At 37.4% G+C, this 72,089-nt stretch overlaps 1 protein-coding gene across 2 annotated transcripts; it reads right to left on the bottom strand.

The window, feature by feature from the left end:
• Nucleotides 1-42,024: 42,024 nt before the first annotated feature.
• Nucleotides 42,025-49,571, bottom strand: nr2f2 (nuclear receptor subfamily 2, group F, member 2). 2 transcript variants are annotated; one of them, XM_055028304.1, is made up of 3 exons: nucleotides 48,036-49,571; nucleotides 46,627-47,172; nucleotides 42,025-44,821 (listed from the first exon to the last, which is right to left on the bottom strand). In XM_055028304.1, the coding sequence occupies exons 1-3, from the start codon at nucleotides 48,484-48,486 to the stop codon at nucleotides 44,547-44,549; spliced, it is 1,272 nt and encodes a 423-aa protein (XP_054884279.1). In that variant the 5' UTR covers nucleotides 48,487-49,571; the 3' UTR covers nucleotides 42,025-44,546. The 2 variants fall into 2 exon arrangements, with proteins under 2 accessions (XP_054884279.1, XP_054884289.1); XM_055028314.1 differs by having other exon boundaries at nucleotides 46,627-47,154; nucleotides 48,036-49,567.
• Nucleotides 49,572-72,089: the final 22,518 nt, after the last annotated feature.

Genomic DNA, 72,089 nt, shown 5'->3' with positions numbered 1-72,089 from the left:
AATCTATGAAGTAGTCTCTCCTGAGTCTTAAGTAAAATGCATTAAAGATGAATACCTCTACTTTTCTCAAAATACTTTTATTGTAAGGTTCTTCACTTATATAAAATTTGATGTTAATTCATTATGAAAGTGAAAGGCTTTCCTCGTGCAACCTATAACACCTGAAAGGCAACCCTGTTGCTCACCAAAGGAGGAGTATTTGACAGCTAGAAGTAAATATCCCTTCACCAACCAACCACTGCTCGCTCTGTGCGACTTCAGAATACAAGAAAATCCAGCCCTTCTTTAAGGAAGGGCTGAGCCTGCTGAGCTTAAAGGCTCATTAGAATCAAAATTACTACCTCTTGTAAAGAACCTGCCATAAATTTTGTTGAAGAATTGGCAGGTCGGAAAAGAACACAAATTGGTGACAACCAGAAAAGCCTGATAGGTATATATGATCGCCAAATAAATGTATTAAACATAACGCTTTTCTTCAGTGTGATCTGTCTGTGCCTTTAATCCTCAAAGTAGTCTGCCAGCTGTTGGCATACTTGTTAGCATCTGGATACCATTGAAATCACATTAATTTTTAATGAACATTTTGGAGAACCTCAACAGACCACAGTGTGGCTTAAAAATATACACCAATTCCTTACAATAAACTAGTCTAACTCTGTAGACTGAAATAATTTGACATTGACACATTTTTCTACAGGGCATCCGAAAAAGATTTAGCTTTTTTAAAGAGGTTTTGGTGCTTAGATGACTTATTGACTTTGGAATGAAGTTCTTTGACAAATTTACACTGTCTGCCACAGTCTGTTTTCTCAGTATTAGCTCAAGAAGCTCTCAGTAACTGCAGTTTCTACACTAGACTGTGAATCATGTGACCTGAGTTTAAGACTAGTCAACCCACTTATTTGCTTTCAAATTTTGTTCTAGTCTGAGGTTCCTCACTTTGTGAGTTTTAAGCACTGCATTATTTTAGCATAGTTTATGTACTGTAGCTTATAGGCAAAGGTGTGGAAAATAGAGATTTTTTTGTCCTATTAAGTCATTATAAAACTAGGGCATAAAATCTGATGCTAATGGATATCTTCAGAGTTGATGTATAGCAAGAAATGTTCCTTGCACACCTCCATCTATTTGCTATACCATCTTAATACTTAGAGTTTTGGGGGAACTGGTGCCATCTCCAATGGTCATTGAGCATGAGGGGAGGTACACTCTGCCTACAGGTTAGCAGGTTATCACAGAGCTATAACCTGCTAACGACAAACTATTTTACCCATTGAAACTGTAGGTTACTCTATAAAGCCATTTTCTCAAGTGGGACAGCACTTCCTCTCCTCCTTCCCTACTTCCTTTTCAAACATTGCATCATTCAAATAGGAGGATCATTAACCATCAACCTCCTCATTGTCTTTATAGACTAGTTCTTAATCCAGATCAATAAGCAAGTCAAACCAGATATTGTTTGAATCTTACCTGGTGAAAACCTTGTACTAGACTTAGCTTCAGTTGATCTGGCTCTCAGCTGTTCAGAAACAATTTCTTCCTGGAGGTGTGAACTGTGTTGAGGTTTCAGATTTTATCTAATTGCTAATGTTTGCCCGTGATGTATGTAATGCACCAATTTGACGCTGAAAAAGCTCACTGCTTTTGTCTGCGCTGTAAACAACCACCTTTCACCCTTTGGTACCGGGACTCCAGAACATATCCGTATTTCCATGATGACAGCGAGAACACATGTAAGAATAATGAAAATATCAAGATAATCTAAACTATGTCCTCTGAAGCTGTCAGTGACTGCAGCCACAGGAGGCTGTGACATTACTTGATTGAGAAAAAATATCATAGACAAGCTAGTGATTTTGTCAGTCTAAATTGTAGTTATTTTCTTACACCTTTCCATGCATTTATGTGCGTAAATAACAGCAATGTAAGTAAATCAGTGCCTCTCCAAATCTCCATGTGGGGTTCGTGATTAAACTCAACATCACAGTCTTTGCAAAGTTAAACAACTACACATTTCTCCTCCATTTTCACAATGCATTTTAAATACTGTTAGCAAACAGCTACCGTTCCATGTTTCAAACAGACATTTTTCTCGCATTTTATTTTATTTGTAATTGAAATTAAAAATATCTACAGGGCACGCTTAAAGGACTATAATAAAGAAAAAAAAAACATCTTGCCAACTTTAATAAAATGTTGTAACAGTACTTTTGCATTTTTAAAGTAATTTAAGAAGCTATTTTTCTCCATGAGTACTTACCTTCACTATACAGGTTTAGATATTCACTTAGAAAGGTGAAAAGATATTCTTCAGCAACAACCATTGTATTTTTAAAGTTATACCATCACATTAAAGTCCAGCTAAGGATAGTAAAATGCTTCCAGGAGATATTTTAGCCTTGCAGAGTTTAAGTGGGGGTCACAGTCATTTAAAGCAGATTTACAGCAGTATCCCATGAAGTATTTTGTGTGTTACAGCAGTATTTCTGGGTACCTGGTTTGACATACCTGCACATTATGTCTTGTTTATGGTTTTCATGGACAGGATTGCTAGATGTAGATGTAGAGAGGTGGGTTCTGGTTTTAGAACCTCTGCGACTTATCTATACTTTTACAGACGATGTAGTTCTGTCAGTGTCTTCAGGAGAGAAGCTGTAGTGTGTGCTGGACCAGTTTATGCCTGAGTGTTAAACAATCAGAGTCGGATTCTCGAAGGTTAGGTCTGTGGTTTTCTATGGAGAAAAGATGGATTGCTGCATTCGGGTTGGGGCTCAGTTTAAGCACAAGTGATAGTGATAGTGCTCACAAGTAATAGTGAATAAAAGTCACAAGTGAAGAGGTGGATAGACCGAAGTTGATAATTATTGTTTTCTTGTGTTTTACACATTTCAGAACCTTTTGAAACAGGACTGAAAACATATATCCATCATCTCTGTTAAAATAATTTGTCATTTTTCACTTAATCTTAATTGTTGCCTTTCCTATTACATTATAAACTAGAACTAGAACACCTACAATAGATGTGAAAGTTGGAAAGTAATGAAAACTACCATAGCTGCACTTATATAATCAAAAGTACGAGAAGAACGTTTGTTTTTTGTTTTTTTTTTTTGTTTTTTTTAAATGTTGTTGCCTTCCAACTACGTTAGATGAGATCTTTGCCTGAAGCCTAAACACCCCACACCCACATCCCAGAAAGACCCTCAAGTGGCATCCTGTGCCGATAAGAGTTGGTTAGGTTTGATACATGACTCCATGTCTGCAGGTGTATGAATTCAATAATACTTTAACTCAGGGTTTTCTCTCTGTCAACTCGAGAAAGGGAAATATCATTAGGCCAAGTTTTCCATGGATAAACGTTTCTATCAGGGGATGTTATAAACCGTTCACATCATCAGAGAAGTATCACTTTGCAGAGCTGAGTATTGCATGTGAAAGGCTACACTCACCTTAGTGGATCCCAGTGGATATTAACCTAACTGCTGAGGACTCCAGTGGGCACCTCAGCAGGCAGATATCCTTTATTATGCTGCAAGTCAGTGGGCACAAATATGATCCGGTTTATGTGAAGCTTTCAATGGAGCTTTGTAGAAAAGGGATGCAGCTTGTCTACACCGCATGTAATTTGAAGATTCTTTACACTGTATTGTGTATGCTGACAGGTTTGTGATTTGTTTGCACTTCATGGGCGTCTAATTGATTAAGATTAAAGGAGGGGATGGTTTGTGGGGCTGTCGAAAGAAACTCCTGCCACTTTTGTGTTTTTATGTGCCCCTCCTTTTTTTAAAGTGGGACTACACACCTAACATGAGCCAACACTGGCCACATGCTGGCCTGCATGCTGGTTCACATGCACTGCATGACACAGCAGCTGAATAAAGCCATCACTTGCTCACTAAATAACCAGCTCAGTGGCTGTGCTGTCTGTTCCAAGGGAGCTCTGCCAAGCCTCCTATCCACTCAGAAACTCCTACTGCACATTTTGCGGGCCTATTGTTATTAAAAAATAGATTAAGTGGAGTTTTCAAAGACTTTTTTATGCATTTAAAAGTAAAAATCAGCATTAATCAGACATGAAATGTTGTTTGATGTAACGCTGAATGACAGGATTATATACAAGTCTAAAGAAGTTTACATTTGCAGTGAGAACTTATAATTAAATGAATTGAAGCCCCAAAACCATCACTTCTTTTAATTAAAGCATTAATGTGAAAGCTAGTGCCGAAGTGGGTTTTATGACAAAGAGAAAATATTATGTCAAAGTCAAAGAAGTGGTTTTATTTTCCACTGCAAGCTAAAGCATAATACTACAAAGAAGTAGAACTGAATCCTGTCCTACTCCACTCGCTTTGATAGTGGACCACCATGTTATAAATAATGTAAAAGGATTTGCAAAGCAGAGAAAGAGAGCTGCTTTCAGAGGAGTGAACGTTCTTTTACTAGTATGGGACAAAAAAAGGAGAAAAAAAATGTGTTAAGTCTTTGCAGCCCAGACTTGAGATATAAAAGAGTTCATATATTTTCTTTTGTATTGTTCAGGTTAAGAGAGTGTTTGATTTCCTTTTTTTTTTTTTTTTACAGTTTTTGGTAGCTTATTTTTCTGCCAAAAAGGTGTCTGTGGCCTACTGGGACCACTTAAAAGTTTATGCAGAGTACCGGCCAAGTTGGACAAAAAAGGAGCCTTGAAGTATACACACACTGGCCCCTTTCTCAGAACCTCTCAGCTCTGGCTTAGGGGGAGTGTTGTTGGTTTATGAGAGGGGAAAATAGCCTCAGCCTCCCACAAAAGTGAAATGGGATTAAGGCCTTTGTTCAGTCCACAATGGTAAGGGGAATTAGCAATAGTTGTAGGCACTTAGAAGAGCTCTCACACTGAAGCTTATCCCAGATTTTGCACAATAATCATTTGAATATCAACAGTGTTTTGCAACTACAGCGTTAATGTATAAACCTCTCTCTTTAGGATATCAAAATCCCCGAAAGAAGTTTTTAGTTCATGGCTACATCACAAATATGGATGCCCTTATTTAGAAAATTTTATTTTTGAGCATTATTATTGTAGAAATGTTTTTAAAATAATATGCCAAAGTTTTCATGCATTTATCATTTTTTTAGATATTATTTGTGTACTTGGGGTGCTAAAATATAATTAAATCTCTAAAAAGCATTTAATGCTGTCATTTTAATTATCTTTCAATGCCAAATAAACTTTTCAAAATAGTTCTAACAGTGCCAGAACAAGGACTTATGAGGCCCAAAAGCCACCACTGTGCCACTGTCTGTTATATTGTCCATGCTAGATAATTTTTCCATTCTGCATTTATTAATTTCCTTTAGGATTAATAAAGAATTTTCAAACTGAATTGAAATTAATTGAATTACTTGTTTTGCAGTTGACCAGTGAGCCAACAATACACTACACTGAATGTTTTAAACAATCTGTCATTTTATTTTCAAATATGCAGCACATTAGATGGATGTGCTGTATTACGTCGATGTGCTTACATTAAACCACTGTTGTTTCAACATTAATTTTTGTAAGAATTGTCTATTTCCTCTGTATGTAGACTGAAATTAAGCAATTTTAGGGCTTGATAAGATTTGTTTTTCTCAGCAGTTGACAGTTTTACAAAGTTTTTCTCAACTTCTATGATCTAGTCAGAGAAAGGGGCAGACAGGCAAAATTTGAAAACATTTACTTTGATTATTTTCAGAGTCTGAAGATATCAAGGGGTTGTCTTAGCTATTTACATCTGTAGTGTGCGCAGACACAACTAGCAGAGAAAATATAAAATTAGCTACTTTTTTTTTTACTTAAACTATGAAAGTTAATTTGGTTCAGATATCTAACTCAAAAAGTACAGGTGTCTATAGTACAGATTATTTTCTTGCAGAGTGATGTTTTAAGTGAGTGTTTCTGGTAATGTTGATGAGTATGGCTTGCTGCTTATGAAGTTCCAAATTCACCACAAGAATACATAAAATCTTTTTTTTAATACTATCTTCCTAATAATGTCTTACTATTGAAAAACATGTCCATGTGCTGTAGAGAATATGCACTCAGCTCCTGTTTGTGGCTCTTCGTGCATAAATTGCTGCCCTTCTACTGTAGTTTAAGTTATTAATAACTTAATTCCCATTTCCTCCTTCCACTCAACTTTGCATTATTATGATTGGATACAGCACTCTGTGGTGAGCTGGCATCTTTAGCAATAAACTTTAATGGCTTGCCTTTCTTGTGGACAACTGCCAGCTTTCCAAGGCTGTGTCAGCCACAGCACATAATTTCTGCAACAACAACAAAAAAACTCTAATTTTCCTTGAAACTGAAACATGGATTTTAATTAGCTGTAGATCATAAACATAACAATTAACATAAATAAGATGTGTGTATTGAATCATTACAGTCTGGATTTTGAATCTTAATTATTAAGATATTAGAATTTTTCAAAATGCACCTGCATGTGCATAATTGTATCAGTCAACTTTAACTGAGTAAATTAAACTCTTGTTGGACCCCCAGGCCAATCTGGGTCCCCAACGGTTGCTTAGCCCAGTAATTCATTGGGCTGCCCCTGTATAAGAAATATACTTTAGAAGCATCAAGTAAATATTTTATTTTTAAACTTTCCAAAAATATTGTGGCAAAAAGTGTCATGTGACTTCAAAAGAAACGGCTTCAAAGTGATGTAGCATAAATGTTTGGTGTGCAGATTCCTCTTTTAGAATTAAATCATTTGATATATTTTAAAAACTTTGGTAGTCTTTTGCATTTTTTTTTTTTTTTGTCAAGCCTTATTTAAAGAATCAAACTCTCGTTTGACTCGTCGGTGATGAGCCAGATTCACTGACAGGCTGAACTCTCACAGAGGAGGGAAGGTTTGAGAGCTTCTGCCTTAGTTGTGTCTCACAAGACCAGCCCGTAGAAGGGAGATGGCCTCAGCATCTTTTTGCCCACACACTGAAAACGTATTGTCCAAATCACAAAACATTGAGTGAGATCAGCAGACTTGTCAAGAGGCCCTGGCTTGAATATGAATGATGAGAGAAGAGCAGGGTGGTCCTCGTGCTGTTTTGGTGTTAGGCAGGTGAACATAAGCTTAACTGTCTCTGGCAGCTGTCCATTGCCGAATCAGCAGAGGTTACCGCTGTAGAAAAGAGAGCGAGAGGGAGAGAAAAACACAGCTATTTAACACATTTATGTAAATTAGCTCCAGAACCTGAGAAAGCATCTGCAGGCCCTCGTGTAATTCTCAAAATATTTGTTTTTCAGTGATTGCAAATTTTAAGTGCTAATATGAAATCATGACTCTGTCTTCCTCAAATTTGATCAACTCCATCTCTCCTGGTGAAATGAAAAATGCTGAAAGCAGGTTTTTCGAAGTTCTTGCATGCATATATAAATATTTCTGTCAATCTGCTGAAATTGAGACATAACACCTCCCCTTCTTTCCTGTCCTTAATACATGCACGCACGCTAGCTCAATTCACTCAAGTGTCTGCATAGTTCTTCGCATTCAACTGGATACAATGATGCACAAGATGAATAAAGTTATCTCTGCAGCTGAAAGGGATGTTGCCGGTGGGAGGGAACGGGGAGGTTCCCCCTGTGCTCCCGAGCCTGAAAAGAGCCAGGCTTTGAGGGCCGCTGCTGTAGAGGTCAGGGACCCAGCTGCTTTTAGGGGTGAAAGGGACACTGGCGGGCTGGACCGGCCGCGAACAAAAAAAAGAAAAAAAAACACACACAATCAAGTCAAATAAAGACATCTCAGATTGGATGCTGACAGATCCCTTCCCAAAGTCGCTGAACTCACTCAGCTCAAACTTTGCTCGGGTTTGTATCATGTTGCACAGTCTGAGTCCCACCTCACTTGAGCCTGACATATAAATCTTACAGGGGTTTTTTTTTGTTTTAATTTTGGAGTCTGAAAACAACATTTCTACCCAGGTAGGATTTTTAAAAGTTATTTCCTGATGGCCAAAGTTGATGGCAATCAACTATTGAGATATTGAATTTTCTGGTTTTCTCCATGTCGTCTCCATATGGTGTTTTCCTGTGTTGGACTCAGGAAGTGCTTTGTTGATCTGAGTTTTTTTGTTTGTTTGTTTTCAAACTTCAATGTAGATGGAGCTTCATGTTTTTTTCTAAAAACAGACATTAATACCCCTCCTTGCTTCCAAGTTTACAGATTTTACAGGGTGCAGAAATTTGCTCTGAGTTTAAATTTGTGGGGGGTAAGTAGGATAATAATCAGACCACATTATGAGGAACCGATTGTTCATTTTCTCCGTCAGCAGCAGCGGAGTTTTGCCCAGAGATGTGCCGACCTGTGCAGATGGGGTTCAAAGCCAATTTCCATGTTAAAAACTCTGCACGCTTCAAAAATCCTTCCTGACTGACTCTTGTTGATCAGAGTGTGCGACAAGGCTGTCTTTTTAAAGCTAGCAGAGACATATGTAAGCGAACAAATGGACAACAAACAGTCTAGTTCTGACTGTAGTAATGGTGTTGTTTTCATGCATGCCCTGAGGCATTGACATGAAGACAAAAGATTGCTCTGAAGCGTGCCGTCAAAATGCAAAAAATGGGCCATTACATGTGTCATACAGTAATTACACAAGCTGTAAAAAAATTTAAAAAAATATGCCCTTATTCTATTTTTTCTCATTTTTCCTTCATCCAATATGTGTCAAGTGTCACTACAAAGCTTTAATTCTTTTCAGAAATTCAGTTCAGCCATTCATCATCAGATCACATACTTTTGTTTTCCTTCATATACTCTACAAGGAAAAGAAAGAGAACACTGGAGTGAGGGAAATTTGTTTGATGAGTTATGAGATGATTTTTTTTTCAGTATCACTTCTACTATTATGTTGTTCTTTTTATTGCTGGCATTTGCAGCCTTATTTGTTTTTTATTATGTTTCATTTTGTTTGCACTAACACAAATAATTTGCAGAAAAATATAAGTTAGAAGCTGAAAAATCTTAATTGCATTCCCACTTTCTTTTAGAGGAAAAGAAAACCAGAGAACAGACCCATTTTTTTTTCTTTCAGTTCTTTGTTCACTGCTATCATAAGACTCTAATGGTGTGTCTGCTATAAGCTTCCAGCCCCCTTCGACGCCATGCTGGTTATAATATAGCCATTGAAACGCTTGCTTGCTGCAGAGTATTAAGCAATGGCGGAAACACAATCTTTGGTGGGCTCCTAACAATAGATAGGAGGCATGATGACTTATTAAACACAGCCAACCTTGCAGCATAGCTTTTCTCATTATCTTTTCAATTCCCAGCCTCTAAAGCCTACGGGTCTGGCGACAAAACTCTCCGTCGTGTAATTCTCTTGCAGGCTCCTTTCATCAGCCGATTTCGCAGAGAAATATGAAGCTGATTTTATCGCACTCTATAAATTCACAAAAGGCCCCCTCGAGTTGCCCCCATGGAAGGCATACCTCATCTCAGTGATGTGCCACCACTATTGCTGATCCTAGGCATTTGATAAGAGTCTCTCCTTTTTTTAAATGATTTGACAGACATCAGACATGAGCCCTACAGACACAGCATTTTTAATACACTTTTCTTTGCTTGTTTACACCAGGCTGCTCAGATGAAAAGAACATATCTACCAAATCTTTCTCACAGTAGGTGATATATATATATATATATATATATATATATATATATATATATATATATATATATATATATATATATATATATTAAAAGGTACTGCAGCTTTAAGATAATAATCAGTCATGTGACTTTGTCATAAATAGATTTTGCTTTATTTTTGTAAGTAAAAAATAAAATTAGCTCTGCAAAACTAAAAATATCTTGTTTGAAACAAATATTCCTGAGACCTGCTGTCTTTAATAACACCGGTACGAAAATATTTAAACTCATATGTTTTCATACTTTGTACATGTTAAAAGATTTTCATTCAAGCACAAACTTTGTTATGAAATGGAAATGATAAACATATTTAAAAAATAAATAAAACAATGTAAAATGACTTTTTTTTTGTTTTAAATCTATATTTTAAAAAATGTCTAAATTTTATTAACAGTACTACTTAGCGTGTCAAAAATCAATGCAATAATCTGAATTTGGATTTAAAACATCCAACTCCTATTGTAATTGCTGATTAACTTTTTCTGTGTATTCACTGATAATATTTTACTTTTTTTTTGTTCTTTTTGTTTTTGTGATTAACTCCATATCTTGATCTTTGTCTCCTACCACAGACTTTTTTTATTTCAATTTCTGGGCTCTACTCAGGCCACTCCAAAAAAAAAAAATTATTTCCGTTCGCAAGAATCAGGAGTATAAATCAATATATTTTTCAAACATCCTCAATAAAAATACTATGTTTTTAAAATATATTATCACAAACGCCTACGTTTTAGTTACAAAACCTTGAAAACAGTCCATTTTGTTAAAAGCACCTGATAAATAGTTTGTTAGGGTTTATATATATATATATATATATATATATATATATATATATATATATATATATATATATCTTTTTAAATAATTTACTGTTTGGAATTGAAAGTGTTAACATTTTTTTTTAAATGCTAGAAAAGTCTTCCTGCAATGCACAAATTGAGTAAATAATAATAGATTACTGCTATCAAATAATTTAGATGACTAAAATGACATCTTACACAGATGACAAATTAGTTGCAAGGGAATCAGAAGGACAGCTGCTGTCACATAATTTTAAATGCAATGCTTTTAAATGTTTTATCTGTTTTTCTCACGTGGGTTCTGGCATGTTTTTTTGCATCCTGGCATGCAGCGGGAATTGTTGTCTTAGAAATGTTTTGACTGTGGTGTCACGTTTTGAAAAACTTTCATCACGCTCAAATACCTAATCAATTGAAATGGATCTGCCTTAGCCTGGAGACCAGGTGTAACTTTGACCAGCTTTCATCAGCTCAGCCCTCTTCTCTCTCTCTTTTTCATGAAAAAAAAAAAAAACAGAAATCCATGCTTTCATGAGAATTTTAGTTTGAAATGGATACTCAGCTTCCCCACTGGGCTGGAGCTGAATTTAAAGTGACAGCATTTAATGTGAAAGCAGTTCAGCTGCATGATTATAAACAAAGCTGCATGCATGTACGTCTCAAAATGTTTATAATGTTGCTGATAATTATCTCTTCTAACACGTCTGTCATTCAGCACCTCAGTATTAATTAGATTTCCTACATTATAACGTTTGATAATGGTACCGTCCAACAAAACATTTGTGTGAGCCTTCTGTTAACTCTTTGTGAACCTATTTTATATTTGCTATTTCACCTCCACAGGGGAGAAAATATTATCTGCAATAATCACTGTCATCAATGTGATCCCCTCCGTGGTCTATTGGCTCCAAATAAGTAATTTAGTTGTAAAGCAGCTTCATTTATTTTGCCTATTCATTTCTTCTTCCTATCATATATCTAAATACAAATCTTCATTTTATAACTGACAGCTTATTACCTCTGAGCACATGCTGATAAATTTAATTCCAATGAGTTAGCCTCCATTTTGCCATCCCATTATCCATTAATGTGGCAGCAGGCTGGCAGAGAGAAAACTTGCAGGAGAAGAACTCAGAAATTATCTTCATTATTATTATTATTACATAATTATTGTATTATTATTTTGAATATTTAGTTTATTCTTTATTCTATATTTATTTTAATACACAATAAATGTAGAATATGTAAAGATAAAAGTGCACAAATAAGACACAAATTTTGACATTAATACACTTTGTAAAACAATTACTAACTCACTTCCGTCCTTCCTTAATTGGTTAATTAAAATTCAGACACATCTGAACTAAAAACAGCATTTTTAATGATCCATTTTTCTTCCTTTCAGTTAATTTTGGAGTGGACATCCCAGTCTGAACGCACACTTTCTAACCAAGCAACCTTCCACCTCAGTTGGGTCTATTTTGGTGAAGCAACTAAAGTAAGTAAACAATTATTATTAGCTTTGATGTTGGCCTGAATGGCACTCAATTAACAATGTGGCTAATGAGCCCATTAAGGATGAAAGTGTTCTCAACAGGTATGAGAGGATACTGCTGTTTTTGGAGGCTCAGTTCTCAGCACTGAATGCAGCATAAATGACGGAGCTCTTTCTCAATCGCTTCAAAGGCCAAAGCTCCACTGCCCAGAGAGCAGAGTTGAATAAAGGTTTTCTTGCAACATAATAAAAAAGGAAGAAGAAAAAAAACTGCTAAGTATTTTCTATTGGTTCAGATTGACAATGTACAAAAACAACCAGCTAACAAAGTTTGGTTTGTATAAAAATTCTCCTCGCGTCCCATTGAAAGCCTAATATTTTTCTTCCTCTCTTACAGCTCAAGGAGGAAATCCAGTTGTGTATTTTTTTTTTTATTTTGTGCAAAATTTGTTTGTAGTTTTGTTGAGCAAATGTTGAGTTTCCCCCTCTGTCTAAGAGTGATTACGTCGCAGTGCAAATAAGGCTTGTCTGTTGTAATGAAACCAAAGTGAAAGAAAGGGGCTGGGAGCCCTTTTTTTCTGCAGCAGCAGTGTTTCCTCTAAAGGATTTCCCACTAAAACACACTGAAAGCCTCATGTGTGGATTATTTCCACATAATTTGCTGCTGGAATCCAGAAAGTACCCATCAGCTTGCAACAGCAGATTTTTTTTCTTCTCAACTGTTTTTAATACAAACTGTTTTTCACTCCATCAAACACGCTCAGAAATGTTTTAATTTTCTATTCTCTTCTGTACTAAGAGTGCAACGTCACACGTTGTATAAATATTGTTATTTTACGTTTTAAATGTTTACTGAAGGAAAAGCTGTTAGTATGTCTTGATTCCTGTTGTTGAGTGGCAACAGCGTTTATGTGCATTTAGGCAGAAAACTGAATGATTTCTTTTTTTAAAAAAAAGGCTAATTTAATTCAAAAACATTCACTTTGCACCAAAAAGTAACAAATAAATGTGTCTTTTTGTAAAAACTGCGTGTCTGCAGAAGTTTCCAAATGTTATCAGTAGTTTCAGCTCAAGAATACCTTGAGGTGTTTTTTTCCCCTTCCTTTTCTGTGTAAATCCGTCTAAAGCTGCTAGCGCTGACATACACAGCATATGCTAAATACAGATAAGAGCATTTTTTTTAATAGATTGGCGAAAAGTCTCCCCCACATAGCTCAATGGATGTGCTTTGAATGCAGTAGATAAGTTGGCTTAAGCTGAATGCTGTATCCCAGTGCAACATTGTGCAACTGGGTGAGCTCATCACAAAACTAGCCTTCCAGTAAAGACCACTTCCAGGGGAGGGATTATAGAAAAGCCTTCGAGATCAGCTTCATGTCTTGCTGGAGTTTATGATTATTAATAGTGCTGTATGACAGGGGAAGAAAATAGGCGTTGGCAGGGATCATGTGGCAAAAAATCTTTAAGCCATTTATTTACCTACAATGTCAAATGAAATAGAGTGGAAGGAGTTTGTTTGGATATCTTGCTGCTTTGTTTAGTCAACTTTTCAAGTGTTTTTTTTTTTTTTTTTTGGGTGTGCAAATATTGATTTCTTTATGAATTGTGTTTAGACTATTAAACTTTATTATAAAAAGTTCACATTTTCACAAATAAGTTATTGCAAATGAGGTTTTCTTGAGAGAGTTTTATGGGTGAGCTGAGGTCCTAAAGTTTGACTTTTGCTTTGTTACATTACCTCTAGTTTGATTTATTTACAAAATGTGAGTAAAATATAAGGAGTAGATAGATAGACAGACAGACAGACAGACAGACAGAGAGAGAGAGAGAGAGAGAGAGAGAGAGAGAGAGAGAGAGAGAGAGACAGACAGACAGACAGACAGACAGACAGACAGATAGACAGATAGATAGATAGATAGATAGATAGATAGATAGATAGATAGATAGATAGATAGATAGATAGATAGATAGATAGATAGATAGATAGATAGATAGATAGATAGATAGATAGATAGATAGATAGATAGATAGATAGATAGATAGATAGATAGATAGATAGATAGATAGATAGATAGATAGATAGAGATAGATAGATAGATAGATAGATAGATAGATAGATAGATAGATATAGATAGATAGATAGATAGATAGATAGATAGATAGATAGATAGATAGATAGATAGATAGATAGATAGATAGATAGAGTAGGGACTGTTGGACTGGCTTTGTTTCTTTTAAGCTCTCCTCAGGTCATCTGATTATGTGGCCGAAGAAATGAGAGGGGCCAGATAAGCCTCTTTTATTCCTCCAAGCCACTCAAGAGCTGAAGCACCAGCTTCTGTCGCCGTGATGTGACAAGGGAAGAAAACAAGTCATTTGTGTACAACAAAATTGCTTCTCTCTAAAATGTGCTTGTAAAGTCCCAAACACATGGCTGAACCACTTTGATAGTTTGTCTGTTTAACTTTATATCCTGCTTAAAATGAAATTAACTTTCCATACAGTTTCACAAGCTCAACGTGTTTAGAGACACTGAGGGGTTTTAGACTGCTATTTTATGTTTTGAACCGCAGGATTAAGCTTTAAAGATTTCAACTCCCTTGATTATGGTGCTTTGCAAAAAAAAAAAAAAATCTAAAATTGCATCTCATTCAGTAATATGGAAATGTCCCCAGTTCCTACTACGTGTCACGGGGGCATCTCTTCTCTGCCTCCTTAATAAGGCTGTTCTGCAGGCCTCTACTGTAATATATTTCCCCAATAAAGCAATTCCAAAGCCAGTCTGGCCTTTTGACCAGCGCTGAGAATGTGGAAAGCAGCAGGCTGCCTTTGCTAACTAGGCTTTACTCTCTAATATTAGATACCTGTCCCTTGGCTTTTTCAGAAGGTTGGTGGTGGTGGGGGTGAGCTTAGCAGTTGATATTTTCATTTGGTCCTGCCAAGATGCGACACCCTGCTTTAATCTTGTGTTTGACGCTAAGCGCTCTGTTCATGGAGAGTCTCGCCGAACTTCAACCTCCGGGTGCTGCTGTCTTATAAAAAAATGATGCGAGAGGAGGCGGGGTGAGTGGAGCTGCTCTGTGTATCCTTGACCTCTCCCGTTGGCCCGCCAAAGTCTTTCCCCTGCCCTTTTTAATCAGGTGGGACCTTCCCTTTTAGAGAAGAAGATTGTAAATTCTCTGCATCTTTTGTTCTAAGTGGCACACATACCAATAGACAAAGAGGGCTTTTAATCTAAACAAACACAGATAAAAAAAATTCTCTTTAATTTCAACCTTGATGAGATGCTTGAATCATGTAATATCCAAGATGAAATATTCAGTATTTTGATTATGTTTTTAAGACCAGAGCTGCAGGAATATCAAACAAACCCATAGAAATGAGACCAGGGAGTGGACTGTAGAATTTCCCATTATAAGCAACTACCTCTTCAGTCGGCCACGCTGGCATTGTGCACCACTTCCGTGTTAGCATTTATCGTGATGTTGAGGACAAACAAGCCACTTCTCTGCAATCATTAAAGGTGTGCTTCCCCTACTGATTGATGTGCTGGAATCAATTGCTCCCCATAGCATCCATGTCAGTCTATTACACCACAGCCGGGTAATGACAGGCTGTTCTCCGCAAGATTATAGAGCATTGTCACAAAGCAACAAAGACTTGCTTCCCTTTTGTCTGACCTGGTCTGTGATAATTGGAAAAAGCTTCATTTTTACACCAAAGGAGAGAAAAAATGCATTGATGGAGGGTGTTTTTATTACAAATACTGACAATGTAGTAAATTGTTTGTACGATTTATCCATCTGAATAAAAGTCCAGAAAGTAGTATTTTTTAATTTATTTTATATTGCAAAAAGAAGTAAAACTGAAAGGTATGATGCGTAATCACATCCCCTGTACTCTGATCCCCCAAAATTAAACCAAGTACAAATACCTGCCCTTCAATTCAAAGCTTGGATTCTACTTTATAACCTGATTCTGCTCTAAACTTCCCCACAACTTTGTCCCTGACCTGTCTGGTGTAGTTCTTTGGTCTTCATCATGCTGTTTGTACTCTAATAATCTATTACAAGCCATTGAAACCTTCACAGCACAACTGAGTTTTATCACACAAAACCGGGCTTTGTTTCGGAGTTAGGTAGATGAGGTGTAAGACTAAAAAGGCATGAATATAAATACACCCCCAAAATCTACAGCTTTTTTTATTTCAGAGTTAGATGCTCTTTTGTATTGCTGTGTAGCAATACAAAATACATAATACATAAAATACATAAAAATCAATTCGTCCATTACCTAAATCTGCTCATTCTTGCAGGTTCACTGAGATGCTGATGAGCCGTTGGGCATGAGGCAGGCTACATCCTGGACAGATCACCAGTTCATTGCAGGGAAACATTTATCCTTTAAAAATTAGTTTATTAACTGTCAATACTTCTGCAAGCCATTGTGGGTGATTTCAGAAGGCTGCAGTGGGTTTTATTTAGGTGCATCAGGGTAAAATGGGCTAAACACTTTTTAAGGCTCTTCATCTGATGAAACCTTGTACCATTTGCCTTCCATTTGTCAATTTTACACAACTTGTGTTTATCTGTCACATGAAAACAGGATAAAGCGTATTGACGATAGTGGTCGTAATGCTATAGAAGGGTATTCAAATAAAAAAAGTATTTTCCGTCCTTATTAAATTAAATACATTGAAATTAGCACAATAAAATATGAGGAAGTTCAAGTTTTGTTTGTAGTTTCACAAGGCACTGCTTTTCTTTAAATTTCAGCAAATGCTTTCCAATCCAAACATATTTGAAATCTCCAAAACAACAGGTGTTTTCTCCCTTTGAGTAACTGTCCTTTTTATTGTCCCGTGAATACCCTTCAGCTCGGTCACTGCCAAGCTGACTTCCATCCAAAACCCCAAGTGCCAACAAGCAACCCTGCAACTCAGTGATGCAGCAAGCAGCCCTGAACCTGATTACACATGATCAAAGACAAATTCTTCAACAATTTGATTATGTTTTTAAGCTTGAATAAGATCAACATGCCCGCAGCTGCAGCGTTCCTCTGAAATACCTAATTGAAAATACTTTTTTTTTTTTTTTTTACGTTTGCTTGGTGTATTACAGCAATTGCCGTTTTCCTCAGGTTGACCTCAATCACTGTAGCAGGACTACAGTGTGTGCTGCATTTAATTACCTCCAGTGAATTTGATTATCAGGAAATATGGTGCATATCAAGTGAATCCCTGCCCTCGAGAAATATCTTTTCTGTATAGTTAAAGTTGGAAAAGGATGACATGGAAACTTCAGTCAAGACAAAAGGCGGCAGCTAATGAGACTGGTTAGTGATTCAAATTTATGGAAATTTTATTAATTACAGAAACCTATCTTTCATCCGTACCATTTGGTACGTGAAGTAATTAAAGCCAACAATGGCTGTCGCCGCAGTCGAGGAACCAAACAAGATCAAAGAAGACGAAGGACTGAGGAGAAAGTCCTGTGTATCCTGATCCGGGCCTGGCCGTGGGCATCGTGGCCTCATTAAAACCCAATCGTGCTGATCATCAATTAACCTGCTTTGTTTTTGCTTCTGATTTGTAACTTGCACAACAACCATTCCCCAGTGTTAAAAGTTTGTGCCAGAGGGGAATGAGACTTATCATAAGTGCTGGCTTTGTGGCAGAGAGGGACAACTTTTGATTGGTGGACTGGAAAGAAAAGCTTGACTGATACGTCTCTTTAGTCCAGGGAAATTCTAAATTCTCAGAAGAATCTTGTATCATAATAACTGATATCTGAAGTTATTTAATTAAATTTTTTATTATTATTATTATTATTATTATTATTATTATTATTATTATTATTATCATTTTGATTTTGACATAGCATGCGAAAATAGGAACAGAAAAAGAAAAATCATAATTTTTGGATTTTTTTTTGAGCAAGCAATTTTATTTGTTATATATATATATATATATATATATATATATATATATATATATATATATATATATATATATATATATATATATATATATATATATATATATATATATATATATATATATACTCAAGATGGAGCTATGAGTTGTTTCTTGATATGTTGAACTGAACTGCTGCAATTCATGATACAGATGGCATTAATTCAATTCATGATACAGATGGCATTAATTCCTTTAATCAGCAGTCTCTAAAAATTTTGGACAGCTTCTAAAAGAGTTATGTGTACCATTTTCATAGAAAAATATAAGTCCACGTTCTTACTCATAAGTAATACGTTGTCAAACAGGTCAGTTAGTTCAGACATAAAAAAGAGAATTGTTAATTTTAGGTTATTTAAATCCCTTATGATTTAGGAATGACTATTTGTCAGAATCTGCTGTCTTCTATCACTTCATGATGTAATTTGAACTATGTCTTTAGATTTAAAGAAGATATAAACCAAAGTTGATCAGTCTTCATGTCAAAGTGTCTGAAATCATGATCATGCTGTGAGTGATTTGTAAGACAACAGTAGATTGCTTTTCAATAAAAGCTGGAGCAGAAGTTTGTCAGAGAACTATATTAGGTTCACTGTTCTTTCAGATGTGCATCCTGGTACTAACTAACATGCAGGTATACTGATGATAAAGTTGTCAATCTGCAAGGGAATTGCAAAAACAAGAATCTCAAGGTTTTGTTAAAAATCTGTGTAACCTAAACTTAATTCAGGTGAGGATTAATTTTCATAATAAGAGGATAAATACATGGGCATGAAATTTGGAACAAATTTGAATGACTTGGTTAAAAGGATTGTTTGAATATCAAAAATTAATCTTAAACATTTACATGATAATAAACTGTCTCTGCGACAGACTGGCGACCTGTTCAGGGTGTTCCCCGCCTCTCGTCCGGAACGTTACCTGGAGATAGGCACCAACACCTCCCAACCCCACTAGGGACAAGGCTGTTAAAAAATGGATGGATGGATGGATGGATGGATAAACTGTTTGAGATTTAAATGGCATTATGATGTTTAAACATTTTGAGGTAATTTCACATTTCTCTTATTGGTTTTCAGTCTGGTCTCAAACAAACTGATAAATGAGCAGAAATATGTAGTATGTTTCTAATCAAGGATTAAACGTTGTTTCTACAGAAGCAAAAGTTAAGAACAGGTCTGCTAAGACCGGATTGGTTTGGAAACCAATGTTGACTCATGTCTAATTCTGTGTACTTTTCTGTCTTCTTCTGCCTGTCTTTTTTAATAATGCCCTCAATCCAGCTGCAGCACTTTTTGCAAGGATTGTTTTCTGTATTTGGTCTTTTTTTGTTGCAAAATATAGAAAGTCAATTTTTAACAAAAAAATGTGTTTAATGTGTTGCACAATAAGAACCTTATTGTTCTTTTCAACAGAAAAGCTCCGCCTAGAATTGCATCTACAAATTGGTCGGCGCCTGTTTCCTTTTTAACAGTTAATGTTTGTTGTCCCTCATCAAGTAATAAAAAATGAACAAATCATGTTTTTTTCTTCAACTGAACAGTAATATCTAAAGTTCTCCACCTAGCTACTATGAACATAATTTTTTCATGACTGAAAAGTTGTAAAGACGAACTTAAAGGAGTGTTCATCCAAACACAACTCATGACCCTATGTTCTGTTTAGATAACAAATGACTGGCCAGTCTTTACTTTTATCATTTGCAGTGGAAGTCATATTTAAAATAAGAGATTAGCTCCTCATCACAATATTGGTGGATTATCAACAACCTGCAATGAAAGCAGCCCTGGCTGCGGGTCGATAAGAGTTTGACTGCATTTCGAATTAATTTTCTTGAGCTTAGAGAGCCGGCCTCCTATCTTGTTATTGATCAAAGCCTTAATCCATAAGCAAGCTCATCCTCTCCTCGTGGAATGAGCTGTAAAATATATAAAACCATCACTATGAGGATGTGGGGGGAACTCTTGACTGTTTTAAAAGCTGGAAGTGATTTTGACTTTATTATTTAAGAATTTATTCCCAGAGCATTGTTTCACTCCTTTGTTCAGCTTGTATTGATTGTATTTTTGTTTGATATCCTTTTAACTTTTTTTTTTTTTTTTCATTATTATTTTGCATGGCGGGAGGTAATATTCATTCAGCTCCGTCCTCCTTTTGGGCTGGGCTTGTGTTTGCATGATGACAGATTGATTTCTAGGGAAAACAGGATGGGCCCCTAACACATCTCAGCTGCTTTCTGTTTGTCTTTTCCAACAGAGGGACCTCCACTGTGGATGAAATTTAGCCACAATCCCTTTGACCTTTTGGGTTCAACGTTTGTCTCCAGTCCAGTGACCACAAACAACTCCTGGATTGCTGTAAATGTCAGTGCAGCAGTGTTCCCGCCCTATCCCCTGTGAACCACAGAGCTGCACTCAACCTGCACTAACAGGACAATTTCATGAAGGCTCCATTATCAGTTAGACCAGGTTTGATAACTCAGGTTTCCTTCTAATGATGTCTCTATAACCTGAAGAACTATCATCAGTCAGGCAGTAAAGAGTCTCTTCTACTTTTTCTTTTTTGTTTTACTTTTATCCAGCCAAAAATATCAGATGAGTCTAAGGTAGAAATTATTAAAAAATAATTTTTACCTATTTTATGTACCACCCAGTGTTCACCATCTATCATAATCGTCAGATGTAATAGATTGTAATTTATATCCTGAAGACACTGATTGTAATGCATTCCATTTTGAAGCACTTTGGCTCGCACTTCCCCCCACCCATAAACAGACACGCTCCCTTTTCTCTGCTCCCCGGGCCTCCTGAGGTTGGTGTCTCTGCTTTAGAACTCCATTGTTGCCTGCTGCTGGATAATGCCCTTATTAATTGTACCTCTTTGTAAGGTGTCAGCTGTAGCCTCAGATTGAGATGGATGGATCTCTGGAGTCTGCTTCCCTGGCCCTCCACAGACTCTCTATCTCTGCACGGCACACAGATACAACAGCGAGCGCTGCCACATATGACTAAAAGCCTTGATAAAACAGGCGTTTTATTTGTTGCACCAGAAAGGAAATGGTCTCCAACTAAAACCTAATAAAGATAATTTTACCTATTTTGAAGGTGAGTCGGCAGAGGATTCATAACAAAGCTGAAATATATCTAGATTTTTTTCTGCATTGATTATTTCAGTTTATTGCAGATATGCTGCTTAATTAAGCACATTGAACCCTTTGTGAATTCAGCTGCATTGACATCAAATCCTCCAGCTCTCATTAAAGGAAACAGAGTCAGTTTAATTAATGCATATTAAGCTCCACTGATACTGTTTTTTTAGCTTTGAGTAAAGTGTGGCAGCGCGTCCGTCCAGTCCTAAAAAGAAAGGTTTGATTGCTTCCTTAAGAATAAGACCTTAATTTGTTTATTATTATTATTATTATTTGTAGTGTTCTTTAATCATTTGCAGATGTATTAATTAAATTGCAATATATTGAACTGGGTGTAATAATAAATAAGGATTACCATCGGTTTCTCTCACATTAGTTTGTTTCGATTTAAGACAACAACCTCCAGAATAATAATAATAGATCTGTCTCTTCATGTTTTAATGCTGTTATGGTGTAAAATGCGATTGCTATATATATATTTTTTTTCAATTAAAAAAAGTGTACTGTGTATGCTGTACTTTTGGCCTTTTTTACACAAGGCTCCATATAGTTCACTTCTTTAATATGGCTTTACAATTGCCAGATTTTGCAAATCAACTCTTTTTCTGATGGAACATGTTGATCTTCAGACTCTTGTGACATGCACTTTCATGATTTTCCTAAACTGTTTTAACATTTTGCAGAATTAATCTCATGTGAGATTTATTTGAGAGGGAAGCAGGTTACCCGACACACTTTCAGTAATCCTCTCTTATGTCCATGAATTGTTGTCCACTTTGTTGCATAAGTAAAGCTTGAATACAGATTCCCATTTCACCATAAAGTGTTGTCAGATTGTTTCTATTGCATCAAGATATTTGAGTTAAAAGAAAATAAGTTGCAAAAGCAGAATGCTCAAACCTCAGTTTCCTAATTAAAACATCACTTGAGAAATTGTTACTCTTTAAAATCTCCACAGATTGTCTGAGCATCAGCTCAGAGAGGAAGAAAGAAGCGGTAGGGGATAAAAAAAAAAAGAAAAGAGAAAGCACACAGAAGAAAATAGAGATCCATTCCCTTCAGATCCCATTTAGAAAGGGCCCTGCACATTTTTAAAGTGTCAATTGTTTTTGGCTCTTGAAGTGTAGATGGAATGTTTGAATTCCAGTATTAACTGTAGTGCCTGCTGAGTTAAATTATGGTCCCTGGGCAGTGGGGTGGGAATAATCAATAAGAATACACGAGGCAGTGTGTAATGTGTCTGCTCCTAGCAGCAGGGACACCGTCCCCCTTAGCCTGTCCCCCAGCAGGTTAGATAAATATGATACTGAAACAGGGCACACTGGATTATATGATATCAATGTAGAATCAGGGAAGTGCTATTACACTCCCCTAGCCCACTGTGAGTACTATTGACAAGGTTGGCTTTGAACACTGTAGTGTATTGCTCACTCTTGCCGCTCTCCGTTTCCTCACATTTTTTTTTTCCTTTTCCTCCCTGCATAATGTGAAGAACCCCGAGAGGAGAGGGATCTATATTTCACTTAGCTTTGATTAAAATGTCTGTTTTATGTCTCTGCCTCGAAGTTGTGTTTGCTGGTTCCACGAGTTAATCTGTCCTTGGCTTGCTCTGATCATAACTTACACATTTTCATGTGTTTTTCAGATAAATAGCGGAAAAAAAAAAAAAAAAAAAAAACTAATGTTCAATCAATTCAGCACAATTGATTTGGTTTTTCACCATGTGATCCTATTGATATGTAGCTCTTTCCTTCTTCCTCATGCTGACCCTGTCAAATGTCCAGCCAATTAACTGTTGTGCAGATGCTTTTTTTTTTTTCTGCCTACTTACCAGTTGCTCATACAGTAACCTCATATTACTGCTCTGCTCAGACTATTGATTAACTATTGCTCCTTAGTGGTGAAGGATCAAACCTGGCATGACGAAAAAGGCCATTATCAGTGTCCACTTCAGATAACCTGTTACAGGTCACAACCCCATCTGCCCTCTCCAGCCATTTAAGCCACCCCTCCCCTTCAGAGAGACATCATTATCATTCTTGTCTTAAATGACAAACAGGTCAGTAAAGATGAGCGTGTCACATGTGAATACAATATGCTTCTGTGAGACACCACCTGAGGCTTTTCTTAAAAAATGCATGAGCTCTAATGTGATGAAGGCGCTCCAGGCGAATGCAGCGTGCGCAGGATAATTTGGGAAAATAATATCTCAGATTGCTAAATGAAAAAGCAAACCTTGAAGATGTTTTTAAAAAGTCTTAAGTTTCCCCTTGTGTTACATCTGATCAGTATTTGGAATTGAAGTCAACAATGCAAAATTGATTTTGCATGAATGGCACCCAACGCAAGCCCCTCTTTCAGCACCTTCATTTTATGGCAACATCATGATGGTTGAAAAAGTGAAGATTTTTTTTATTGTTTTTTTGTCTTGTCTGAATGCATTAAGAAGATGCTTATTATTTCAGGTTTGCCCAGTGTCTTGCTTATTTATTTTTGCTTTGTTTTTGTCTCAGTCTGGGTTTATTGTAATACCAAAAGGCATTTAAAATGCTACTTTAAATAAAGGTTTTATCAACATTTCTACTTTGAAGAGTCTCTGTTTCCCTAAATACCTCATTCCATGCTTCCCCACAGCAGCATCTCATTCAATTAATAGACACCTGTTCATTATTCATTATTCATTATTCAACTTTTGTTTTCTCCTTGCCATTTTTTTTTTCTGATGGCCTTTCACCCTCATGGTTTGGATTTATTTATTTGTTCCTTTGTTGAGTACGTTTTTAAATCTTTAATTTGTGAATTGTTTAATGTCCTCACATTTCTGCCCAACACCTTTCTGCATTGCTTTATGCAATCTCTTACACTCGCTACTTATACAACTTGTTAAGTGCCCAGGTGCCCTTAAGCAGAATGCCCTCCTAAGCAGTCTGTGTATCAGAAATCAATCGATTAACTAAATTGATTAAATTTGAATATTGCTGTAACAAGGCCACATTTAGGAGGCCTTTATTTTGCTTTGAACTTTTTCAAGGTCATCCGTAGGGCACAATGTTCGGAGTGGATGAAGTCTCACTTTCCTGAAGATCTGAACATCCACAACACTGACACTCAAGATTAAAACATAAGTGTGGGTTAGTTACAATCAATATTGTCACCACAATACTCAGGAATGGTTTAATAAGTTTTTCATTCCTCGTCCAACCCTACTTTGAATGCTTCATTCAGAAGCCAACGAGTATGCCCCGCTCGTCACACTCTCACTTCCCAAGGCACAGATGAGTCTTGATATTAAAGCCTTTCATGGCAGGTATTAGCTGTGCTGTGGTTTCGTTCACACAAAAGATTTGGCACGAGCTAATTTGCATGTGAGGTCGAAGTCAAGCTCCTGATGCAAGTTGTGCAGCATCCCTGTCTCTTAGCAACACTCTTTCCTGACTGCTGCTTGGCACTCATCTTTCACCAGCAAAGAATCATAATATAATGCCATGCAACAACTTATGACAAATACTGACACCTCTCACTCCCCTCTTGGGTTTCTTTTTTATTTGGGCCCTTAAATTCCTAAAGCCGTCAATCAGAAGGGATCTCATCGCTTTGTGTTTGCACTGAGTCTCAGAAAACTTCAGTGTTGGGAGGCAGCATCAACATGTTTCTGAAGAACAGAGCTAAGATTAAAGGCAAATGAGCAGGTAATTGGAGACACCTGCAAAACAAAAGGGAGGATGGAGAGGTGGTAAGGGTGGAGAGCGATAAAGCGAGGCCTCCACCCATTTATTGGTGAGGATGGCATTTAAAAAGAGGGGATTTTGTGCGCTGAGAAAATGACTTTTGTCCTCTTCCATGGTGACGGGATCTCGATGCTGCCAGGAGATGTTAATAGAGGGTCACATTTGAGACAAAAGTATCCATCATTACTTTCACTCCCCTCCATCCTTTAAGCTGAACGCTTTTCCCCTGGTTAAAATAAGAGATGTGCTCCAAATTACAGTTTTTGCCAAAGGCAGCCAGCCATAAACTATACTGTAATTACTCCTCTGATGATGATTTCTATCGTCCCGGCCACCTTGGTCACATGCGCTCTTTGCCCAGCCCCATTTAAACTTTCCACGACAGGTCAAATTCATACTTATCTATGATCCATTCCTTCTTTTTTTTTTTTTTAATCTTTTTGTTGTTGTTTTTCTGCAAAGCGTAGTATCTCTTTTTTTTTTTCTTTTCGTCTCTTGCTCGTCAACAACATCCAAATCGTGGCAGGTGCTGGAAGGACATTAAACCTGCTGTTCTCTGCTTCCAAGCGGGCGGTGCTTCACGACTCATTTCCAGGCGGATTCTGGCGCATCGAGGATGGATGTTCGCCTAAGGAAGCGTCTCTGCGCTGGGAACAATTTCGGCTCCCACCGCTATCGAACCCGCACGCATCTTGAGTTTACAAAATGCTGCCACAGTCAAATTTAACAACAAAAAAATATCTTCATACAGCAAAGCATTATTTTTATTAATTATTTATTATTATTATTAGTATTATTATTATTATCATCATCATCATCATCATCATCATCATCATTATTATTATTATTATTATTATTATTATTATTATTAATTTAAGAAAAAAAAATATTTTTTGCGATGTTTTTGGTTAAAGGTTGGAATATTTTTAAGATTATGCTTCTGCTTGAAAAATTTATTTATGTGTGAAAGAATGTAATATATGTATGCATATATTTTAATATAAACAATTAAATTTAGTTATTTAAATAATTTATTATTAATAGTATCATTAACAATAATAATTAAAAATGTCATGTTTTTTTTTTTTTTCTGATTGTTTTTGCTTGAAACTGTGACACCAGATTGTCAAGAACCGACACAAGTTTCTGCGCATTTAATGCATCCCTAAAACTCTTTAATTTCCATGGTCCTAAAATAAATGAGGGTATTTCAACACTGCGTGGCGCATTTTGTTCCTCACTTTTAATAACTTCGGAACTTTCTGAAGCATTGTTCTCTCTCCGTCACAGCAGGCAGCCGAAGGCCGACCTCCTGCACTCGCTTGGCCGCTCGGCTTCCCGACATGAGCCGCCCTGCCGTAGTAAAGGAGGTGGGCTCCCGCTCCTCTTCTTGTCCCACTTTGCTGCTCTCTGCTGACAGAGGTCGTGCAGCTGTGTCGAACGGCTCGAGTGTAATCCACACAGCAGCGAGCGATTTACTGCCGCCCTTCAATCCTATGTCACTATGTCACTTCTGGGTTACGCGGTGCTTTATGTAAAATGCTGCATGCATGGACCGTCTATTTGCTGCAGCATATATCCGCTGCCAGACGCGTGCGCGCACGTGTCTCGTGCGTGTGAGATAGAAGGATAACACCTGCTCTATCTGCCCATCTCAAGATCATGAGCACACCAAGTAGGTCTAATTTCTGGGACATTCAGCTGGGATGTGTCTCAATTGGGAGCGAGATCAGAGGCTGTGATTGTCTATTGGTTCAGATTGAGTCCCTCACAGCAATTCTGGGAACTTTTATTGCAATCTGAAGATTGCAATGATGGAGAGCCCTCGACGTGGCAGCGCTGATTACATCAGCCCAGTCTCTGTGTCTACCTTTCATATCAGGTATTTATTCGTTCTGGGCGAGCCTTAAATAGCTGCGGCCTCTCTGCGTATTTGTCACTGTCCTTTTAGGAGCAGGCTCTCCATTACTGGCGCTGAGATTAGTAATCTGACAGTTTCATTTCAACTAGTTATTCATTCATTCAGTCTCTGATCTCAGGCGGGTTTGGCGTTGAAACGCACCACATTTTATCACACATTTGCTTTTGTTCCCTAATTCAGGAGTGTTTGGTCCGGAACAATGACATGTGGAGTGTGTTTAAGTAAAAGCAGTGTTATTCCTCTCCACCAAAAACAATTGTACAGAACATTTTGAATACTAAGAAAAATAGACTTAACAAAATGTAAGCATATTTCATAATATAAATATTTTGTTGAGAAATTAATACTCAACAAAATATGATCCATTTTACATGGAATCAACCAATTACTTAAAACACACTGTTCTGGAAACAGAAATACAAAGACAAAGACTGTAGATCAAAACCGAAACGTCACTAAATATGTCATTAAATAATTACTTCAATGCAATAATTCACACTTTACACACACACATAAATATCTATATTTGTGTACATATATAAGTACTCATATATTGCATTACCATGCAATGTATAACATGAATGCTGCATAATTTATGCAACACACACACATACTCTATATATTATATATATATATATATATATATATATATATATATATATATATATATATATATATATATATATATATTATATATATATATATATATGAATATATATATATATATATATATATATATATATATATATATATATATATATATATATATATATATATATTATATATATATATATATATATATATATTTATATATATATGAATATATATATATAAATATATATATATATATATATATATATATATATATATATAATATATATATATATATATATATATATATATATATATATATATATATATATGAATATATATATATATATATATATATATATATGAATATAAAGTTCACTGAGTTAGTTTCCATCTGATAAGAAATCTCACTGATCTTTGTGCAGGTTGGACTCACTATCAGCATGTGATTTCCAGCCTGTTCCTGTGAGAAGCAACTCTTTGACATATGGAGATGCTTCCTCCCACAGCCACACCTGACTGACTCCTCTGTCTGCACAGATGATATCACACAGCTAACTGCCGCAGGACTCCCAAAAGGCCCTCCCTTTGCAGTGCAAAAAAACATGTCATCTGACCATGTCATCCGGCTAAACCCAAATATTGTGCATTGTTGGTAAAAGAGAGGTCAGCCGACTTGCAAGGCAGGTATTTCAGGCTGTGTTCTCTAATTAAGTATTCATGAAACAGCAGTGGGTGGAAAGTGTAGGTTTACATGACAGTGGTGGATGCTGACTGCACTACTCCCCCACCCCTCTTGCGGGCAGACAGGCCATCATTCCTAGTGTACTTCCAGCAATGATATCAAAAAGGTTTTTTGGTCAAGCCAAAGAGAGGTCACACTAATAATACCCAAGGTCAGTGGTGGGAGCCAGTGAGTCTCCCAGTCATTATTCATTTGTTCACAGAGTTAATGACAGTTGCAGGGGGAATTTGGAGCCAGTAGCCATGTGATGTCACCAACACATGCCAAGGGATTAGGAGGGCAGGCAGGGGACAAGAAGTGAGGATTATACAGAAACTACAACAACCTTTACGGCTCCACTACTCAACTCTCTTCTGTTTCCCGCAGCGCAAACCGTACGACGACAACAAGCAAAATGCTGAAATAAGCCAACGTGTGCACTTTCACAGGAGATGTTGCAGATGTTTGGTGGTTTCAGTTTGATGAGAGAGCAAACCATCACCACAGCCCTATGGTAAGTGACACAATATTATGAATGTTGTGCATGGTAGGGGGTGATTTCCAGCTTCTCTCATTTGCTTCCGTTTAAATAAATCACACTGCATTTCTAGCCAGCAGACTATTTGCAGTGAAGCTGTGTAAAAACGCTGCAGCCTGTGGCTATAACACACAGAGAAGGAACAATGAACACACCTTATTCAGTCAGTGGGCAAGCAGCGCACAGCGAACAATGAACCCCTCCCTCCTGTCTAGCACCATGTCTGATAATGACCGCATCTACCAGCACTGATAGTACTCTTCTTCTTTTATGACCTACATGAGCAGAACTGGAGCTCAGTAGAAGAGAATATGATCATACCTTCTAAGATAAATACTTATTTATGTGAAATGACATTAAAACACAATTTTGCTTTATTGTTCTTGTCTAACTAAGACTTCCTGAAACTTTTATTCTTGTAGAACTCATGTTATTCCACTTTATACATGTATTAATTTTTTTCTCAAATTATGCAGAAGGATTCCACCCAGTTGGCCTTTTTTCTGTCTGTGCAACCTAACAATGTAGCTACCATAGATTCCCTGTTCGGACATAAGGTCAGAGAATAAATATGAACTGCGTTTTGCATTACTTTCAGATGAGTGAAGCTGTCAGGCCGATAATATGAGCCTTCAGTCCTACTTTCTGCCACTTCTCCCCCATTCTAGGAGCACGGGGTCATGTGAAAATTGAAAGTGACAGTCAAACCAGCATGTTGAGCAGGCTGATTGGACTAAGCTGTCATGGCCTAGATCAGAGCTCTTTAACACCAGGCCAATCAGGGGTCTCTCTCTCTCTCCATATATATTTATATATATATATCTCCCTCTCTCTGCAGTTCCCTCTCTCTTTCTCTGGTGAAACCACTGGATCCAAAATGCAGGGCAAAATTCAAGAAAACAAATAGATTAAGTAAACTGTTTTTGAGAGGAGACAGCAAAACCCTTGGTAGAGTTTGGAATGAGCTAAATGAGAAATTAAGCAATAAGAGAAACTTTTATTTAGCTCCAAAAACAACAAACTTCAGAGTTCACAGAAGATGTGTTTCTGATTTTCATCCTCAGCTGAATAAAGTCTACGGTTCCTCTTTGTGCGCATTTGAATGGAAATGTTTGTATCACCTGTTCTGTGGAGGATTTAATGAGCCCATGAAGCTGTCACATAAAAGACTCTTTACTTCATTGCCTGTCAATTTATATTAAATTCCATATGTGAAGAAACAAGCTTCACCACCATCCGTTTTGGTGATAATAAATCATGTCATTATCACTTTTCCTAAAATAAATATATATATATTTTTTTGTCAGGTGCAAGAATAACTTAGAATCTCTTTATGTCCTGCTGAGAACCCTTGAAAATAATAATACACCACAGCAAAAGGACATGAACAGCTCAAAGGAGCTGAGTGTTATAAATCTGATGGGATTTGCATATTTTTCGTTCTCTACAAGGAGCAAAAAAAAAAAAAGAAAAAAAACTCACATAGCATATGAAGAAGACACACAGTAAGAAGTTAGGCTTCAAATTAAGATAGGCATGTTTCTCCACAAGTCACTTGTGATGAAAGATTTGTGGACTTTCAAAGTAAAAGCTTTCCATATTCTCTGTTCTTAATCTAGAGAAGATTATTAATCAAATAGTCAGACATAATGTGCTCATGTGAACTACTGTCCTCCTGTCTTTTACTTTTTTCCAGTTTATCTTTCTAATTTGTCTTCTTTAAACACCTTTTACAATTAAAAATATGTTAAAAGAAGTGAAGCTGAGTAAAAAAAAACAGACTGACTTCTAAAGTTAGCTCCCAACTAAATGTATTTCTTGTCATGAAGATGCATTATTAAATGGGTTGTTATGCATTCAAAGTTGTCATTTATGAGGCTGAACATCATAAAAACTTGGCAGAAAGTTAAGAGAGAATCAAATGTTGAATTTATAAGCTGATGTTCATTACAAAGAAAAAAAAACATGAGAATATTTGTCATAACATTTGTTGTAATTCATATATATATATATATATATATATATATATATATATATATATATATATATATATATATATATATATATATATATATATATATATATATCATATATATATATATATATATATATAAAATATTTTTCTTGCATTACCCATATGTGCTTGAATGCATTTAAAAAAAAAATAAGACAAGACACCAACTGTCTAAGATGAAGTTTTATTTTGCACGCCAGCAGAATGAAAAATGCATTTTTATACATTTAAGATTTGATTTCTGTCTCATTTCTAATGAAACTCCCAAACATCATCATTTTCAGACTTCACATCGAGACACCCTTCCATTTAAATTCTACATCTATAATCATGCATTCTTTTCATGACTTTTCTTCAAAGCAGAAAATATCAACAAAACAGTTTTGTTTTTTGTTTTGTTTTTTTTATGACTCCCGATACTTACCAATATTTCCTTTAGTTTTATGATTATACCGGCTAATTAAATTGTCTGGAATATTGAAATACACGATGAAATGTTCGATCGATTTGTCAAAAAGTCCCCAACTGTGCTCCCTGTGTATTATCGACCAAACGAGCGGCTCTGTTTCGATCATGAACCACGAAAGGACCAGAAGTCGCTTCTCATCCCAACAAAATAAAGTTTGATTTCTATTAATTCTGAAGTCATGTATTTGCATTTCTATTACTTAACAGAGATAAAATCCTGAATGGCAATAGAACAAAAACTATCATTTTTTTTAAATTATTATTATTATTATTATTATTATTATTATTATTATTATTATTATTATTATTATTATTATTATTATTATTTATTATTCTATAACGCCAAAAACAGAAATTGCGAAACACTTAGGGCTCCAGAGTTGCTTCTCTTCGATCTTTTGTCGAGACTCGTTTCAAATTTGAGGCGGCAGCAGAGCAGATTTCTGCAGACACAATTCTTTTTTACACACCCGAACATTAGAGACACTGTTGTTCCAACACACAGAACAAAACACTCGGCTTGTCTTTTTTTCCCTCACTAAAGGATCAGGTGCATAAAACAGACCTCCAAACAGCACTCTTCCCGTGTCCATCCCAACATCAGAATTCTCCAGCCCATGTTCTTCCTCTTTTTTTTTCCCTCCCCTGATTCCACTGATCTGAGCTTGAAATGCGGAGACAGCAAAGCTCTAAGCCTTCAAACGTGTGATTTTTTTCAAAAGATCTCTAGAAGCAATCTCTGCCTGCCTGACCCCTGACAGCTGCAGATCTCTTTATTTCTCTTTCTGCTGGCACTTCATTTGGTGGAAAAGCTCTCAGATTCGCACCTCTGTCAGGCAGCACAAGTGTTTATTATGTGCATACACACACAGAAAGGTAAAAAAAATAAAAATAAATAATCCAATGTATTGCACACCTCAAAGCAAGATATGTATTGCATTTTATTAATCAAGAAAAATCCTACTAGAGAACAGCAATTAGGACAAATATGGAGATGTATTCATTATTTTTATTTTATTTTATTTTATTTTATTGCATGTTTACGGAATAAAACAACGTTTTACTGAAATACGTGTTCATACATTTACAAATTGTTTGATTACAGGAAAATCCGAGTGAGGCCAATTAATGTATTTTCCTTCGAATTTGCAGAAAAAGCTTTTCTTTTGCCTTTAAACAAAATTAAGCCAAATCAAAATTCGTACAGCATTAAAAAAAACTTTGAAGCCTTACACAAGATATAGTTTATTGAAGGGACAACATCTAAAATTGTTCTACAAATATGTCTTAATGCATGATCAGGGCAAACAGCGGTTAGATTTAAATGCACTCCATCATACATCATAACAAAATTACCTGCATAATGGCACCTGTTCTTACGTGCACTTTTCTTTTTGATTGTAGCTGCTTTTTTTTTTTCTTTCCGCCGATCTGCTCAGAGTTGCAGGGGCTTTTGCTTGCACGGTGCCTCCCCTCGCTGCAAAAAATCAGACCGCAGACTCTATCATTAGATCGGATGGCAAGTCTTTATGCAAAGTGTTTTGCATAATTACATACCAAAGCCAGAATAGCCACCCTCAAATTTTATGGGTCACAAAGCATCGACAATTGCCGCATTATTGTCCACCAAAGTCCAGCCCCAGCGATGACAAGGAACCGGGAGAGAGGAGAGGAGAAGTAGGAACAAAAAAAAAAAAAAAAAAAAAAAAGTCGTCTAATCTGATCTTGGAAGATTGAATTTCCATTCCAATAAAAAAAGAGAAAAAAAGGAGGGAAAGAGAAGATTATTCTCTGACAACTTGTTTACATGTCGTGGTAAAGTTCAGAGGACTGACCAAGGCTGCAGGGAGTTTGATCCACAACGTCGTGCGTCATAAACTGTCTCCATTCAGCCGCTTCTTCGTTCACATCTCCCATAAAAACATACATGGCAAACACATTTGAAGTCATTTGGAGGCAATTTGATTTTAGTGCGCCCTTTAGTTTAAAAATATCTGCAATTTTGGTACAGAAACACATTTTTCAACGCACCTCAAATTTGATTTGATTTCAAATCGATTCAAATTTACCCTCTTTATTATTATTTTTTTTATGATTGGTTATTTGTTTATTTTTAGTTTGTTGTTTAGACCAAATCTGATTCTTTTATGTTAAGTACAGAAAGAGTTTTAAAAAGTCCAGTTTAGGAACAATTGTAATATAAATAAAAACAGAAAATGTAAATGCTTCTGGGATGAAAAGAACATTTACATATTTACAAGAAAACTTATGTCACATATAGAGGTAAAGTAAACTTGTTGGATCATATTTAATTTTGTTGGTTTCTTGAAATGCTTGCTCCTACAATGCGGAAGTCCTGCAGGAGAATTGCTACAGTAATGATCATTTAGGATTTGATTATCGAAATTCAAAAGATCAATTAGAACTAAAAATTAAAAAAACAAATCTAAAGGCTAATCTAAAGTCGCATTAAAACTCGATAGACGACTATTTTGAAAGAAAGACAAAGATAGAGAAATAAAATTCAAAAAGAAAGAAAGAAAATAAAAAATAAAGATGGAAGAAAAAATTAAAGAAAATAAGAAAGAAGGAAAAAAGAAAATAAAGAAAAAAGCGAAACGAAACGAAATATCTGAAGATAATTGCGCTCATTTTATCTTTTAGAGTCAAACAAATATTTACACCTTTCCCTTCATGGTCGATGTTTAAATTCCTGGGTTTTTTTGTTGTTATTTTTTGTTTTTTTCTTGTATGCTTTAAAAACATATTAAAGTGTCTAGAATTCCAGAATCAAAGTGTCTCCCAGTAATGTGTTAATTAATAGAAAAACTCCAATTGAAAATATTTTGTTTGAAAAAAGAAAAAAAAAAAAAGAAGTGGAAATCCAGACGGAGACGACTGAAAAGGGAGAAATGGTGAAAGCGCCGCTCCGGTGAAACATGCAGAACAGCGCCATCTCGCTGCAACAGGCGGTAGCTCCCCCACATCGATTTCCTTTCCGCTCCTCACATCTCTACCTCCCCCCACCCCACCCTACCCCACCCCACACCCACCCTATCTCTGTCTCTCTTTCTTTGCGGAGACCCTCCGTGAAGATTTGTCCTCTCACAGGGTTGAGCGATTTCTGTGCGCACAGCCAGCTCTGACAGCAGCCCGCACGCCGCTGTCTTTTGGCGGCCACCAGCTCTTACGTGTTATTGCTGTTCATTAGTTCGGGGGTGTTTGGGGGGGTATTTGGGGTGGGGTGTGTGTGTGTGGGGGGGGGGGAGTCCCCGGAGCTTCGGGTCCCGGGACCTGCAGGGGTCAGTCAGAGAGGATGGGGAGGACGGGGAGCAGAGTGGGGTGTGGGGGTGGAGGGTAATTTCCCTGTAATCTAATTCAACCCCATGATCACAGTCCGACATATAGGCTTCACCGGTTCCCAAAGTGAGGTCCCGGGACGCTGCGGGGTCACTGAAGAGGGGGGTGAAATAGTAATTAATTTCTCTTGAAGGTCGCGTTCGGGGTTCTAGTTGCACATTTACAGCATGTGTGCATTTATAGACGCATGTTCCCGGGTGGATTTCAAGCTCCCCGCTGATCTCCGCTCATCTCCTGGACATAGACACTGTTGCACGAAGGCAAAAAAAAAAAAAAAAAAAAAAAAAAAAAAAAAATCTCATCAAACACCAGAAAATGTCAGATGTGGGGTATCTGGAGCAATCTCAAGCGGGGATGCGGGGGTTCTGCGAAGCATGTCTGTTCGGGGTGTTCTTCACATGAGAGAGGTCTGAGAGAGCTGCGAATTGGAGGTGAAAGACTCCAGACTGTTTGCGGCAGGAGAGGAGTTGTTCAAACACTTATTGTCTTTATGGTGTCTGGTTTAAGTGAACCGAACATGACAGGAAATGCAGGCTCTACTCTGTTAAAAATAAATTGAACAAAACTCTACTAAACGTCTGCATTGAAGCTACACTTTTCAAACCAACCAAGCTCACTTTACATACAGTTGCAGCAACACGGTTGATTTGTGAAGCGTTATTTTATTGAAAGTCCTTATTTGATCAAATTTCAACATTCCTGTCCCACAAAATGCTCCAGCCAGGCTGACATGCCTCTGGTGACATCACAATACGCACGAAGTAATAATCGAAGTTATTTTAAGTAAGCTGTTGGTTTTTACTTTACTTTGCAAGTAAGTTTTGAATCAAATTCTCTCTTCAAACGTGTTCTGTAAAACGTCCGGGCCTCTTCTAACGTCACTGATCCAAATGCACAAAAATCAAAAGCTGTTTTCGTTTCTTTAATGCAAGTTGAAACAAACTTTCAATTTTGAAGTCCCATCGTGGGAATCCATATTTATTACCTATATGTGTTTTGATGGTCACTGTACATTTGTTAATGAACATAAATTAACCACTGGGCCGGGCGAAAAGGCCAGTTAAATGAGAGCAAGCACTGATGCTTAACAAAATGCAAGCCTTGTTTGGGCTCATCTGTAGAGAAACAGAATTTGTTTTCGTATTGTGTTTACAAAGTGCCCGAAACAAAAACTTAGTGAAGATATACACAGTTAACATAATTTGCCACGTTTTGTTTGTTTGTTTTGTTTTTGTTTTTGTTTTTACCTGTGGAAACTCGGGAGCATATGTAGGCTGCGGATTGGATCATTGTGTGGTGGAAATGATGATGAGGAAGATGATGGCAGCGAGAGCGGCGAAGACGAAGATGAGGAAGATGATAAAGAATGGAGGAGAAATAACGCACAGGGTGTGAGTTTTATTGTTAACGCACCTTCAGTCTAACACCATCACCAGCAGCATCGACCAGCATTTTGCCAAATTAATTTCACAGTTTGAGAGAGCGCTGCCAAGCGAGGCTTTTGGAACTTTCGGCAAAAAAAAAAAAAAAAAGAGACAAACGCAACCACATAGACACGCGCTCGCGCACACACGCACACACACACACGCACGCACAAAAGCGCGCGCTGTGCTGCGTTTTAAGGGAGGAAACCGGGAATCTTCCCTCATCACCACAAAGACGCATAGGGGGGATTTGTCCTGCATGCCCATCTAATTAATGCGGAATTGATTAAACAGATATTTCCTTATGTGTTATTGTAACGCAGACCTTGCTGATGTCCATCGTTTTCCCACATCATGATACATCATCACCCCCATCTCCATCCATAATCGCCATTTATGGGAGACATTAAAAAGAAGCAAGTTATTTCACATGCGCGCTCACCAATAAACATGCAGCCACATTCACACACGAAAGGAGCCCTAAATGGAGCCAGGTGAGTCTCTCCCCCTGCGCCAAACGGCTTTAAAGTGGCGCACCTTTAAATACTCGTGTAGTTAAATACGCCTATGGTTCATCTCAAGAAAGGGTATTAGAGTCGATACCAAATAAATACACATGAAGTAATGCGTCAGGGTTTGGGGAGCCTTGAGGAGGAGAGGCGGATGGGATGTGGGGGGTTTAATATCCAGGACAGTGTTTGCGGTCTCTCTAACCACTCATCTCCATCTTCCCCTCTGTGTATGATCGTATATTAAGACAAATCACATGGAGTGATTAAAGGGAAAAAAAATAGTGCCCTCGTGTCTGTTTTAAAATAGAGCAGCTTGATTCCCACCCACTGTCTGCTTCTCTCTCAAAGTTTAGCCTTTCAGTTATAAATATATTTTTATTACTATCCTAGATTACAACAGCCACCCGTTTAGCAACATCCATGGAAAATGCACGATTTAAATGCCTAAACATCGAGGAGAGGTGGTCTAAAGGGGGATGCAGAAAGAACATCAAAGTCGCGACGTGTCTTTACGCCTGCATGTGGTTTAAAGCTGGTTGAAGTTGATCAAATGGGCTAAACAAGCTTGACTTCCGACGTCTTTGTGTAGGGTAAATGTGTGCGGGACTTTTAGCATGTACACACTTATTTTATTAACTTTTTTTCTAAGCTAAAAAAAAGAAGCTTAAACCTCCAGAAAACAGACGTCCTTATAGGAAGCCAAGTGTTTCTACATGTAAACCCAAAAGCAGAGGGCGCAGTGATCATCCATCCGCAACCTGTGCAGACAATTTTGCATGTATGCAATTGTTTTTTTATGAATATCTACTTTTGATAAATCTACGACAGGAAAACACAAACTTTGATGGGTTATAGTCATTCATTTACCAATTTATCCTTTATTTATTCATGGTGTTCAATTTCAACTCTGTCGTGACCTCGACCAGAACTGCACTTCTAAATGATGCAAGACTTCGGTCGAAAATGTGTTTGAACAATGAACTCTGAGTTCTGTGTAGATCCAAAGAAGTTATGTTTCTTCTTTTTGTTAGATAAGAAAAATATAAATTGTTAATTATCCTTTAGCTCCTGCAGTATTGGCATTACATTACTAGGTAACTGTTAACTTAAACTATAATTACGACACGCAATTATAACACATTTTACAGACCTGCTGTCAAAATAAAATAAAAATGTGACTGTCTACTGTTGTAAATGGTTACTGTAGCTTCTGTTGTACAGTCCAATGCTTCTATGCCAAACATTGCTTTGGAAATGTAGAGATATTACAAATGGCTGCAGTAAAAAGCGTTTCATTGAATATATATTTAAGAACATCAACCCACATGTACAAATATTAGGTACTGACAAAATATTTTCACCAGTTAATTATTAACATTGTAATTTAAATTACTATCTCAGAATTTAAAACACACAATAAATCTACAGTAAAATGATATTAACAGATTATGCAGTGCAGAAATGCTGACAATAGGGCGGTTTCACTGCGAAAGCTAAAGCTTTAGAGTGACAGTATGTCGCTTTGACAGTCAAGCCATTGGATGCAGTCTTTATTTTTCAAGACAAAAAAAAATGATTTACAGTACATGTACTAGTGATGAAAGAAACTGGATTTTAAAATTATTGACCTTAATTTATGTGTGGGCTGAGGTGTCAAATCAGATGGCTTTTTTGTAACTTGGTAGGTGTGGGGGGAAACATCCCACATTTTAAACTTCTGTAACAGAAAAATTCATAATTCATAATCACTTCTGAAACTCTATTGCAATCGCTTCTGGTTATTGGTGGCCCCCACGTATTGTCGCCCCCCAGAAAAGCTTTTTGGTTGCGCCCCTGCGTCATGTGAGCGTGTGTTTGGTTTGAATAAGAACACTGCACAAGGGCTGCTAATTCTGCTCTTCGTCAATTTGAACTCTCTTTATCTTATCATATTAATCTTAAAACGCGACTTTTCAAATATTGTTTTGTTTTACTTTTAATTTTCAAATGAATGTCTTTTCCTGTTTTTTTTTTAACCTCACATAAAAACTTAACAAGATGATGCTATCCCACAGCAACTGAACAGATAAGTTGGCCCATCGCCCTTTATCCGGAAATATTGGAGTTGGAGAAAAAAATGATTTGTTTGTATGCGTGTTTTTTTTTTTTTTTTTTTTTTTTTTAATAAATATACAACTTCCAAACCAGCCTAATGCTTAGGCTGGTTTATAACTTTGGGTCGTGTTAAATATGCGACCACGCAGATTTATTCCTGGCTACAGTTTATTATTTTATTATTATTGTTATTATTATTATTATTATTATTATTATTATTATTATTATTATTATTATTATTATTATTATTATTATTATTACAAATTCACCCAAACAGACTATTTGAATTATCCTAAAGCCCTGTTCCTCATGTGAACGCGGGATCCCCTCTGCAGCCCATTTCCCGCTCCCTCCTTCATTCATATCCACACACAGAGAGAGACAGACAGACGCAGTGGGATGTAGAGTAGATGACAGGTGCTTAAAACACACATTACTTGTAAAGTTACAGCCTAATAGCAGCCGGCAGCTGCTTTCGTGGACGTGCGTGCAAGGAGGCACTACCATCCTTACCCCCCCACCCTTTTTTTTTTCATCCATCTGCGTTAGAAGTGAGCGGAGGTCTCCGAGGTCTTGGGATATAAGCTACAGTTCCAGGGGCAGCGGGTAGATGGCACAATTTTCTTACATTTCTGAAGCGTTGCGAGCAAAGCTGAAGTGAAGGGTGTTTCATTTTAATGGTAGGGGACGGATCGGAAAAGAAAGCTTAGAATGAAGAAAAGAGGAGGAGAATCGATGATTTATTATCCCTTTGAGCAAACTTTGCGGTGTAGTGATATTATTACGACGACAAGTAGCACCGCAAATAATAATAACAATACTAATAATTTAAAAATTCTGCACATTAACAGAAGGGGCAGGTGTCCCAACTTGCAAAGCGTTTGACTTACGGGATTTATTGCCTCAAACAATACACTATATATGCAATAAAGCGTTTGTTGCATGGGCTAATTTGTCATCGTGATGGTGCCAAGGTGAGAATAATGCGTGTGTGTTTTCTCGCTTAACTGTTCGGGTGTCTGCATGAGCAGAGAGAGAGAGGGGGAGAGAGAAGCAGAGAGAGGGGGGAGGGTGGAAGACAGAAAGAGACTTGCAAACCATATCCTTATCTTATTAAACAAATATCCCCGCTAATAGCCCGTGAGCTCTAAATAAGTTCTCAGCCTGGGTGTGTAAACCCCTGCAGCATCCCCACTTGCAGCCCGCAGAAGCAGCAGCGTCTCCTTCCCTCTCTTTTAGGTTGTACCAGCTCGCGTGTCACAAGTTCTCACGTCAGCCGGGAATGTAAATAAAAGTGACGTTGCAGCGAGTAACACCTCGTTAGTTTTTTGGTTCTGCGCTAATAAGAGAGCAGAAGAACAAATGATGGAGTCCCGTATAATAAAATCAGCGTCTGTCAGCCGAAATCAGTCGAGACGGAGCACAAACGCACCATGCAGCCTTTTTGTTGGTCTGATCTGAGAGTGAACCCGGATCTCCTCAGGACGCTTCTTCACGTTTTCTCTTCTGCTGTGGCCCCCAATTACGGGTCTGATTGATGTGTGATGCCCACCTTTGCACGAGTTCTGCCCTATTAGCTGGTAGGCGTTGCCAAATCATTTTTTTTCTCAGGGTTCGTGCCCCACAGTCCCCGGCGACCCCTCTGTGCATCAGAAAGAAAACCGCCCCGATCAAATATGAATAAAATAACATAATAATTTTCAATCAGCAAGTATAGAAATGCCCAAATCTCCACTTTATTAATTTGTGTGTATGTTTTTTTTTTTTTTTATTTATTTTAAGAAGAACATTTTTAAAAATGCATTATGGGAAAACAAAAACTGCCCAATGTACTCTCTGTACAGATAAAATTGCAAGTTAAGTTTAACCCATCAAAGCTAACTTGAAGAAACAATGATCTGGTTGCTGTGTGATGCCCACCTTTGCATGAGTCCTGCCCAATCAGCTCGTTGGCGATGCCAAGTAATATTTGTCTTAGCGTAAGTAGAAAAAAATACTACAAACAGAAAATTTAATTTTATAAAAATTTGAAGCTTTTATTGGATGGAAGCAAATGTAAACATATCAAAAAGATATTCAGCGTGTTTTAAGGAAGCATCACCTACCACGGTGTATTTTGTGGTAGATGGTGTTTTTGAGGAAACTGTAATAAGATAATTTTGCCTGCAGTCTTGCAGACCTGTTAAGTTTCTGCCCTTTGTCAGAGCGAAGTTCGAGGGAAAAGATGACGTTGTACTTAAGAAGAATGTGACCCAGAATAGAAATTCAGTATAACAGCATTAAAAAAAAAAAAGTTTTGCTGCCTTGTATTTTCATGTGAGGTCTAGCTTTTGTTTCAATAAAGCCAGGTTATTTGAATCAGGTGGGGAAAAACGTGTTGAAACCTAGACTTGAGTCTGGACTTACAAACGGGTCTTGTGCCCCAGTCCGACTGTATGTCTAGCAACGCACTTGTCCGGCGACGTTTGGGCTGAAATGGACAGAGAAAACAGCGGGTGTGGATGAATAGGGCTCTGAGCAAAAATAAACAAAAAAATAAGCCCATCAGCAGCGCACCGTGATTATCATTTTCTTCATTATCAGCATCAACAAACCCGCAACGCGCGCACAAACCCTGAACACACCAGCAGCAGCAGAAGCTTGGCTTCAATACCAATCCTGATTAAACCTCTTTAATTCAACTTCAGGCCTAACTCCCCAAACTCAGCCAATATCACTGATAATTACAGACAGGCCAAAGGGTTAGAGCATCACTGTTACGCGAGTGCCTAGAGCGCAACTGCAACTGAAAACCTCAATATTCCACAAATAAATGAACGGACAAGAAGCTCCGATTGAGGCGAATAAAACCACAATAACGCAACATCACGCAGTAAACTCAGCATAGGAATTCATAACATTTCGTATTATTTTTTCCCCCCTCTTTCATATGACTTCCCTTATTTTGACGCTTGGCTGCAGTATAATTCAGTCTGTTAATATTTATACTTGCACACGGAGAGCAGCGAGTGTATAAAATAAAGCACAGCATTGGGGAAAGCTGACTTGGTATATCTTCTGTGTTTGAGCGGTCTCTCGTGCTACTACGATACGTTGTCTTTTCCAAAGTTTAACACAAACAAAGCATGCGTATCTAATGCCAACAAAACAGAAGCAATGAGCGCAATTTTTGTGTCGCCTTCAAGGAAAGAAGTGGATACGCCGAGCTGGGCGCCGTTTGCCTGATTGATTAATTATTTTGTAATTCATTAATCACTTTCGCAGGGCAAAAGGGCAACATCCTGCTAGAGCAAATTGACTCCAGTACCCCCCACCCCAGCCCCTCCATCCCACCTTCCCGTCGGCGACCACACACGCATCACGCACGCACTCACGCGCAGGCAGATTTGCACACACACACACACACACACACACCCACACACACACACCCACACACACACACACACACACACACACACACACACACACCCACACACACACACACACACACACACATACATATATATGTATTCTTTCTATATATGTACATATATAGAAAGAAAGAAAGAAAAAAAACATGAAAAACTGTTTTCAAATTCATAAATTATAATTTAATACCAAGAACAAATTTACAGCAGAATGCTTGTTTACAATAAGCTAACACAAACAAACAAGAATTGTGTTCAACTATAAACTTTCACGCACACTCACATATATCACTTGCAATTAATAATAATAATAATAATAATAATGATAATCATAAAAAAAGTATCTATACGTTATCAATACCCTGCAGTCATATATTTTTATATATTTATATAAAAACGTGGGTCAGTTTAAACTGTTCATAATTACAATCATGTATCATTCTCTGGTCCATATGTGGCCACGAACAGCCAAACATCAGTGTTCAATCCCTTTCAGTTCAACCACAACATGGTGTTTTTTTTTGTTTTTGTTTTTTTTTCCTTTTTCTCCCTGTGTGTGTATGTGTGTGTGTGTGTGTGTGTGTGTGTGTGTGTGTGTGTGTGTGTGTGTGTGTGTGTGTTAAAGAAAAGCTTCAAAACAAGGACAAAACGCAGCTTCCAGACACGCACACACAGCTACGCACACGCATTCTCGCACACACGCACACCACGGCACCTGTCAAAGAGCAAAGGAGCAATGACAGTAAAGTTAAAATATTTGCTCCTTTTTTCTTTTTTCAAAAGGGAAAAAAAGAGAAAAGAAATAAAAGTAAAACAAAACAAAACAAATCTGCTCACCCTGTTTTGCGTCTGTAGCCTAATAATGAACGTCCTTTTCCTTTTTTTCTCCCCTCTTTTCTGTCTCTTTAAATACAAGGGCTAGTGTGTACTGAATGCACAGATTATATCTATACAGTCAAAAAAGAAAGAGAGAGAATAAGAGAGAGAGATAGAGAAAACATTTACATTTATATATCAAAGGTAAAATAGGTTAGCGACCTGTGGCCATGCATTCACAGTCTAAATATACATGAAAAAGAAAACATTTTCGCAGTAATATGTATATACATTAAAAACAGAACTTTCAGTGCTACCAGCTAAAACCTGCCACTCAATTCTGAAGACGTTTGTATTACCGAGAAAGAAAAAAAAAATGGCAACCACAGATTTTTTTTCTTAATCACATATACTTTGTATAAAGGAACAAACTTGTCGAAATGAACTGACCTATATTTACAAGAATACTGCCTCTAAATCAGTGTTTTGCAAGTGAAACTCGACTGAAATTAGACTGAAATCTAATTTTCTTCCGTCCCCCCTTCCCATCCTCTGAACAAGAAAAGCAAAAAAGAAAATAGAAAAAAGAAAAATCAAAACCAAAAAATTCTGCAGGCCTACTTTTAACAATGTTTTGATGAGAAATCACATCATGCTCTTCTTGTCAGGCACTTAATGCTTGAAGTGAATAAAGGGTGACATTTCAGGGAGGCTTTAATAATACTGCTATTAAATGCTGCTCTGGCCCTGCTTCAAAACTTTTATGACCCCTTGACCTCTCCAACTTCTTTTTCAACAACAAGCCGGGTTATTCTTTCTGTTGCTCTCCAGTGCTCTTGATTTGCCTCTATTGTAGCAGGCCTTGGAGACTTGTAAATAGAACAAATTTAATAAATGTTAAAAGTTTCCTTTTAAGTGTGTCCAATTTGAAGAAGTAATGCCTGATATTTGCAGCTGGATGAGGTGGGCAGTCGGGGGAGAGGGGTTGATTGAATCATCCAAGCAGATTCAATATTTATTTAGTAAGAAAAGAAATAATAATAATTTTAAAAAAAAGCTCCCGTAACTTCATAATAGCACAAAATAATGAAAATATGGGTCATAAAGTTCAACACCTCCCTAGTTTTGCCCCACATGGTATTGGTCTTCCTAAGTGTATAAGTGCGCTTGCAGCATTAAGCCTATTCTCCTATTGCTGTGGTTTTAATTCTCTTTAGAACCTTTTTGTTTGTTTGTATGTTTTTTTTTATTTATTTCTTTACATTATTTCACCATTTTTAAAATAAATCATTGTCTTAAAAAATAACATCACCTGAACTACAGAAATCACATAGGCCGGTTTGTAACCAGAAAGGAGGAACAAAGAAAGTACAAAAACACAGCTATACATGGACACAGGACAAGTCATTTCAGAAAATGAATTTTTTCCCCTTTCTTAACTTTTTTCTTTTTTTTTAACCCAATTTTTTCCCATTTTAAATGCACTTAATACTTAATTTTTTTTAATAAGGATCAACAAAAAAAAAACAATCCCTTCTTTTTTTTTCCTCATTTTCTTCTTTCATTAAAAAAATGAATAGGAGCATGTTGTTCTTGCTGAACACTGTGGGAGCTTGTATTTTGAAAGTTCAGTTGAATGTCTTAATTTTTCTTTTTTCTCTCAGAGTAGAGGGGTGGGGGTTGAATTCACAGTCATTTATGTCTTTCTTCATGAAAGCCAGCCCCGTGTAACAGCCGTTTTTAAATCCTTCCACAAAAGCAGCTATAATCAATGAATCCCCCTCCTCCCCCGCACGCACACACCTTCAGAGCCCCCCTGCATTTTTTTTTTCGTTCAAGTTCGTCTCTTTCCCAGTTTTTACTGAATTGACATGTAAGGCCAGTTAAAACTGCTCCCCGACAGCAACATATCCCTGATGAGAGTTTCAATGGGGGTTTTACCTACCAATCGGACGAAAAATAACTGTTCTATGACCGAGGAAGAGACTGTGCGGAGGGAAGGCAAGCGGAGTAACAACTTCCCAAACCGTGTTGGCTGGTTGGGATACTGGCTCCGGACATATTCCTCCAGGGCGCACTGGGACTTCTCCTGCAAACTTTCCACATGGGCCACATCTGAGAGGCCACAAGCATCTGAGAGGGAGGGAGGCGGGGAATAGGGGGGTGGAAAGCAAATAATCATTAATAACGTGTTCCTCTCACCAGGAGCTTGGTCACCACTGAGGTGATATAATAAATAGCTTTAAAATAGATATTTTTTTTAAAATGCAAAATATGTATTTAAAATATTCACAACACAAATCTTTTATTTTAATTTTTTTAACAAAGTACTGTAGATAATAACTCCGCCTGACTATATATTATTCTATTTTAAAACAATATATATATAAACACAAAACACGTCATCATCTTAAAGGCGGATGATTAAAAAGCCATCTCTGCCTTCTCCTTTCACATCGCTTTCTGTTTCCCTGACTGCAGCCATTTAAAAGGCGAACTAAATAATTAAGCATATTCGTAGCTCAACGCAGTGTTTTTTTTTTTTTTTTTTTTTTTTTTTTCTGATGGCCCCATCTTTCTCGGAGCAAAGAGAGAAGGGGGGAGGGAGGGGGGCTGCAGTAGGGAAAGACACGGAGACCTACTGACCTTTAGTGAGCTGAGATTTAAGCAAAAGCAGGAAAAAAAAGAAGAGGGGGCTCATAGCCTACGGAACAGCCGTCATACTATACAGTCAGAGACTCATAATCTGGATCTGCGCTGCTGTTGCATGTGGGCGGCAGCTGATAATGTGCCAAAAAACACTTGTACGCGCATTGGTTAAGTTTGTAAAGTTTATGCATGACAACAAGCAAACCACCGAGGAAGCAAAAAGGCGTGTCATTCAAGCTTACAGCTCATGTTCAGTTGGGACTCAGGTATGCGGAGAAGACAAATTACGGCTTGATAGCTCTATAAAAGCCTAATACTAAAGTTCAATGGGCTGAAAATGTGATATTTCTTTTAAATGCCGAGACAATAGCAAACCACGGAATGTAGAGGCTGAAGGCTTTTGCGAGGTCTCGTTTAGAATCGATGTTGCTGTTTTGCTTGCATTCTCTCAGCTAATGTAAGAAAATAGCTGGAAGAAGTTTGGGTCATGACCCCGCTCCTGGAGCGACTCCAGAAGGGCCTCGAAAACCCCGTTAGAAAATGCGCACAACCATATAGTAATAAATAAATAAATACATATAATAATAATAATAATAATAATATAATAATAATAATAATAATAATAATAATAATAATACATAAATAAGTCACTGCACAATATCACACTCAGCTGCATGAAGGAGGCATGGATTTTTTTGTTATTTACTTAAGAGTCCTGCGCGTTTTTGTCTCACGTGTCTGTCTCTCGGTGACATGAGAGCGCTGAAAACCTTCGCTTTGCTCTCTTATACGTTGTGCAAATGGGACGTTAAGGCTTGTCTTTCCTTGCCTGCTCCCTCCCCCTTCTCCTTTTGGAGCCTGACATCATTTATATCTGTCATTTCCTACAAACAAGACGTGGGGTATAAACACATTGATAAATGGCTGGAGAAAAAAAAACAAAAAACAAAAAAAAACTTCAGGTTATTTGATATTGTATTATAGATTTTTATGATGCTTATGGCAACTTTTAAGGGTTGCGTTTAAGGCAAACTGTTTCCTTGTCACTGCACCCCAGTGTGTCTTATAAATCGGTTTTTTAATTATGTATTTATTTCAATAGGTTAGTACATCCAAAGAGCAGCTGAGTGAGTGGAGCACTGAAGCTTTAAGCTGATGTCACACATGCAACAGCCTTAAACCAGTTGCAGATACATATTTGGGTCAGCGTTGCTCTGGCTGATGTCAGTGTGTGCAGGTTAGTGACATTAACGCACTCTGTGAACTTTGCGCTTGTCTATTGTTCTTACCTGTGGTGAAGAGCACAATTGCCTTTAAGCAGCTATATTCGGCAGAGTCAACGTGCAAAGCTTTGAGCTTCTCCACTTGCTCCTGGAAGATCCTAATGTGGTCCATAAAGGCCACCACTCTGTCCGCCGACATTGGGGAGGCGTGGAGGCCAGCCGCCGCTAGGAGAGGAGCCACATGCAGGGGCATGGAGCACTGCGCGGCGTTGAGAACGAATAACTCACTCCACGTCAACCTCAGCAGAGCCACCTGGTCTGTGATCTGCAGGTCCGGGAAGAAGGGAATATTCCTGGCCCACTCCACGGCGCTGAAGAGCATCCTGGCCGCCAGCTCGCAAATGTTCTCGATGCCCATGATGTTATTGGGCTGCATGCACTGGCTGCCGTAGCGGGACGTCGGGTAGGGCTCCGCTCTCAGCAGAAGAGAGATATATCCGGATAAGTAGGAATGGCAGTGGAGTGGGTCTCCATTTGTCAAGGCGAACTGACCGTGGTGTGGCTGTGTGGGTGGCACCCGTCCCCTTTGCACGGCTGCAGTAAAAAGAGAAACTACAGATATTGAAGCCTGAATTCTACCAAATCAGAGAGTTCCTTTTAGAAATACAGAAATTTGGACTAAGAGTGCACAGAAAATACATTTACAAGACAACATGTTCACAGTTTGTCATCAACACACACATACATACACTCACTGGGTTTAACGCACGCAACCATAAGATCGTAATAAAACAAATTACGCCCTGAATAATGAAATGTGCCATTTTGCACACATTTTTCTATCAGCTACAGTAGCATTAGCTGGCTGTGAAGGAAACACAAAGACAGACCTTGCATGTTTAACCCTTAACCTACTTAGCAATCCATCTCCATTTTACACACACACATACACACAGGCCTACTTTCGCTATGTCTTATACATATTTCCCAGGGCTTTTCTCACATTTGCTTTGCGGGCACATTTTACGATAATGTCCAGCTTTAGACAGAGAAATAAAGTGAAGCGACAGAGATGTAGCCGGAGCACGCTATCCCATAATTCGCCATATCAGCGCAGGAGGCTATGTAATAACATCTATTCATAGTGCTGTCTGCACACGAATTGAATAACAATAAGAATATTATTATTATTATTAATAATAATACAAAATCACGGCCATTTTTATATTGTTTTAAATGCAGCTCTGCATGGAGCTGGATGAGAGGCGGAGAAAGAAAGCCTGGTCTCCAGCACAACAGAGAGCGGCTGCATTGCCTGCTCCTGCCGCACAGCCTTGCATGGAACAGTCGGGGGGGTTGGAAGAATAGGAGAATAGGACTATGGAGGACGACATAATAGCCTAAGCGTTCGTGTCGGGTGGTCTGCAAACGCACAAGCACACACACGGATTAGGAAAACCAAAAAATCCCAATACCTTCCCGTCTCATGCCGACTTTAAGGCATTTTTTGAGGCGGCAGTACTGACACTGATTGCGGTGGTGCTGGTCGATCGGACAATTCCTGTTGGCACGGCATGTGTAAGTGAGGTTCCGCCGTACGCTCCGCTTGAAGAAGCTCTTACAGCCCTCGCAGGTGAACTGGCCGTAGTGCTTGCCGCTAGATTTGTCCCCGCACACCACGCACTCGATGTGCTGCGGCTGCTTCTCCGACTGCTGCGACGTCTGGTTCGTCGGCGTGGATTGCGCGTTGTTCGGGGGTCCCTGTACCGGAGTCTGAGGGGTCGGTGGGGCGATCTGGGAGGCTGTCAGGTTCAGCTGGCCCGGCTGAGGGGTGGGAAGGGATAGTCCTCCTTGGGTCTGCGAGGAAAGGGCGCCTTGGGTGTCAGCCACATCGTCCTGGGAGCCTCTCCACGCTACCATTGCCATATCTATCAGTCAACGGAGAGAAACTTTTTGTCTGCCGTGTTTGCTGCCCGCGGTGGAGAATGTCTCAAGGAAAAAGTCGGGGGACTGTAACAGCCTGGCGTTTGGATCCACTCCGGATCTCCGGGAAACTGTCGGTTTTATTGCTGTTGGAGACGCCTGGGGAGGCACGGTTTCAAAACTGATGCGACGGCGAGCTGAGCGGCTGCCTTGCGCTTAAAGGCCAAGTCCAGGGGCGCTTACAGTCAGCCATCCAGCACACCCATCAATGGGAGGAAAGGTAGGCTGAATATGTCAAAAAGAACCAACCGAGGTAGCATGGGACTGTTCTTGGTATGATGGAGCAGGCTCCCAACTGCAGCACACACAAGAACACACACACTGTAGCAGCTCTACTATCAAGTTCCAGCACAAGTCCTGAAGAAAACCAGTCAAATGATGACAAAAAACAAAACAAAACAAAAAAATCAGAATAAGCAGCGCCTTCTTCCCGTTTCTCCTTGTGAGGTTGCGCCAAGCAAGCGCGCAGCTGAAGCTCTGTGTTTTGAGAGCTTGGAATATGAAGACAACTCTCTTCCCCCTCCAAAAATCAACAGCAGTAAAAACAAGAAACCAAAAAAAAAAAAAAAAAAAAAAAAAAAAAAAACAAAGATCACAACCTACAAAACCTCCTCCGTGCGTTGAAAAATAATAGGAAAAAGCAGCGGAGAATCAAAGTGATCAAATATGTTAAAAAGGCGGAGGTTAGGAAGTGATTTGCGATTGGTAGGAGCCGGGCTGGCAGAATGCTTTCTCTCTGATCAGCTCACTGAGCTCTCTATATAGTGAACTTTGACACGACTGCTGCAACTTAGCACACGTTACCATGGAGATCGGCTGCCATATAAGGAAGGAGAGTGTGTTTGACTGGTCAGAGCTCAGGGACCTCCCCCTGAACCCTATTGGCTAGTCGGCACTTGTGCTACTTGGTACCTTGCCAGAGCCAGCATGGAGGTCGAGAGGAGGGCCGCTTGGTCCTAAAAGGAGATGTTTTCTGAAAGAAAGAGCCACCAAAATCCCTCAGACTATATGAGATATAAGCCTGCACATATATAGCTCCACAAAGCTTTAGGAATTACGTGAAGAAAAATAATTTCCTCCTCACGTATCCGGTTGCAGTATATTAAACATGCTGGAAAATCCAAGGATGTTCCAGTTCATGAACATGGATTACACTCTAAAATGTTTGTTGTTAAAGTATCACCGTTTCGCTGTCCAATTAATGTTAAAAATAATGCTGCCTTGCCATTTACGACGGTGGAAAGGCTTGAAGTCCCTGCAAAATTCAACACCAATTGTTTTTGCTCTGAATGTTTACTCTAATTCCTGCTCCAATTCTATTTTACAACCCAAGGCATGCAATGCAGAATTTGTTTTCTGTAGCTTAACCAAAAGTGCTCAGTTTAGTCAGGAGCAGTTGGAGTAGTGGCTATGATTAGTTTAGTTCATATACAATATTCTAAATTACAGCAGCTTAGATGTCGCACTGGAAATCTGAAGGTGAGATAAAGTAAACATAAGAATGCATATATTTTACCACAACAACTTTACAGTGACATACTTTGAATTGCTTTAAAAGTAAAACTTTTTGTGAAAACAATAACAGAAACAGTATACAATGTCTATTATCATGTTACAAAATACAGAGATAGTTCATATTATGAGCCTATAAGTCTCTCTTACTGTATAAGGTTGTTGCTTTTTTGGAAAATAATTCTGCACACTTTTTGCACAAAACATGCATCAAATTCTGCTATCAGTTACATTGGGTCTATGCAGGTTTAAAAGGTTGTAAGTGCTTCTAACCAGGCGCTGTTTATCACAGTCATAAAGATGTTATGGCAGTGCACTGAAATCCTCTGTCTGCACATCCCAGAGGCAACAAAGATCTTTTCCCCTCTAATCCAACTGGGTCACAAGGGGCCAAAATTTGGTCCTCCAAAAGTCAAAGCTTTGTCTACATGTGGTCAAAAAAAAAAAAAAAAAAGCAGGAAACAGAGATTGCATCCAAAAATATACATTTATCACTACATGTCAGAAGCCACCAGCATGCAGGGCAGGCAGCGAGACGACATCCTGGGAAATAAAGCGAGGCGTCATTTGTGGAGATACTTCGTGACTAAAGACATTGTGCAGGAGTAAATGTCTATTTAAAGATGCGGACGGTTTGCATGTCCAAAAGTGTTAGCGATTGTAGGGATAAATGAGCATGTCCAGCCTTAAAAATACACACACACATACACACACACACAAAAAAAGACAACAAAAAACAAAACAAGAAGCAACACAACTGTTTCACTTTGAGTGTAGCTGTGAACTGCAGGTGAAACTTCACAGCCGTGGATTTGAACTTCCAGCCAGGTCAGTGTGTTAGGCGACAGAGAGAGCAGCCCTATCCACCAGCATCCACCAGCATTGTCTCAGGATGTATTACAGTATATGGGTGCCCCCTAGCGTATGATTTTTTTCTCTCCTCACAGAAGATTCAATTTAGAGGAGCCATCCGAGACGGAAACAGCTTCAGTCTCGTCTCTCGCATCGACCAACCAAACTAACGAGCTGCAGTTTAAACTGATGACTGTTTTAATTTCGTTCAACACAACCGTGGATGGGAAAAAGCTTTGATAGCTGCAGGAGTTGGATTTACTTTTGCACATTTTTTCCCCTCCCCGCTACTTTTACTAATCCCAGTGGTTGTATCAAACCAAATTACATCTAATTGAGAGAAATTAGCCGAATATATATATTTTTTGCTTGCATTATTATTTTTTGTTTACAGATTCAGCGAAAGTGGAAACAGTCCCAAAAGACGCTGCGAGGATCCAGTTTCACGTAGATAAAGGTGAGTGTTCAAAATTCTTCAATTTTTATATATATATAAAAATAATAATAATAAGCAACGTTGCTTTATTTCTCAGCTTTAAATCAAAACATTTCCTTTAAAATAAGATGCAAGATCTGCATCAGGAACCTTTAGGCGAATCGTATTCTAGCGGCTGTGCAGCGAACACGGACTTTTTCCACCCCCTCATTCATTAATTTCTAAGATAACCGCGATAAGTCTTGCAAGTTTGCAAACAGCCATTCATAATTTTTTTATTCAACATTAATAGCGAGTCCGGAGGCTGTATTCTCATAGCAAACCTACCAAATGCATATGCTGCTGATTCGTCCGTAGCGGGATGCATCTTCTCCCCTCTCTCTTATTCAGATTAAATTTAGTCTTCCCCTTTTCGACACAGTGCTCAGACTGATTCCTCTCCAACCCAGTCGGGGAGTTGCATGCGCCAAAAAGGCTCGCTGTTTATTGGAAACGAAGTGCAATGTCTGCTGTTGCTGCTGAGGATGAGCATGCAAAAACTTTTCGGGAGCCGAAACAAACAACTGATTCACGTCATGTGCTGCAGAGTGAAGAATTAGAGCAAATGCAGCCTAATGAGTTGAAGTGTCGTCCGAGCAGAACAGCATGTGTGATGCCTTCTGGAAACGACAAGCAAGCCGGGGAAGGTTTGCGGCGAGCGGCAAAGATCCTGTGCGCCTTTTTCTCTCCTACAGTAATGTGGCCAAAGCGCGCTCGATCGCCGCTGCTTTGTGTGGGCAATGCTGAGGGGAGAGAAGAAGAGAAGAGAAGAGAGGAGAGGAGAGGAGAGGAGAGGAGAGGGAGTGTGGGTGGGGTGGGGTGGGGGTAGTGCAGCCAGAACAGACACCTGTCTTTAAGTGGGGCGAGTTAGTAACGTGGAATTGTGCATTTTTGCAAATTAAATGAAAATTGGAATTGTACTTTGAAAATTAGCAACCATGCAAATTTAGACCAAAATTTAAATGCAACTAATATAAATTGATAAAAAATAAAATAAAAATTATATATATATATATATATATATATATATATATATATATATATATATATATATATTATATATATATATATATATATATATATATATATATATATATATATATATATATACATTATTATCATTAGTAGTAGTATTATTATTGCAATAATTAGTTCATAGAATTTGTATGGGATGCAGAAACATTTCCCAAATATTCTTTTTCCCCCCTTTCTCTTTTCTTTTTTTTTCTTTTTTTTTCTATTCCCCGGCTTCATAGGTTTCCTCTGCGTGTCGCCTTCAAGCAGAGGATAAAAGTATTAAATGCTCAGCAAGCCACCATGCGCACAACAATAGCGCTGCCCAACGGGATCAGTATCGATTAAGTTGAGACAGAGGATGTCGCCCGCACTAAATATTTACTGATCACACACAAATAGCTGGGTCTTTAACGATTTCTCATGCTCCGGCTGGGGTAGAGGGAGGGGAGAGAAGAAGAAAAAGAAGAAGAAGAAAAAAACAGGACTAAATCACTTTATTGTTGTTGGTGAAACAAAGCGCGCGCCCATAATGTGGAAGACAGCAAAGGAGATGTGCTGATTGGGATGATTGCAGTTAAATTAATCGATAGAGCGACAGGAAAAAATAGTTGAGATTTACGATCTTGCAAAGAGAAAAAAAAGCTCCAAGCGCTGCGTGAGGTGGAATAGCTGGTGAAATTCATACCGTTTTACTGGAAAGGCAGTTTTATTCCAAACACACTCAGAATAAAAATTAAAAAGGAAAACAGCAATAGTAAAAATGGATATATTTAAAGACGGCTCAACGTCCGTTATTTATGGCAAAAGTCAAAATTTCAATGAAAAAACAAAAACAAAACAAACAAAAAAGAAAAAAAATGCGTCTGACTTTTTTTGTGGTTTCACCAAGTCCTCTTTCGTGCAGATCGAGGGATTCTGACCCGCAGGTCTCCAAGTTCCCGGCCCGATTAACCCTTCCACAGCCGCGCTGGTTCAAAGGTTAACCAGGCTAATCAACTTCAAGAGTCATATTGAATTAGATGCCTGCGGAATCGGGACAGAAACTCGTCTGTTCCGCTTCGAAACATTTGATGTGAACAAAAAACAAAAAAATAAAAAAATAAAAAAACTAATAAATTGCTCCACGATATAACCCCCAATATATCTAACACACTTTCAAAAAGCTTGATGCAGATCATCACGACAGGTTGTTTCTTATCAAATGTATCTGTACTGTTTTACAGTATCAGTCTTTCTACAGGGGTTTTATCGCCTGTCTCTTTACAGTAGTGTCTAATGGTGATAGATGCTGAGCACCGACCAGTGATTTGAAAACTGCTGGTTGTGTCTGAGTAAAATAAATTACAAAATCACTATAATAATTCAAATAATAATAGTCAATTTTGATTAAATGAATTGTTAATTGATTTTTTTGCATGCAGATTTTTCTTCTATACGTTTTTCAGTTTCTCACATTGTGTATTATAAATTAATCATATCTTTTGAAAACGTGAGTAGTAAGAATGGAATATCTTGAGCACACATCACTCGAAATATGCTTGTATTGTGAAAATTGTGTTACACTGCCTCATTCTTGCAGACTACAAAGAAAAAAGTACAGACATTTAGATGTTTCACTAAATGTTGTCACTAACATAGATCACTTTCAGTCACTGTGTCTGTTTTCCTCTGACGGCTGCTGTCTAAACGGCCAACAGATCCCAAATACAATATATCTGTGTTCAATTCACCAATGAGCGATTACAGTGCCAATTTAAACAGATAGGGATCAATTTATCTCAATGATCACTCCTTGGGCTGAGTGCCAGCATGCTCTTAATGTATTTGCAAATACCTATTGTTTGAATTATTGCTGCTGGGTCTGAAGTGATCCAAACTGCAGAGCAAAAGATGAGTGGAGTAAATGATGTGATGTTTTGGCAGCTAAAGACTGGATGGATGGAGCGTACACGACGATTACTTCAGGCAGCAGCATTGTAGCAACAATGGCCAGGGGGTCAATGATTTAACTCGAAGGACTTGCTGGGAAAGTCTGGATAGAGGGAATTGTGTGATGAGTGCACTCTAACCTCACAGAAACTACTGCTGAAGTACCCTTTGGCAAAAGCAGCTTAAATCCCATCTGTCCCAGAGGAGCAGCATAGTGACCATCAGTGCAACTTTTGAAGCTGGACCAGGCTCTTGTGTTGTGTGCCTCTTTGAGCCCTCACTTTTCTTTTTTCTTTTTTTTTTTTTCCTCTGTTAAATGGGTGGGAAGGGTGGGCTGTCCTCTAACCCTCTCACCTCACACTCCTTTTCTTTTTCATTTGCTAGGAGTGAGAAAAGTTTGAGAGAAGAGACGAGAGAGAAAGTTGCGACAGCACTCTGCGCAGAGCCAGACATGGCTCACATGAGGCCCCCCTGGGCTACAGACGGGGTTTTGGTTTACTGTAACTCAAGGTGTGTTGTGGTGGTAAGGGTGAGTATGTAAAAAGTACGCACACGTATGGACAGGTGTATTTCAGTTTTAGCTTACCCTTAGAGCTTGAGCTTTATTTTTTTTTTAAATATATCACTTATTTTCTGGTATAATTAATGGAGGTGATGATACAGTGACAGTAAACACATACTAGAGGCATCAATGACATCAAAGTAATGTTTCCTTTGAACAATATTCACACTATGAATACCATGATGACAATATCTTCTAATAAAAATCGGCATTTTATTAGATCTTGAAATAAAATCAAGACAGCCATATAAACAGGACCCATTATGGCTTGTATTGTTGTATCTGATATGTTTATTCTGCCTTAAAAAAAAAAAAAAAAAAAAAAAAAAAAAAAAAATAATATATATATATATATATATATATATATATATATATATATATATATATATATATATATAGTTTTTACTGTAAGTTTTTACTGTAAGTGTTCTCTTAAAAGCAGGACACATTGTCAGACACGAAGACATACTTGGACACAAGATTGATACAAAAATATACCAAAAGTGTATTTAATATGTTGAGAAGGTGGTTAGCCAACACTGAGAATAAAATATGCAGTTCAAATAAATAATCTCTGTTAAGTTACTAATGTTTCTGAGTTTTTTGTCACATGTTATGTTATTTTGTCACTGGTCAAATAAAATTAAAAATGCTTTTTGGGGGCTTTTCTAAGTTTTGACTGTCTCTAAATTGACTTAACAGATTGTATCTTTTTTTTCCTCTTAATGTCTCAGAGACAATGTTTTAGTGAAAGTAAAGATGAAAAATGTGGATGAAGTAAAACTCTCATGAAATGGTAGATTCAAATTTGATCTCCCAGAAGAACTAATATTATCAAGAACAATTGAAGAAACAATTAAAAAAAAACACATCCAAAAATCACACAAAGAACTGAGCAAATGTACAAAGAAGACCTTCAAGAAACATAAAGTGTCTTTTGGCAACTGAACTCCATGATGATAGGTCTGAACAAATCTGACAGCTTTAAACAAAGGTAGCTACCCTTTAATATTTTCTCTGGAATTCTTCACTTCCACAGGAATCAACTTTTAAATGTCAGCGCACGTTTTCTTGTTAATATTAGGATTTAATTTCATTTGATTGATCATCATTGTTGATTGATGGTGGGAAAATAATCACAACGGAACAAGAAGGAAATTTACCAAGACCTCAACAAGAACAGTGACAAGGTAAGGAGGAAGAAAAGTTGTGTTCTTATGTGAGGCTGACTCAAGAAAAAACAGAATCCTTATACACAATCACCAAGTTCATATGAAGAAATAAACACATTTCTCTTACTTTCACTTTCAAGTCAAGAACAAATATTGAAGTTGCTCTGTGGATACTAAATTGATAATAGATGTGTTAAGAAATTCTTCATGACTTATTTAACTTACAGATCTTTAAAACAATATGAATGGAATAGATATTTCAATAAAACAAATAAAGAAAAAACAGGTTCCTACAGATTAAAGTTCTATCTTTGAGATGTTAAAGAAAACACTGGAGTCTTTTCTTTCTGTAAGTAGCTCATTATAGTCCTGCTCTGTCTCCCCTACCTGTTGCCATGCATGATGCATCAGCTGGCTAAAAGACGAATACAGTAAATCAGACTGTTTAAATATAGTGCTGGTTGCAGAAATCAAAGGGACTCATAGTGTGGAACCTAAAGAGTCCCAAATACTACGAAACTGTTCAAACTACAGTTTTATATAAATGCTGTGGTACGTTTAAATTATGATATTTCACTCAAAAATACCAGCTTGTGTCTAGGCACAGGCATTTGTAATAAGTGTGTCTTCCAGTCCATGGACAGAATTCAATTATTATGATATGCTCAATCTTTTTAGCAAAGATATATTGGGGGCTTGGGATTTGTTGTGTTAATAGACTTTAATATCAAGACAATATTAAAATATTTTGCAAAATTACTACAAAATTCTTTCATATTGACTTTAGAAGTATACTCTATAATATGTCCCTTTAGTAAAAGAAAACAAGAAGAATTTTATTTTTCTATTTCAACAATATAAAGTTATAAAATATGATGTAACACCGATAGGGAACTAAGTGTTACATCAATATATGTGGCAGTAATACATTTAAAAGCCTGATTGCATCACAGATTAGTATCGAGGCATTTAGTTTCCAGCATCAGCTGGAGAACTGGGCAGGTGTATGTAAAACTGTACGAACATGAGGAGGTGGTGTAACTGTCAGTGCTTAGTGGCAAATAAAGCACCTGATGCTGACACTCGATAGCTTCTTCAGTCAAATATGATGATGGGTGTTACTTAAGCTAATTTGGTTATTGAAGAAGGTTCTCTAAGAATTCAAAGTAAGATTTTGCAAACATCACCTGGGTTGAGGTGGTTTCTTTTTTCCTTATTTATTTTTTCCTGTCCAATTCTGAGGTATGTACATTTATCAAACTAGAACTTAGACACAAACTGCCTGTTCAAACAAACTGTAACTGCCACACTTCAAATTGCTTATTTCATGGCCTTTATGATAAAATAATTTAATGTTCTCTAATATGATTTTCAGTTGGAGAGCATGAAATGAGCGCTACACTTTGCCCATATTATACTTTTACAAGCCAAACAAATAAGTAGGATCCCAATGAGGCTGCCGTGTTTTTATTGCAGTACATAAAAAATAAATAAATACATACATTTTCCAGAACTAATTACAAAGGTGATTAAAAATAAAAGAAAATATGAAAAAAGAACTTGTAGCACAGTTAAAGGGAAGTAGTGAACATCATGAAGATCAAGGAATGAACTACATAGAATAGAAAAATACTTGCGGAGAAGATTAAAGTGGGGTTAGGTTCAGGCTCAATCCATCTTCTGAAAATACAGTATGGCATAAATGAATTACAACAACATGGCAAAAGAAATCATTTTAGTAGAAGACTACACTTTTTGAACATGTGAAATGCTGTTCAGAATAACTAACCTAAATAGAAAGAGATAATTTCAGATTTCAGCTGTTTATACACATTTCATGGGCAGTTATACTGCTGGCAAACTTGTAGGCTGATGCTGAACAGCTGGCACCACGTGAAAAAGATGTGGTGCAGTCTGTTATATAATCATGGTCACACACACACACAAAGTCCAGTTAGAGACAATAAATAACATTCCACAGTTTGGATTCTGAGAGGAAGCTGGAGTAAAGAATGCACAGGATGAACATGCATTCTCCACACAGCCTAAGTTCAGGCAGAAGAGAGGCGATGGGACACAACTCATCGTCACACCTCAAGCTAACAAATCTATGCTAATTATTTTTTTGCAAATATCACAATTAGCATGATTTGACTTAGTAAATAGCAGAGTATGACTTTTATTTTTCTTAACAATACTTGGTGTCCTTATTTCTTTCATTGTTCATGCTTGGTGAGCTTTGCCTCATTCTGCCATATTTCACCAGGCTCCATCCAGGAAATACAAGTCATGTTGTTTAACACTTCAACACACAGCGTGTTCGAAATGTGTGTTTGCCCTTAAAAGCTGTAAGATATCAACTGCGACACACAAATAAACATGCAGTGGGTTTTCATTAACTAGCACACACATTAAGCCCTTGTAGAAGATAAACATTTTAAAAATTTCACTACAGAAGTCTCAGTATACTAAAGAATATGTGCCTGTACTGTAGACAGTTCTTGGATGATACTCTTTTTGCAGATTACAATGTTACATCAATGTAGCATGGCATGGAGGCAATCAGTCCAAGGCTCTACTGAGGTGTAAAAGAAACCCAGTTAGCTTTAATAGTGGCCGTCAGCTGGCCCATGTACCACTGTGATACCATGGTCACATGAAAATGTATTGTTACTTTCAGCAGTGTGAGGAGAAACCAAGTTGTGACAGAAACTGAAATGAGCATCTCCAGAAACCTCTTCTGCTGAGAAAAGCATGAAGTGCGCTATGTCCTGACCTTGAACTCAATAACACTGTCAACCAACTGAAACAACTCATATGGGCCCCTAAGTCATCACTGACTAGGGTAATGTTACATTAAACCTTAGGGAATTTGGATTCTTTGCTTCACATCTCTTCCGCCAGCCTCTGGGACATTGATTTCCATATCAAATATTACATTTACTTTTAACTGAAAAGAGAAGTTTGGGCCACTCTCCTTAGTCTTAGCTTAGGTCTGAGACTTATTACATTGCTTCTCATTCAGAAGGGGCTGAACACAAGGAGTCCGACAGTGGACTGTGTATGTTGGGACATTGAACTGAAACTGTAGTAGTCTTCTTGTTTGTGTACCTTTTTTAAAAAATCACATTGTCCTTTCACTGAACTTTCTGTTAATATTCTTAGACAAGGCCCTAAGTAACAGTAACTTTGTTTAGCAATGCTCTTATGTGGAATATCTTCATTGTGGAGAATGATAACTGCTGTAAAGCAAGCAGTCTTCTCTGACTGTGAAAGTATTGATCTTTTCACGCATATATATTCTTTCATTATTGATCAGATATATTGTAGACTTTTTTATAACCTTTATTTTTAGTTTTTACTAGAAGAAAGCTGTAAAAATAAAAACATACAACAATAAACCATTACAATATTTGACCTAGTGTGCATTGGCAATTTTTTGATTTGATGATCTGATTATATTCTACTTTAGAGAGATGTCCCTGTACAGAATCAAGCTTATATTTTTGCGCCAGTATGTTATTAAAAAGCTATGTTTGTTTACAGTACATTGGTCACTATTTTGCAAGTCGATCAATATCAAAATTATATACAGTGTTGCACACAATTATATACAACATATACAATGTACAAATATATCTTCATGCATCACATGTTCAGATTGTTAACTGAGACCTTGGAACATTTTAAATCCAAATTTTACTGTAGGAATAGCAAGACAATGGAGCTCAGCTCGTTAAAACACACACAAAAAAAAAATAAAACAGGGTGTGATTGAGCTGTTCCAAGAAACATTCAGTGGCAGAAAAAATCTGTTCAGTCAAGTTGAATAACAGACAACAGAAAGTCCACAATGCAGAGACTGGAAAACGTGGCAGGAAAGTGGAAACATTGTGTACAATTATTCAAAAAGACCATTTCCCATTTTTTTCTGTGAAAAAATGAGCACATTTAACGTACAAGTAAGTTAGTCATAATAGAAGGTGCTAATGAGGCTCAAATATGAAATGAAATAATCACTAATCACTAGTAAAAATTCTTGCATATCCCCCAGCATAACTTACACTCTCATTACAGAGTCTCAGCAATCTAAAAACTATGGTGTGATATTTGCCACCTTGGGAAATAAGCGCCTCTCTTTACTTCTAAAAGCGCTCTACCCTAAATTCAGTAGTGATAAAATGGTGCCATTCCAGAGAAATGTCACAGTTTATTTAAACACCATATTGTTTGCGGCGCAAGGTGAAAATAATACCATAAACTACGAGGATACTCATAATAATATGGCTTTGCAATACCCGGCAGCAGTTAGAAAGAAAAAAAAAACAAACAACTAAGACCCGTTTCATCAAGCTAATTGCCTGTTTGTGAGAGAGAGCAAACTTTTCTGCCGCCACTCTATTACAGAGGCTCTTTCTTAATCATAAATAGGGCCCTTGTGTCCCAGAGGGAGTTGCAGTTCTAATTTACAATTGAACTAAAGACCAAAGCTATCAATCTTTCACAGACATTTTATATCTGCCCCCCTTCTCTCTTGTAATTGTGGTGACATAACCATAAACAACACAGAAAAGGCTGCTTGTGACTGATCTGTAGAAATGACAGCATTACTACATGAGCTGCACAGAAGTGCTCCAGTCCACTTCACACATGAGGCGAACACACACACACACACCCGCACACAAGCACACACACACATCTACAACCTACAACCTTATCAATACCTCTGAACACTACATAATCACAGCAGGTTTTAATACACTTCAATGATTTGAATGAGCCCAATGTTAGAAATGGCTAATTATCAAAGATATGAAAGTGTTTTTAGATAGTGTCTTACTAAGGTTTTCAGAGATCTTTCATTTTATCACAATAAAATCCCAAGCACCAATGCATTTTATTTGGATTTTAGAAAAGATAAAACATTTGTAATTCTAAATGATTTGATGTGTATTTGTTTTGAACCGTTTACTCTGATACTACTTAAATAAATCCACTACCAAGAACTCACCTGTGTGTAATTTAAGCTATGAATACATATAGCTAATCCATAGAGATTTGCTAGAGGACAACATCAGGTTAAAAAAACAATAATAAAAAAAACACACACACACAATAGACAGGGCAGGGAAACCCATGGAGAATTTTAAAGAGAAAACAAAATCCCAAGGTTTAAACATTTCACTGAGAACCTTATAATCCATCATTTGAAAATGGAAAAAGTTTGACAACACTACAATGAGTGGCTGGAAACCAGCAATCCATACATCATGGGGAATACCTCATCCCCACAGGAAATATGGTGGTGGCGGAGTCATGCTGTGTGGGTGCTTTTCTTTGTGGGTCAGAGTTGATCGGAAGATTGATGGAGATAAATGCAAAGAAACTTTGGAAGAAAACCTGTAGCAAAAGACCTGAGATGTCTGTGGTGGTTCACGTAGCAGATTATTGATGAATGTGCTAAACATACAAGATAGCCAAAGTTAAAATAGAATAATTTCAGCATGAGTTTGAATGGTCCAGTCAAAGTCCTTACACAAGTAAGGACTTTGAATAATTTCTAAAGTCAATTGATAAATTCACTTTATAACTACTGCAATTGATAAATTGAAGTTATCAGTTTCTTTCTGTGGCAAGAAATTGATTCTTTCTGTGGCAAGAAATTGATAACTTCAGATACTCTCCATCTGAAATCTGAGCAAGATTGTGTTAGTCTGAAAAGAATTTGATGAAAAGAGAAAGATCTATAAAAGCTATGTTATTTGTCTTCTCTTTCACAATGATGTGATTCTTTATGTTGTTATATTACATAATGTGCTTACAAGTAATACTGAAGTTTGTGTTTGGAAGATTCAGTGTTTTTTTTTTTTTTTCTTTTTTCTGAAGCCAACATAAATGCAGGATTTGCACCTATTTTTGATCATAGGGTAAACATATAGAGTGCTGCATGGCACAACAGTTCAAATCTCTTGCCCAAACACTGGGTTGGAGTTGTGGAATTGTATTACAGTGTGATGTCTTCAATGTAAGAAAGAGAATGGGGAAATAAAAACAAGGTATTTCAGACAGCACTGAAGAAGCGATTACATTGCAAGGGTTTGTATTTTTGACTTTGCAGATGTACAGAGAAAAACCACACTGCAAAAGATGATCATGTATTTGCACTAAATTGTATTACAAAAGTTAGTCCAGGTAACATCATGTCACTGAATACATAATCCAGTTCAACTGAACTAATTTCTTTTAATAAAATTCAGTTCTGTCACAATTAAAATCCAATACAGCCAAGTGGATCTTCAGTCCAGTATGTTCAAGCACCCATCCAGTTAAATTAAAGAAGAATTCATTTAATCTTTTTTTCTATTACATTATAAAAATTAGTAAAAATTTAAGGAATTTGAAAATGAAAAAGAAACCTTAGTTCACTTTGAATTCTTAGTTTAAAAATGAAAATATCACAATCAAACATGGGGGAAAAAAATGAGCCGCTGCTTCTCCACACCGAAAGGAACTATTTGAGGTGGCTCTAGCATCTGGTTAGGATGCCTCAGTGGTGAGTTGTTCCAGGCATGTCCCACTTAGAAGAGACTCAGAGGAAGACCCTGGAGGGAAACACCCAGGAACCCCCACAGAGGATTTGCCCCAAGTGGCAGAGGGAAGTCCAGGCCTCTCTGCTTGGGTTGCAGCCTCAGCAACCTGACCTGGACAAATGGAAGATAATGGTTGGTTGGTTACTTGAACGGACAAACAGACAGAAAACAAGATAATTATGATGTCCTGATAGGCTTTATGTAAGATAGAGCACAATTGCAGAGTTTTCTGAGATGCTCTTATAACCTGAGTGTCAGGAATCCAAACAATAATCAAAATTAATCATATCTTACAAAAAAAAATCTGTGGTTTATTAACACCAATAAAACATTTAGCTGCCTTTTCTCTACCACTTAGAGGAGATTCTGAGTGGTAGAGTGCCCTCTTCCACTCAAGGTGGTAGAGGAGACTCTACCACTCAGAATACACTCTACCAGTGTATTATGACTTTCCCAGTCACAATACACTGGAACAGGCATAATGTCGCATATAAAAATTTGCCTTCAAAACGCAAAATGCAAGAAGGGAACTTGCTGATGCGACAGCTTCATGTCTTCAACAAAGCACACAGAAGCCCGCCGACGTTCGGACACATTCCTGCCCGCGTTGGCGAGGCCATGTCACAGCCGCTGCACCCCGCCCGGTGATGCCTTTAATGATGAGACGTTTCATTAATGAGTTAATGCAAAAACTCTCAATGTCATCAGCAAAGATAAGAGGGAAGAAAGCGCCACATTGTGCACATAATAACGGGCTCCCTGCATGTCCCAGAGATGTCACGGGTCAGCCATGTTAAGAATGTGTGTGCCCAATCATCCACTGATCTTTATCTGATGGGCCTGCAGCTAACCATGACATGGGTCCAATCAGGGGTGCTGATGAATGGACAAAGGGGGCCTTGAATTGTTGAAGCTGTCACATGACTGCTTCTCTACTAAATCACACTGACGTTAGCAATCAATACGCCAATTACCGAACAAGATATTAAGAATGTTGTGCAAAGCAGTAATCTATGCAACAGTACAGTAAATAATCTGCAATTCTCAAATTTACACAGTTGTGACATGGCTGCCACAATGCTCATTTTTATTTTAGCACACTTCAAACTAAAATCAGATAAACATACATATAAAATGAAAAGGATGGGACTTGTGATTTGAGGTCACATTTCAAGATTCTTACAAGTTTTTCTTCTGAGTTGTGTTCAGACTTGTAGCTCATAATGATGACATTTATTTCCATGACTGAAATCACAAAATATGCTTTTAAAGAGCATGAACATAAGGAAGCAAATGCGAGACAAGAATTCAGCCAAAAGTTACCAAGAGATGATGTTACATCTAGAACAACAACTAGGGTATCAAAGCATAACATGAAACGCACCCAAGACAATATTAGTGAGAAGAAAGTTGCCAGATTGTATGTGAATTAACAAATTTAAGATTCATAGTTTAATCAACAGAAGACAGAAGAAGTTAGGAGAAATATAGTCCTAGTACAGAAGGTATGAGATTTAACAAAAAAACACCTTCTGAAAGAATTGCTTGGAGAGAGTAATTACTGGTTTTTCATTCTGACAGAGGACATTGAAAAAGCAAATTGCAGAAAAAACAAATTTTCCTTTCTGAGAAACTTTGCACTCATAAGAAAACATCTGTGATCAACTTGATGATCTGGCTGTTGACTCGGGTGATCTGTTGTAGCCAAAGCATGAGTGGTGTTGTGTCTGGTTGCCTTATATAAGCCCCAAATTCCAGTTGCTCATAATCCTGGGGAAAATGTGGTTACCAACATGTAGACGATTCTAGGTTAGAGAAAAAATAAAAGTATAAAGAAATGTTAATCCAAAAGATTTTGTTTCTTTTTGTCAAGTCAACAAACCAATCTTTATCTATTGTCATGGAAAAACAAATTATACGAGACTGTGCCACTTCACAAACTGCAACCTTATAAAAGTGTTTTCTGTTTTGAGGTGCATGACTTGGAATTTTATTTTTTAAGGCAGAAAAAAATGTGTTTTACTGTTTTGCAAAACAGTTTTGATGATGTTTTATGTTTTAAATATTTTTATCTTTTCCATTTCTAAAATTTAAATATGTGTGCTTCAAAACAACTAGCTGAAAAAAGAAAGTTAGTTAACAGTGAACCTTAACTTAAAGAATATGGTTTATGATATATTGATTTAATACACGCATCTCTTTTAAATAACTTTTGTTGAACAATGCATGGAGGAACAAATTAAGATCTTAGTTGGCTTTGTAAGCCACAATGAGGTGGAGCATAAAGGATTCCAGGAATAAATTCCAGACACCGCCAACATCGTAAAACCTGACAAATTATTATAACGGTCTGTGTAATCCACACCACTGTCATTCTCAGGACTTTAAGCTCTCCCTGACACAGTCTTAGTATCAGATTTAAGTCTGAAGCCAAGATTAGACAAAAACGGTGAAAAAAAACTTCCAGTCCAGTCACATTTGTCTCATACTACATTATCTGAAATCAAATGCTCTTTTCAACTCCCAGCGTTCCATATAGAACAATAAGTCCAGCCCTAATGTGGGAATGTCTGTAATCCTTACAAAAGGACGCTGACATTTATACCCAGCAGAAATGAATTAGACAGGGACTGAATTCTTCCAGTGGCTTTGTGCATGCTACACTAGACTGGATGGACAGATAATGACACTTTATTATGGTGTCATTATGGCAGGTAGCTCTCAACGATGAATAGGTAGGTCTAGTCAGCACGTACAGCTGTGAGACAGGTGACCCAACATGTTAACAAATATGGCAAATGGGCATTATGAGACTAATGAATTCAGAAGACACTCTAGGGGGAAGAACAGCATAAAAGCAGAATTCCCAAGAGAAATGCAGAGCTTAAGTCTTTTTTAAGGAAGTTTTCTCACCTATTGTGACCTCACTTTCCCAGATTCTGAAAAGATGAAAAGAGAAAAAAATATTACAAAGAAAGTTGCACATACTTTTCAATTGTACTGCTGACTGAGGGTGTTATTGTGGCTGGTATTATTCAAATTCTCATTATTAAACTATTGTATATCTAATAATAGCACAAACAAACATGCCCTTGTGGGCCTTAAGCTCTTCTTTTAACAACAAAAAAGTTATTCTTGACAAGCAAAAGGATTTCTAATCTAGTTTTCATATTCTGTGATAAAGGATTTGAGCTACTCTTCAGTTAAGGGTCTCTTTTGTTGAACACCTTGTAACAAGATTTGTCACTGCAGAGAATGGACCCTTGTGGTAGAAAGGCATGTTCAGCATACTTACTTTTCCCATTTTGTTGCTATTAATGAAGACAAAATCTTGGCTGATAAAGACATTGTTTGGTTGACAACATATTTTAGTGTACCCACTTTGAACATGAGATTTCATGTCATTTCACCCGTTTGTATCCTATTTTTCACTCACACATAGCCCAACTAGAGACCTTGCTAGCTTTTCATGCATTTTTATATGCATGAAAAGTACATTATGTGTTAATGAAAGTGCCATAATTTCCCTTGTTTGGCCTCTTGGAACCTGTGTTTTGTAAGCTTGGTCTGACTTGCTCAACAAAGCATTGACAATCCAACTTTTTTTGAATTTGCAGAACTAAATGTATGAGTTAAATATATCAACTACATCTGTCAACTTATCAAAATATGTGATCTATTTTATTATGACTTTTCAAAGAAAAACTTTACAATAAAGTAGGAAGTTATTGTTGTAGTTCTAATAGTACAAATTTAATACAGGAATATAAAATAGATTATGAAATAGATCTTTTCTAAGTTCCTGCAGATGTCAAATGGTAGTAAACTGTCCCTTTACCACATTGATGAATTGTAAGTAAATTATTTTCGTAATTTGCATGTGTATTGAACTTCAAAAACACAGGATGACGCAGAACAAAAAAAAAGCAGATGTGCAAAAACCTCAGAAGTGTTATTTAAACATCAGCAAAACCGAGTAAATGATTGTGCAAATGCCAAAAGGATGGAACACTTACTGATGTTGGAAACAGTGATGTTTATAGAGTCTGACAGTTGCTGGGAGGAAGGATCTACAGTAACTCTCCTTGGTTCAATGCAGATGCAACAGTCTGTCACTAAAGAAGCAAAAATAATCAACAATAGTGAGAATGATTCAAAGACAATCAGTTTGGTTTAAGTGAGAAATAAAAATGGTATGACTGACGATCTAAGTTTAAAATTACAAAGCCAGATATACAAAAATTGTTCAGTTGTTTTTTTTTTTTTTTTACATACAGAATTGATCAAATCCTTCAAATACAACTGTGTGAACAAACCAGTGGACTCCTGAAAAAGAACACAACAAAAAAGCTTGTATTTCAGAGTGAAATTTTAAAATGGTCACATCTACTTCTACGCTACTCCCATCAGCCACATGGTCAAGTTTCTGTTGATCTATTGATACCACTTGCCGAAGTTGGATGTTCACCCTTTTCTTTTGTCAGACTGCCAAACATTCATCCAATGAGATCAGACCAGGCAGCTGCAAATCCTATGACATGAGATTAGTCCTTTTGCCTTCAGAGACAAGATAATAGCATTAGCTAATGTATGAACAACAGAATACCAGTGTGTGCATTTCGACATCAGACTGAAAGAGAAACTCTAGCACTTTGTTCTCAAGTTAACCATTTGCTTTGAATTTTGTGATTCTAGCTTCAGGTGCAGGTCATCATAGTCTTACTGTTTAACATTTGATCTGTTTGTAAACAGATGAAAAATTGTATGTGTAGTTTGTGATCTATTGGTGTTTATAGTTAGGGTTTCACAATAGGTTTACATTCAAACAATGACAAATAAATAAATTGCACATGGGCATCCTTCTGTATACAGTTTATAAAGAAAATAAGTCATTTTAGGATATAATTCCTTGCAAAATTATTAAAACCTCTGAAATGTTTTACAATTTTGTCATAGTACAACCAAAACTTTTACTGTGTTTTATAACAACTCCAAGTCACATATTGTGAAGTGTGAGAAAAACAACTTTTGGTGTTTAAGTTTTTCCTTTTTGCCAATTTTCTTGCCCAAGATTCCAAATTGAAATTGTCACCAACCTGCACTTCTCTGGGGACATTTATGGATAGCTGCTATAGACAACAGATGGACAGAGAGACTGATGGATGGACAGATGGATGGATTGTTCAAAGCTTTTGATATTATTTTATATTCTAACTGCTTGAAACTTCCCCACAATTTCATTTCTGACTTGTCTGCTTTCTTCCTTGATTTTCATGAACCTTTAAGAGCTTCTCCGAACTACTGGATTCACGCTGACATGAAATTGCACATAGATGAACTATATTAACCAGTTAGGTGACGTAAGAAGGCGCCTGCTTGCACTGAAAGTTTCAGAAATATACAAGGTTTCAGAAACAATGTCTGTTTAGCAGAAATATTTCAACTGCTTATTGTTCAAAAGGGATTTTTGGCGATTTGAAAGGAAAAAGTATTCATCAGCTTCAACATATATTCCCTCCTGTACTATATAAGTATACAACTGTATACACACTTTCATGTGATTGAATACAGGTAATGTTTTAATAAGATGTAAACATTTGTAAATTATGAGGAAAAAAACAAAAACTAAAAAGGACTCTTGTAAAGTGAAAGCAAGAGAAAAAGTCCCCTGGTCAGCGAACTTGGTGACCTGTGAGCGATCAATGTGATCCTGACCAATGAGAAATGCCTTGGATAATTTGAATCAAACAGATTTGGCTGAAAAGGCCTGCCAGAACAGCGTGCCCAGTCCCTGACCAGATGTGTGGACTTCTTTTCTTAATAAAGGAGAAGCTGATAGTTGCAGGTGCAAGGCTAACACGAGGTCCAGCAACACGGTCCTTCATAAAAGGGATATCTATTGCCAGTGTTTAATCAGAGCCAGTGGGAAGGGATGGGATTCATTGCTCTTTGATGGAGAGCACTGTTATGAAGATGGACAGTCACTTTGCTCCCTAAGTGAAGCCATCGTTTAGCCTCAATTCCCAGGGAAAAGGCCCATTTGTTATCCACGGGGGAGTGCAGCAGGGGTGGTTAAGCTAGGTGGAGACTGCATGCATTTTCCACACAATTACCGTGCAAAGGCATACATTTATAGTCAGAGAAAACTGACTGTGCTAAGCCAAAGTAATGCACAATATAGACTCTGAATATCACAGCATGCAATATAAAGAGAATAAAATGATTGGACCAGCACATGCAAGCTTTGCTGTATGGTCCACATGTAGGAATCAAAGTCCCAGGCAGAGCAATTCTGGAGAACAACCTGCTTCAAAAGCTACAAAGAACTGGAGACTGTGGCACAGATGTTGCTTTCAACGGGACCTTGGCAACTAAACGGAGGTGGGTAGAATAGCTAATAGTTTGAGTATCACTTCATCAACATATTTTTCCTAAGTAGAAGTAAAAAGCAGTGATCCAAAAAAAAAATACTCAAGTAAAAATGAAAGTGTCCATTCAGAAAACTACTTGAGAACTGAATAGAGTAATGCTATTTATTTTTGTTTACTTTGTGAAAACTGTATAATCATACAGAGAAGAAAGTATGTGCAAGTTCTGGAACTTGGAATAATAAATTAAAAAATAATAAAAATAAATCTCATTTTTGAAAAAGAATACATTCAGCCACAAGGAAGATTTATTTCCAAATCTCCGCTTTTTACAACATAAAACCTTTAAAACCAATTCTCAGAGTAAATAATGTATATGTTACAATAGAGCAAAGTATATCCAGTGATAATACATACTGTTCACTATTTGTACCCCTGGCCAATATATGACAAAGACAGGCTCAGCTCAGAAAATATCTCATAGAATAGCATTTTTTTTTATTGTCATTGAACAGGATTCAACGAAATTTCTATTGCAACTCCCGTGCAAAAAGTCAAATATATACAATATTAAATAAACAAACACACAATAATAATAATAATAATATATACAACTAAAATTAACTAAAGGCACTCAACCACACCAAAGAAGAAGAAGCAGCAGGTCCAATTATGATAAAGTGCAGATGATGTGACAGTGCAAGTGCAGAACAATATGGGTGTGTGGTGGTGGACCTTGACTGCCTGTGTTTCTGTCTGGGGCATTTTTAGCTAAAAGGTTTGTTATTTAGTGAATTAGCAGAGTAGAGAATCCCAAAATTTCACTGAACTAACAGTAGCAGTGCATCATAATGATATTACAAAAGTCAAATTATATGGTGAGGTAAAACTACTTCTGGAAGTACATCATTTACAGCCAGAGATACAAAAACATGTATTTGTTAGAAAAGTTAAGCCACAAATCTAATTGATGTTCGTAGATGCTTTCTATCCAGTTGAGTTTGATATTTCTTGTTTCTTTTTAGCAAAAAAAGAAAAAAAATACTTTTTATGCAGTAAACTTTTGATAACCATGCATAACTTTCCTTACACTGTGTTGTGTTGGAAAATCCAATAAAATGTATTCTAAAAATCGTAAAAACCACGTGAAATAGTTCTAAATGTGCTTGTTATGTTTATATACACTAACTACTTGGTTGGAGTGCAGAAAAAAAATATGCTGCAAGTTCATGTTTGGAAAACTCTTAATTTCTGTTCGAACAAATATTTTTGGAAAAATGTTACTTCAGAAACTAAAAAATAAATAAATAAAACTGCAATTTGATCATCCTTCCACTTTTCCCCCTTGACATTCTGAATACGCTTGGACCCAGAAAAGGCACCAGTGCACTTAGATCCTTTTAGTTTCACATTTGGATCAGATTACATAGATAGTATAATAAGCTATGTGTACTAGACTGGCTTTCCAAAGTGACCATAGTTTAATTCCTCATTGTGTTTCTTAGAAGAATTGTTCCCTTTCACTCTTTAAGATCTTGTCTTTCTATAACAAATGGTTTGACTTAAGGTAACCTGTAAAATATAGCTCTAAAAGTATTAACTGTAACTGTATTCATTTTTAGGTCTAACTTCAGAATACATAGTTTTTTTTCTTAGTTTTATTTTCTGGCACCTGCAATTTTTTCTTGATATAATTTTTATTAGTGCACAGGCACCACTCTGAGCACCAACTCTGCACTTTCCACCTCTGCAAAGAAAAAAAAAAGAGCACTACTTCATGTGCTGGCCGTGAACATTGGCGCTGAACGTAAATCATTAAGTGTGAAATCATCCAGTGTAAATGTAATTCCCGGGGATACTGAGCTGAATCATTACCACTTTCCAAACTCAAATGGCAGATTAGATGCCTATAAAAAGTCTGTTCTCCTAAAAGCCTGCCCACTGTTAACGGGGCTGACCTCCACAGGTCTGTTAAGATTATTTCGAGGACGGCTTCATCATACATTTTTATTCTCTAGCAGAAAAAAAAAAAAGACCGTTCCTCTAAAGGAGGGATACGGTGACGGAGACAAGTCTGGTGTAGCTTTAATTCCTTTCTTAGTCACCCAGCAAGGATGAGAATTACACAATGTATCATTCTTTGAAAGAAGCTCCACTCACCTCATTTGTGAATTTGAAGTCTGGTTCTAATATGCTAAGTGGGAGTGTGTCTGAAAGGTTAATATGTAAGGGGGGAAAGCCTTTAACCTGACATGAGTTATGTTTAATGATGATAACTAATTTAATTAAACAAAAATTCATTTATTGCAGGAAGTACGGGTAGCGCAGTTGACTGCACATATCTACACATTCATATTTGTGGCACTGAACCGTGGTGTTACTTCTCTGTTCTTTAGTGATTTTAAATCTTTGAATCCACTTTCAGGAATTTTCCTTATCCAATGTTTGGGATCCTCAAAGCTCGACAGACTCGCTACAGACAAATGCTTTACAGTATCAGTGTATCCGTGCCTCTTTTGCCACATGTTGTATTTCACTCTAACATTGGCCTGCCTAAGCCATAATGCCTTTGTTTTGTTTAATGGAATCTACAGCCTTGGACCACTGATACCAGCTGAGCAGTTGAAGTGTTAGCACTCCTCCATATCCATTACAATTAGTTTTTGATTAAGGAAGCCTTTACGGCCGTTTGAAGCCTTTAATGTTGTGTCAACTGGATGATGATGGAGAGAGCAGCCTGGATGCCTCCTAGTTACAAAGCAGCCAGTAAAATGCTCAGAATGAACCATTTTATCTTCCAAATGGAAACCAGATGACCTTTCTTCCCTTTTTTCCCCTCTTGTTCCTTTTGAATGTTGAAGTTTCTCCTGAAGTTGTACACACTTTAAGTGTTCTCTCACTCCATTTGAAATTCGAGCCAGTGTTTCGGGCAGTTTCATTCACCTTTTGCTGCAGCCAGCAACTTAAAAAAAATAAAAAGGATTGTTTTGGCACTAGTGGCATTTAATGAACAGTAAATTGACAGGGAAGAGAGTGGAGAGAGAAGGGGAAGACATGCAGCAAATGGCT

Source organism: Poeciliopsis prolifica, unplaced genomic scaffold, assembly GCF_027474105.1.
Source record: "Poeciliopsis prolifica strain line A6 unplaced genomic scaffold, Auburn_PproV2 SCAFFOLD001, whole genome shotgun sequence".
NCBI lineage: Eukaryota > Metazoa > Chordata > Actinopteri > Cyprinodontiformes > Poeciliidae > Poeciliopsis > Poeciliopsis prolifica.
Note: the sequence above shows the minus strand (reverse complement) of the source record. Positions and strands in the feature narration are given on the sequence as shown.

Bases quoted from the DNA above. Each gene is read 5' to 3' on its own strand.
- nr2f2 (XM_055028304.1), bottom strand. From the start codon at position 48,486: ATGGCAATGGTAGCGTGGAGAGGCTCCCAGGACGATGTGGCTGACACC. The intron at 47,173-48,035 runs GTATTGGGATTT...CAATATCTGTAG, and splicing joins AGTCGGCATGAGACGGGAAG to TTTCTCTTTTTACTGCAGCC. The intron at 44,822-46,626 runs GTAAGAACAATA...CCTCCCTCTCAG, and splicing joins AATTGTGCTCTTCACCACAG to ATGCTTGTGGCCTCTCAGAT.